This window comes from Staurois parvus, unplaced genomic scaffold (genome assembly GCF_062004578.1).
Source record: "Staurois parvus isolate SC_StPar_1 unplaced genomic scaffold, SC_StPar_1.0 ptg001842l, whole genome shotgun sequence".
NCBI lineage: Eukaryota > Metazoa > Chordata > Amphibia > Anura > Ranidae > Staurois > Staurois parvus.
This window is the reverse complement of record NW_028319638.1, coordinates 88,658-151,437: the sequence shown is the minus strand read 5'-3', so window position 1 is coordinate 151,437 and position 62,780 is coordinate 88,658. Positions and strand designations below refer to the sequence as shown.

Genomic DNA, 62,780 nt, shown 5'->3' with positions numbered 1-62,780 from the left:
ACAATGGCTTGATCCTGACCTCGCTCCTGTCTGCTGCTCCGTGTATGACCCCTGCTTGATCCTGACCTCGCTCCTGTCTGTTGCTCTGTGTATGACCCCGGCTTGATCCTGACCTTGCTCCTGTCTGATGCTCTGTGTATGACCCGGCTTGATCCTGACCTTGCTCCTGTCTGCTGCTCTGTGTATGATCCCGGATTGATCCTGACCTTGCTCCTGTCTGCTGTTCTGTGTATGATACCAGCTTGATCCTGACTTTGCTCCTGTTGCACTGCTCCATGTATGACCCCTGCTCGATCCTGATCTTTCTCCTGTCTGCTGCTCCATGTATGACCCCGGCTTGATCCTGACTTTGCTCCTGTGTGCTGCTCCATGGATGACCCCGGCTTGATCCTCAACTTGCTCCTCTCTGCTGCTCTGTGGATGACCCCGGCTTGATCCTGACATTGCTCCTGTGTGCTGCTCCATGGATGACCCCGGCTTGATCCTCAACTTGCTCCTGTCTGCTGCTCTGTGTATGACCTCTGTGATCCTGACCTTTCTCCTGTCTGCCACTCTGTGAATGATCCCGGCTTGACCCTGACCTTGCTCTTGTCTGCTGTTCTGTATTGGGTCTGGCTACTGACTACTCTACTTATCCACCAGAACCCACTTGTCCTCTGGAGAAACTCCTTCTGCATCTGGAGCACCCACGGGTTCCATCTCATCAGGCGTCACCAAGCAGCAACACCACTGGCAACCCGTGCTTCTTTGGGCACTGCACGTCCTGTTTCCACCTCCAGGGGCGCACAGCACTTAGTCGTAAGGGAAGCCCTCTCTCTATTCCAGTTCCGGTCATGTATGTGACAGATGGATCCACCACACCATGACACCACCACCACCACCAACCTGAACCATTGATACAAGGCAGGATGGATCCACCACACCATGACACCATGACCACCAGCCTGAACCGTGGATACAAGGCAGGATGGATCCACCACACCATGACACCACCAGCCTGAACCATTGATACAAGGCAGGATGGATCCACCACACCATGACACCACCACCACCAGCCTGAACCATTGATACAAGGCAAGATGGATCCACCACACCATGACACCACCACCACCAGCCTGAACCATTGATACAAGGCAAGATGGATCCACCACACCATGACACCACCACCACCAGCCTGAACCGTTGATACAAGGCAGGATGGATCCCCCACACCATGACACCATGACCACCAGCCTGAACCGTGGATACAAGGCAGGATGGATCCACGACACCATGACACCACCAGCCTGAACCATTGATACAAGGCAGGATGGATCCACCACACCATGACACCACCACCACCAGCCTGAACCATTGATACAAGGCAAGATGGATCCACCACACCATGACACCACCACCACCAGCCTGAACCATTGATACAAGGCAAGATGGATCCACCACACCATGACACCACCACCACCAGCCTGAACCGTTGATACAAGGCAGGATGGATCCATGCTTTCATGTTGTTTACACCAAATTCTGACCCTACCATCTGAATGTAGCAGCTGAAATCCAGACTCATCAGACCAGGCAACGTTTCTCCAATCTTCTATTATCCAATTTTGGTGAGCCTGTGCAAATTGTTGCCTCCGTTTCCTATTCTTGGCTGACAAGAGTGACAACCAGTGTGGCCTTCTGCTGCTGTAGCCCATCTGCTTCAAGGTTGGACGTGTTGTGCGTTCAGAGACTATATTCTGCATACCTTGGATGTAACGAGTTGTTATTTGAGTTATTGTTGCCTTTATATCATCTGGAACCAGTCTGCCCATTCTCCTCTGACCTCTGACCTCAACAAGGCATTTTCCTGCACACAACTGCCGCTCACTTGATATTTTCTCTTTTTTGGACCATTTTCTGTAAACCCTAGAGATGGTTGTGCGGGAAAATCCCAGGAGATCAGCAGTTTTTTTTTTTAAATCCTCAGACCAGCCCATCTGGCACCGACAACCATGTCATATTCAAAATCACTTAAATCCCCTTTCTTCCCCATTCCGATGCTTGATTTGAGAACTTCAGAAAGTCATCTTCACCACATACAGATGCCTAAATGGATTGAGTTGCTGCCACATGATTGGCTGATTAGCAATTTCTGTTACCAAGCAACTGAACAGACTTACCTAATAAAATCGGCAAGAGCCTGGAAATGTCTGACAGAGTTTTAAAACGGCTAAAAACAGACTTAATGGCAGAATGTCGAATGGAAAGCTATTGACGATTTCAAACAATTCGCATGAAGCGTTTCTTACAATGTAGCAACTGTGGATATCGGATTCACCTAATTTCAACCTAATGGTTGTCAGCTTTTAACAAACAAACCTGAGCTGGATCTTTATGAAGCTGTGTGCCAAGTTAAAGCCTTCTCTGTCCGTAAAATAGTCATTGATAGTTTTTTTTTTGAAGATAAGCAATGTATACTGAAACTGCTAAATGTGACCTCGGAATCCAGGATACAATGACCCCGGGTCATGAAAGGGCTGAATGCAGCTACTAGCGGCTGACTTTATTTATTTTATTAAAGACATTAATGAAAGTGCAGAGAAGCACAAAAGTACCAAATTTTACATTTTTATTTTCATCAGGAAGCCTGAATTAATTTTAGGTGATAATAAGACCTCACAAGTGCCTCCATGAGATCTTTGTTCCTCAGGCTGTAGATCAGAGGGTTCAGCAATGGGTTAATGAGGGCAGATATGACTGAAATCAGTTTGTTTAAGTACAACATATTGCTGGAAGTTGGGACAAAGTAAATAAAAATTAAAGAGCTATAAAAGATGGCGACCACGGTGAGGTGTGAGGTGCAGGTGGAGAATGCTTTCCTCTTTCCAGTCTTACTACGGATTCTGAGGATGGTACTAAAAATATAGACATATGGAAGAAAGGTCAGAAGAAAGGCTCCTAATCCAAAAGTAGCACCTAATAAGAATACGGCCGCCATGTTTATGAAGGGGTCAGTACATGTAATCTGATACAAGTGTGGAAGGTCACAAAAGAAGTTGTGGATGGAAGATGTTCTACAGAAGGACAACCTGAGCAAAAATAAAGTGTGAACCAAAGAGTAAGAACATCCTGCAACCCAGACCATGGAGGCCATACGAGCACAGACCCTCCAAGACATCATTAGTTTGTAATGTAGGGGGTGGCAGACGGCAATGTAGCGGTCGTAGGACATAGCCGAGAGCAACAAAAGTTCTGAGCCAGCAAAGTAAATGTAGAAAAAGACTTGGGCAGTACAGGCAGGAATGGATATTGATCGGCTTTTTGTGACCAAGTCATAGAGCATCCTTGGTGCGGTCACTGATGAATAGGACATGTCCAGAAATGCCAAGTTGGCAAGAAAAAAATACATTGGGTTGTGCAGATGGTGGTCAGTGAGGACCAAGAAAAATATAAGAAGGTTTGTGATAAGAGTCATCAGATAGATCAGAAGGAAAAGCCCAAAAAGTGCATTCATGGTCAGTGGATGGTCTGATAGACCTACGAGGGTAAAAGAGGAAATCTCTGTCTGATTCCTCATAATGTTTATAATTTTATAATAATTGTTTTTCTCTGATTAAGTTTATCACCATAGAATGATAATACAATTATTGTTCTGATATCATCATCTTTCTGAAGACATTAAAAAAAAAAAAAAAAAGTATAACATGTACGGTGTGCCTACACATTATACATGAAGAGTACAAAAAGTGCATTCATGGTCAGTGGATGGACTGACCCACAAGAGTAAGAGACGTAATCTCTGTCTGATTCCTCATAATATTTATTTTTGTCTGTTTAAATTTGTTCTAATTGAACAGAAATATAATAAAACTTCTGAAGGGTTATCAAAAGGAAAACACGTCCGGTCTGCATTCACATTGTACATGAAGACATTTGTACCAGCTAGAGCTTTATTCTTATATAAAATGTTGGAAGTCCTGCAGGACCGTCTGCCGTGTTGTAGGAACACAAAGCTGAAAGTCGTCTCATTAATGGTCTCTTAAGATTTAATCAATAACACCTTTGTGACTTGAGTCCTTTTATTATAATTTGGTAGTTATAAATATTTGAATTGTAAATAAAATTCATTGAAATTGTTTTATTCTTTTTTTGTCATTTTTTATTATTGGTTAGTGGACAAAACATTATAAAAGGAATTCTTCTTCTCCTTCTCCTTCCCCCTCTCCTCCTTCTCCTTCCCCTTCTCCTTCCCCTTCCCCCTCTCCTCCTTCTCCTTCCCCTTCCCCCTCTCCTCCTTCTCCTTTCCCTTCCCCTTCTCCGTCCCCCTCTCCTCCTTCCCCTTCCCCTTCTCCTTCCCCCTCTTCCTCTCCTTCCCCTTTCCCCTCTCCTTCTCCTTCCCCCTCTTCCCCTTCCCTTTCCCCCTCTCCTTCTCTCTTCTCCTTCTCTCTTCTCCTTCTCCTTCCCCTTCCCCCTCTCCTCCTTCTCCTTCCCCTTCTCCTTCCCCTTCCCCTTCTCCTTCCCCCTCTCCTCCTTCTCATTCCACCTCTCCTTCTCCTTCCCCTTCCCCCTCTCCTCCTTCTCCTTCCCCTTCCACTTCCCCCTCTCCTTCTTCTCCTTTCCCTTCCCCTTCTCCGTCCCCCTCTCCTCCTTCCCCTTCCCCTTCTCCTTCCTTCTCTTCCTCTCCTTCCCTTTCCCCCTCTCCTTCCCCTTCCCTTCCCCTTCCTTCTCTCTTCTCCTTCTCCTTCCCCTTCCTTTTCCCCTTCCCCCTCTCCTTCCCCTTCCCCCTCTCCTTCCCCTTCCCCCTCTCCTTCTGCATCTCTTTCCCCCTCTCCTCCTTCTTCTTCTTCTCCTGCTTCTCCGTCCCCCTCTCCTCCTTCCCCTTCCCCTTCTCCTTCCTTCTCTTCCTCTCCTTCCCCTTCCCCCTTTTCCTTCCTTTCCCTTCCCCTTCCTTCTCTCTTCTCCTTCCCCTTCCCCCTCTCGTTCCCCTTCCCCCTCTCCTTCTGGTTCTCCTTCCCCTTCCCCCTCTCCTCCTTCTCCTTCTTCTCCTTCTCCTTCTTCTCCTCCTTAAAACCTTAAAAAATGTTTTAATTAGAAATATACTTTCTATTGGTAATATATTATTTTGCACAAACACTTCCATTGTTACTTTCCTTGTAAAAAAAGTAAAGAGTTACTACAATTTTGAACTAAAACTTTTTTGTTTAAAAACAGAAAAAAAAAATATAATAAAATCAGTATATGTCCTTAAAAGCACTGTAAAAAATGATTTTGATGGACAAGTTCTTTTTCTGAATCTAACCAATAGATACTGATGTTTAATAATTTGGGCTGGGCATCTAGAATTCAGCATCTTGTGGTCCAGGACTGTCTGTTCTGTTCTGTTCTGAAAGCACAATGATGTCTTAGTTGGTGCTTTATAAATCCTGTATAATAATAATAATTAGTAAACATCTCATAAAATGTAACATTTACCATATATTTGTCATTTGTGGGATGATTTTTATAAAACCAAACAAATTTACAGTGAATAAAATGATAAAAATATGAACAGAAAATATTCTCTGTTGGTATTATATTATTTTGTATTTTAAAATGTGTAAAAATAAAAAAAAAATTCTGGTCTGATAACTTCCCCTGAGTAGTACATTGTTATTATGGTAACATTATACTACTCTGGTCACAGGTCTGACATTTGGGGGATATCTGTACTGTCCTGACATTTGGGGGATATCTGTACTGTGCTGACATTTGGGGGATATCTGTACTGTTCTGACATTTGGGGGGATATCTGTATTGTCCTGACATTTGGGGGATATCTGTACTGTCCTGACATTTGGGGGATATCTGTCCTGACATTTGGGGGATATCTGTACTGTCCTGACATTTGGGGGATATCTGTCCTGACATTTGGGGGATATCTGTACTGTCCTGACATTTGGGGGATATCTGTACTGTTCTGACATTTGGGGGATATCTGTACTGTCCTGACATTTGGGGGATATCTGTACCGTCCTGACATTTGGGGGATATCTGTACCGTCCTGACATTTGGGGGATATCTGTACTGTCCTGACATTTGGGGGATATATGTACTGTTCTGACATTTGGGGGATATCTGTACCATCCTGACATTTGAGGGATATCTGTACTGTCCTGACATTTGGGGGATATCTGTACTGTCCTGACATTTGGGGGATATCTGTCCTGTCCTGACATTTGCGGGGATATCTGTCCTGTCCTGACATTTGGGGGGATATCTGTACTGTCCTGACATTTGGGGGATATCTGTCCTGTCCTGACATTTGGGGGGATATCTGTACTGTCCTGACATTTGGGGGGATATCTGTCCTGTCCTGACATTTGGGGGGGTTATCTGTACTGTCCTGACATTTGGGGGATATCTGTCCTGTTCGGAAATTTTGGGCCTCAAGAAATTAGATTGGCCATCAGTAGTTCAGGATTGATCGAGTTTCAGATATCTCCCATATATTGTGGACTTGATAACTTTCCTACAGACTAAATAATAAATACTGATTTGGGTTATTTTCACCAAAGACATGGAGCAGAATACATCTCGGCCTAAATTTATGAAGAACAATTATTTATTTGTGCAATTTTGTAACAGAAACAAAGAAAAACATGTTTTTTTTTCAAAATTTTTGTTAATTTAGCAAACAATGTCAGACACAGTGGTGATTACATACCAACAAATGGAAGCTCTAGTTGTGCGAATAAAAGGATATATTTAGTTTGGGTTCAGGGTTGCATGATCGCTCTTCATTCATCTCCCACATGGTGTCGCCTAGCAAAGAGGTGTCACTTGACAGTCCATTCGAAGTTGCAGATTGCTGAGATCTTTCTTTTTATATAAAGTTCTACTTGCCTTCAGCTATCTAACTATCCTTCTCCTCGCCAAATATAAAAACAAATGTAGATCGGACCCACATGGGGTCTTATATCCCTGGTCAGCGCCTCTATATTGTCTGCCAAACCTCTTACTACTACGAAACCGCAGGGAATCTCATCTGGGCTCCCTCCGCTGGAAGATTGGCAAGGCATAAGGATGGCTACTGCCAGAACCTCCTGAAATTTTCTGGCCTCAGAAAAGTTTTTTATAGGTGGTATTACTCCATTGTTTGTTTAGCATCACTCAAACCAGCATACCCCCATTCATGATTCAGAGGTGGAATTCAACTGGGCACCACCCGAAAGTATCCAAACTTGGGATCAGAATATACAACGTCAATCACGCTCTTCTCCAAAAAACATTCTTAAAGGTCTCTTTCGCTTTACTCAACAAACCCTTCCCTGTCTTACTTCTTACAGAAGAGTTGCTCATCAAATATACACTCACACTTTATGAGGTCCACCTTGCTAGTCACGGGTTGGACCCCGTTTTGCCTTCATCCTTCATGGCATAGATCAGGGCTTAAAATTTTGAGTCTAGACCTACTAGCCAGGCACAAACCTTATTCTCCACCAGTTGCCCCACCCAACCTTGCCCAGGTAAGCCTTCAACCCCACCCCAGGATGCCCCAACCCGCCCCAGCCCTGCCCCCAACCACGCCCACTTAAAGTTTATGAAATTACATTTTTCTTTAGAATAAAGAGTCCAAAATATAAAAAAAAGCAATTATAACATAGCTTTATTATGCCAATTTAAACATAACAGTAATAGCTTAATAGCAATCAAAATATCAAGTTTTACAGCTTTAAACCCGTAGTAAACATTTTGTATTTTTTTTTGTTTATCTCCTGCATCTTTAGTAACCAAAGTCTCTTTTAAAAAATGTAAGTTTAGTTAATGTAATTTACCTTAAGCTGGCGGGTGTAGTGATGTGCACCGTTGGCGGGTCTCTCCTTCACATGTCCCCCATGCTGGTGTAGAGCAGGCCTCTCCTCATGTCCCCCTAGGCGGTGTAGAGTGGGCCTTGTGTCCCCTAAGGTGGTGTAGAGCGGGCCTCATGTTCCCCAAGGTGGTGTAGAGCGGGCCTCGTGTCCCCCAAGGCAGTGGAGAGTGGGCCTCGTGTCCCCCAATGCCGTGGAGAGTGGGCCTCTCCTCATGTCCCCCAAGGCGGTATAGAGCGGGCCTCGTGTCCCCCAAGGTGGTGTAGAGCAGGTCTCATGTCCCCCCTCATGTCCCCCAAGGCGGCGTAGAGCGGGTCTCGTGTTCCCCAAGGCAGTGGAGAGCGGGCCTTGTGTCCCCCCAAGGCGGTGTAGAGCGGGCCTCGTGTCCCCCAAGGCAGTGGAGAGTGGGCCTCGTGTCCCCCAATGCTGTGGAGAGTGGGCCTCGTGTCCCCCAAGGTGGTGTAGAGTGGGCCTTGTGTCCCCCAAGGTGGTGGAGAGCGGGCCTCGTGTCCCTCAAGGCGGTGTAAAGCGGGCCTCGTGTCCCCCAAGGCGGTGGAGAGCAGACCTCTCCTCAAGTCCCCCATGGCAGTGGACAGGATGTTTCCTCTCAGCAGAGGAGAGCGGACCTCTCCTGCACCTGTCCCCTCAGCGGCGCTGCCAGTGTAATGGCGGTGCCGCAGAAGCCAGAAACTGGAAGTTGAAAACCGGAACTCGGCTTCACAATGAGGCTTGGAGCGCTCGCCACACAGGAATTTCTCCTCACATTTGGCGAGCGGGCGAGTGGCTTTTTCAAGCCCTGGTATAGACCCAACAAGGTGTTGGAAACGTTCCTCAGACATTAGGGTGATGGCATCACGCAGTTGCTGCAGATTTGTCAGCTGCACATCCATGAACCGTGGATACAAGGCAGGATGGATCCCCCACACCATGACACCACCACCAGCCTGAACCATGGATACAAGTCAGGATGGTGTCAGGAGAAAAGACGAGGAAGCCCTAGCAAATGCGCCAATGCTCAATATAGCCGCGCCAATTTGCGAAAGTGCACCGGCACATGCAGGGCGTGATAATTACTGATACTCAGTGGCCTTTATATGGACTGCAGCTCTGCTCAATAATTGCTGGATTACTGTCAGCCCCCTGTACCTGTGTTCCTGTATATACTGCTGATTACCCGTTGCCAAACCGGCTTGACCCTGGTCTTGCTTCGGCTCTCTTCCTGGCTCTCTACCCCAGCTTGATCCTGACCTTGGTCCTGTCTGCTGCTCCATGTATGACCCCAGCTTGATCCTGACCTTGCTCCTGTCTGCTGCTCCATGTATGACCCCAGCTTGATCCTGACCTTGCTCCTGTCTGCTGCTCCATGTATGACCCCAGCTTGATCCAGACCTTGCTCCTGTCTGCTGCTCCATGTATGACCCCAGCTTGATCCTGACCTTGCTCTTGTCTGCTGCTCTGTGTATGACCGTGGCTTGATCCTGACCTTGCTCCTGGATGCTGCTGTATGACCCCAGCTTGATCCTGACCTTGCTCCTGTCTGCTGCTCCATGTATGACCCCAGCTTGATCCTGACCTTGCTCCTGTCTGCTGCTCCGTGTATGACCCCAGCTTGATCCTGACCTTGCTCCTGTCTGCTGCTCCATGTATGACCCCAGCTTGATCCTGACCTTGCTCCTGTCTGCTGCTCCATGTATGACCCCAGCTTGATCCTGACCTTGCTCCTGTCTGCTGCTCCGTGTATGACCCCTGCTTGATCCTGACCTCGCTCCTCTGTGCCGCTCTGCGAATGATCCCGGCTTGACCCTGACCTTGCTCCTTTTTGCTGTTCCGTATTAATCCTGGTTCTGGCTACTGACTACTCTACTCATCCACCAGAATCCACGTGTCCTCTGGAGAAACTCCTTCAGCACCTGGAGCACCCATGGGTTCCGTCTCATCAGGTGTCACCAAGCAGCAACACCATTGGCAACCCGTGCTTCTTTGGGCACTGCACCCCCTGTTTACACCTCCAGGGGCGCACAGCACTTAGTCGTAAGGGAAGCCCTCTCTTTATTCCAGCCTCCGGTCATGTTCGTGACAGATGGATCCACCACACCATGACACCACCACCACCAGCCTGAACCATTGATACAAGGCAGGATGGATCCCCCACACCATGACACCACCACCACCAGCCTGAACCATTGATACAAGGCAGGATGGATCCCACACACCATGACACCACCACCACCAGCCTGAACCATTGATACAAGGCAGGATGGATCCCCCACACCATGACACCACCACCACCAGCCTGAACCATTGATACAAGGCAGGATGGATCCCCCACACCATGACACCACCACCACCAGCCTGAACCGTTGATACAAGGCAGGATGGATCCCCCACACCATGACACCACCAGCCTGAACCGTTGATACAAGGCAGGATGGATCCACCACACCATGACACCACCACCACCAGCCTGAACCGTTGATACAAGGCAGGATGGATCCACCACACCATGACACCACCACCAGCCTGAACCGTTGATACAAGGCAGGATGGATCCACCACACCATGACACCACCACCAGCCTGAACCGTTGATACAAGGCAGGATGGATCCACCACACCATGACACCACCACCAGCCTGAACCGTTGATACAAGGCAGGATGGATCCACCACACCATGACACCACCACCAGCCTGAACCGTTGATACAAGGCAGGATGGATCCACCACACCATGACACCACCACCAGCCTGAACCGTTGATACAAGGCACGATGGATCCACCACACCATGACACCACCACCAGCCTGAACCGTTGATACAAGGCAGGATGGATCCACCACACCATGACACCACCACCACCAGCCTGAACCATGGATACAAGGCAGGATGGATCCACCTCACCATGACACCACCACCACCAGCCTGAACCATGGATACAAGGCAGGATGGATCCCCCACACCATGACACCACCACCACCAGCCTGAACCATTGATACAAGGCAGGATGGATCCACCACACCGTGACACCACCACCACCAGCCTGAACCATTGATACAAGGCAGGATGGATCCACCACACCATGACACCACCACCACCAGCCTGAACCATGGATACAAGGCAGGATGGATCCATGCTTTCATGTTGTTTACACCGCATTCTGACCCGACCATCTGAATGTAGCAGCTGAAATCCAGACTCATCAGACCAGGCAACATTTCTCCAATCTTCTATTATCCAATTTTGGTGAACCTGCGTGAATCTGCTGTTGCATGATTGAAGACATTGGTGGACGTGGCAGCAGAGGAGGTCTATGGGAAGTGTTTGGAGAAGATGGTAGAACAATGTTTGGAGGCAATCTCATCTTTATTATGGATCCTATGCTGATTTCATCTATGTTAGGGTAATTATGCACTTTTTATATTGTGTGCAGTGGAGTTACTAATTGAGTTGTTGGAGTCCTGATATTTCACGATTGCTGTGGCACCTTAGTTTGTCTGCATGTGACACGTGTGGCACTTTATTATAATACCTGGGATAATACACTATTTTTAGATTTATTCTTTGAGGTATAAGAAGATCTTCTGGAGTATACCATCAATCTTATTCGGGGATAAAGATTTATTGTGAAATCACCTGCAAGAATTTTTTGGATTTTAATTTGGACTTTATTTGGACTCTAGGTGTACGGGACACTTTATTTTTATTTATTTCAGTCAAGTTTGCTTATTATTATTTTATTTACTTATGTACTTCAGGGGAAGGAATGTTAAGTGACTTTAAGGGGTTTTGGTAGAGGGAGTTGAGTGCTGTTTTTGTTGTACTATTCTGCACACCTTGTTTGTAATGAGTTCTTATTTGAGTTCCTGTTGTCTTTCTATCATCTGGACCAGTCTGCCCATTCTCCTCTGACCTCTGACCTCAACAAGACATTTTCCTGCACACAACTGCCGCTCACTTGATATTTTCTCTTTTTTGGACCATTCTCTGTAAACCCTAGAGATGGTTGTGAATGAAAATCCTAGGAGATTAGCAGTTTTTTTTTTAAATCCTCAGACCAGCCCGTCTGGCACCAACAACCATGTCATATTCAAAATCACTTAAATCCCCTTTCTTCCCCATTCCAATGCTTGATTTGAACTTCAGAAAGTCATCTTCACCACATATAGATGCCTAAATGGACTGAGTTGCTGCCACATGATTGGCTGATTAGCAATTTCTGTTACCAAGCAACTGAACAGGCGTACCTAATAAAGTGGCCGGTGAGTGTACATTTACAGCCACCAATCGGCAAGAGCCTGGAAATCTCTGGCTAAGTTTTAAAGCGGCTAAAAACGGACTTAATGGCAGAATGTCAAATGGAAAGCTATTGATGATTTCAAACCATTCGCATGAAACGTTTCTCAAAATGTAGCAACTGTGGATATCGTATTCACCTAATTACAACCCAACGGTTGTCAGCTTTTAACAAACAAACCTGAGCTGGATTTTTATGAAGCTGTGTACCAGGTTAAAGCCTTCTCTGTCGTATAAATAAACATCTTAAAACATTTTGGCAGATGAAATAGTCATTGATAATTTTTTTTTTTTTGAAGATAAGCAATGTATACTGAAACTGCTAAATGTGGCCTCGGAATCCAGGATACAATGACCCCGGGTCATGAAAGGGCTAAATGCAGCTACTAGCGGCTGACTTTATTTATTTTATTAAAGACATTACTGAAATTATTAGTCAACTGAAAATTGCAGAGAAGCAGAAAAGTACCAAATTTTACATTTTTATTTTCATCAGGAAGCCTGAATTAATTTTAGGTGATAATAAGACCTCACAAGCGCCTCCATGAGATCTTTGTTCCTCAGGCTGTAGATCAGAGGATTCAGCAATGGGTTAATGAGGGCAGTTATGACTGTAAACAGTTTGTTTAAGTACAACATATTGCTGGAAGATGGGACAAAGTATATAAAAATTAAAGAGCCATAAAAGATGGAGACCACGGTGAGGTGTGAGGTGCAGGTGGAGAATGCTTTCCTCTTTCCAGTCTTACTATGGATTCTGAGGATGGTACTAAAAATATAGACATATGGAAGAAAGGTCAAAAGAACGACTCCTAATCCAAAAGTAGCTCCTGATAAGAATATGACCGCCATGTTTATGAAGGGGTCAGTACATGTAATCTGATATAAGTGTGGAAGGTCACAAAAGAAGTTGTGGATGGAAGATGTTCTGCAGAAGGACAACCTGAGCAAAAATAAAGCGTGAACCAAAGAGACAGAACATCCTGCAACCCAGACCATGGAGGCCATATGAGTACATTCCCTCCAAGACATCATTAGTGTGTAATGTAGGGGGCGGCAGATGGCAATGTAGCGGTCGTAGGACATAGCCGAGAGTAAGAAAAGTTCTGAGCCAGTAAAGGAGACGTAGAAAAAGACTTGGGCTATACAGGCAGGAATGGATATTGATCGGCTCTTTGTGACCAAGTCATAGAGCATCCTTGGTGCGGTCACTGATGAATAGGACATGTCCAGAAATGCCAAGTTGGCAAGAAAAAAATACATTGGGTTGTGCAGATGGTGGTCAGTGAGGACCAAGAAAAATATAAGAAGGTTTGTGATAAGAGTCATCAGATAGATCAGAAGGAAAAGCCCAAAAAGTGCCTTCATGGTCAGTGGATGGTCTGATAGACCTACGAGGGTAAAAGAGGAAATCTCTGTCAGATTCCTCATATTGTTTATAATTTTATAATAATTGTTTTTCTCTGATTAAGTTTATCACAATAGAATGACAATACAATTATTGTTCTGATATCATCATCTTTCTGAAGACATTAAAAAAAAAAGTATAACATGTGCGGTACACATTATACATGAAGAGTACAAAAAGTGCATTCATGGTCAGTGGATGGACCGACCCACAAGAGTAAGAGACGTAATCTCTGTCTGATTCCTCATAATATTTCTTTTTGTCTGTTTAATATTTGTTCTAATTGAAGAGAAATATAATTATACTTCTGAAGGGTTATTAAAAGGAAAACACGTCCGGTCTGCATTCACATTGTACATGAAGACATTTGTACCAGCTAGAGCTTTATTCTTATATAAATGATGGAAGTCCTGCAGGACCGTCTGCCGTGTTGTAGGAACACAAAGCTGAAAGTCGTCTCATTAATGGTCTCTTAAGATTTAATCTATAATACCTTTGTGACTTGAGTCCTTTTATTATAATTTGGTAGTTATAAACATTTGAATTGTAAATAAAATGCACGGAAATTGTTTTATTCTTTTTATTGTCACTTTTTATTAGTTAGTGGACAAAACTTTATAAAAGGAACACGTCTTCTTCTTCTCCCCTTCTCCTGCTTCTTCTCCTTCTGGGATTTGTCCTGTCCTGACTAGAGATGAGCGAATCGAAGTATCCGAAGTGGAATTCGAGTCGAATATCGGAAAAATTTCGATTCGTGCCGAATCCGAAAAACAGCCTAATTCGGACGCGCGAATCGAAATTTTTCCGAAAATGGCGGCTGACATGTGCGGCGACGGAGCGGGGATGTCGGGGAAGGCGCGCAGACAAGGCGCGCTGCCCCATAATGCATTCCTCAACGACATGTGATCGCATCAGCCAATCAGCAGCCAGCCAGCCAGCACTGTGTAATGGTCGAGGTATATATAGCGGCCATTTTGGAAATCTTCATTTGCCTGCAGTCATTGAACAGAGGCAGACCGCTCTGTACTAGGGACAGGGACAGAGTTAGGGCCACAGAAACGAGAATTGGGGACAGAGAGAAGTTACTCAGGGACAGAGAACCATTACTCAGGGACACAGACTTGTTAATGAGGGCCACAGAATCGTTATTTAGGGACAAAGAAACGCTAGTTAGGGCCACAGAATTCATACTCAGGGACAGACAGAATTTTCACTTAGTGCCAGAGAATTGTTACTCAGGGACAGACAGAATTGTTACTGAGTGCCAGAGAATTCTTACTCAGGGCCACAGAATTCATACTCAGGGACAGACAGAATTGTTACTCAGGGACAGACAGAATTGTTACTGAGTGCCAGAGAATTGTTACTCAGGGACAGACAGAATTGTTACTGAGTGCCAGAGAATTGTTACTCAGGGACAGACAGAATTGTTACTGAGTGCCAGAGAATTGTTACTCGCACAGACACAAAATTGTTACTTGCACAGACACAGAATTGTTACTCGCACAGACAGAATTGTTACTCAGGGCCACAGAATTCATACTCAGGGACAGACAGAATTGTTACTGAGTGCCAGAGAATTGTTACTCAGGGACAGACAGAATTGTTACTGAGTGCCAGAGAATTGTTACTCAGGGACAGACAGAATTGTTACTGAGTGCCAGAGAATTGTTACTCAGGGACAGACAGAATTGTTACTGAGTGCCAGAGAATTGTTACTCGCACAGACACAAAATTGTTACTTGCACAGACACAGAATTGTTACTCGCACAGACACAGAATTGTTACTCAGGGCCACAGAATTCATACTCAGGGACAGACAGAATTGTTACTGAGTGCCAGAGAATTGTTACTCAGGGACAGACAGAATTGTTACTGAGTGCCAGAGAATTGTTACTCAGGGACAGACAGAATTGTTACTGAGTGCCAGAGAATTGTTACTCGAACAGACACAAAATTGTTACTTGCACAGACACAGAATTGTTACTCGCACAGACACAGAATTGTTACTCGCACAGACACAGAATTGTTACTCAGGGCCACAGAATTCATACTCAGGGACAGACAGAATTGTTACTGAGTGCCAGAGAATTGTTACTCAGGGACAGACAGAATTGTTACTGAGTGCCAGAGAATTGTTACTCAGGGACAGACAGAATTGTTACTGAGTGCCAGAGAATTGTTACTCGCACAGACACAAAATTGTTACTTGCACAGACACAGAATTGTTACTCGCACAGACACAGAATTGTTACTCAGGGCCACAGAATTCATACTCAGGGACAGACAGAATTGTTACTGAGTGCCAGAGAATTGTTACTCAGGGACAGACAGAATTGTTACTGAGTGCCAGAGAATTGTTACTCAGGGACAGACAGAATTGTTACTGAGTGCCAGAGAATTGTTACTCGCACAGACACAAAATTGTTACTTGCACAGACACAGAATTGTTACTCGCACAGACACAGAATTGTTACTGAGTGCCAGAGAATTGTTACTCAGGGACAGACAGAATTGTTACTGAGTGCCAGAGAATTGTTACTCAGGGACAGACAGAATTGTTACTGAGTGCCAGAGAATTGTTACTCAGGGACAGACAGAATTGTTACTGAGTGCCAGAGAATTGTTACTCGCACAGACACAAAATTGTTACTTGCACAGACACAGAATTGTTACTCGCACAGACACAGAATTGTTACTCAGGGCCACAGAATTCATACTCAGGGACAGACAGAATTGTTACTGAGTGCCAGAGAATTGTTACTCAGGGACAGACAGAATTGTTACTGAGTGCCAGAGAATTGTTACTCAGGGACAGACAGAATTGTTACTGAGTGCCAGAGAATTGTTACTCGCACAGACACAAAATTGTTACTTGCACAGACACAGAATTGTTACTCGCACAGACACAGAATTGTTACTGAGTGCCAGAGAATTGTTACTCAGGGACAGACAGAATTGTTACTGAGTGCCAGAGAATTGTTACTCAGGGACAGACAGAATTGTTACTGAGTGCCAGAGAATTGTTACTCGCACAGACACAAAATTGTTACTTGCACAGACACAGAATTGTTACTCGCACAGACACAGAATTGTTACTCAGGGCCACAGAATTCATACTCAGGGACAGACAGAATTGTTACTGAGTGCCAGAGAATTGTTACTCAGGGACAGACAGAATTGTTACTGAGTGCCAGAGAATTGTTACTCAGGGACAGACAGAATTGTTACTGAGTGCCAGAGAATTGTTACTCGCACAGACACAAAATTGTTACTTGCACAGACACAGAATTGTTACTCGCACAGACACAGAATTGTTACTGAGTGCCAGAGAATTGTTACTCAGGGACAGACAGAATTGTTACTGAGTGCCAGAGAATTGTTACTCAGGGACAGACAGAATTGTTACTGAGTGCCAGAGAATTGTTACTCGCACAGACACAAAATTGTTACTTGCACAGACACAGAATTGTTACTCGCACAGACACAGAATTGTTACTCAGGGCCACAGAATTCATACTCAGGGACAGACAGAATTGTTACTGAGTGCCAGAGAATTGTTACTCAGGGACAGACAGAATTGTTACTGAGTGCCAGAGAATTGTTACTCAGGGACAGACAGAATTGTTACTGAGTGCCAGAGAATTGTTACTCGCACAGACACAAAATTGTTACTTGCACAGACACAGAATTGTTACTCGCACAGACACAGAATTGTTACTCGCACAGACACAGAATTGTTACTCAGGGCCACAGAATTCATACTCAGGGACAGACAGAATTGTTACTGAGTGCCAGAGAATTGTTACTCAGGGACACCTAATCGTTGAATTAAATAGTATGTCAGACAACATGCAGAGGAGTGGCAGAGGAGGCAATGTTTTAGGAGCGAGCAGACGTGGCAGCAGAGGAAGGGGTCGAGGCAGCAGTATTCGCAGCCAGAGGCCAGTGCTCCCGGTGTCATCCAGCGGTCGTGTCTCCACCGACAACCCTGCCGTCATTGATTGGTTGGCTCGGTCGTCTTCCTCTTCCCAGGTCACCTCTGACACCTACAGCCAACGGTCGGTGGGTACGTCAGACACAACCGTTAGTTGGCATGGCCCGGGAGCAAGCCCACTGAAATCACGTGTCCTCTACCTGCCCCTGTCCTTTGCTGTTCCCTCACCAAGCGAAATATCGCATGCTGTGGGCTCAGCCCCACTGTACAGTGAGGAAGAGCTAACAGAGGGCGGTCAGGAACGGGGGGAGACATCGGCCTTTTCAGCAGCCAAGCGAACAAGTACTGGCGAGGAGAGTGGCTCGGTAGCCGGTCTAGAGACAGGTCTGTCTCCTGACCCAGACGCAGCCGAGGGGGCTAGTAGTGAGGCGGAGACCCTACTTGATGATGAGGAGGTTGATCGCACTTGGCAGCCTCGTCGTCATCAGGCAATTTCTTCCGCATCATCAGGAGAAGAGGGTGGCAGCTTGGCAGCGAGCAAAACAGTCGGTGGGTTGCCCAGGAGACAGCAGCAGGGTCGCATCAGTGTCAGTGGAGCCAAACGTCCACGGAGTAGAGCACCAGCTCCACTGCAGCCTACCACCACGGCCAGTAGTGGTGCCGGTGCGCACGGAGGAAGTAGCAGTCAGCCAGTGAAGAGTAGCGGGGGCAAAGTTTCCTACTCGGTGGTGTGGCAATTTTTCCTCAAGCCGCCCGAGGAAGTAAACGTAGCCGTATGTCGACTATGTGGCCAGAAATGCAAGCGTGGCCAGGGGGCCCATGTTGGGACTACAGCGTTGCGTCAGCATATGCAGCGTCACCATTCGGTGGCCTGGGAAAACCGTGATAAAGATACGGCGGTTCTGCCTGCCCCAGCCCCCGCTCCATCACCCGCTCCGTTACTTGCTCCGTCACCCGACGTCGTCAATCGCCCTCTATCAGCCAGTCAAGGCTCCAACACCTCTGCTGAGGGGAGTTGTCGCTCGTTGGCATCTTCCGCTCGTTCAGATGCTCCTTCTCCTGCTACTCCTCTTCTCGGATTCCGTCAACAGTCTTTCTTGGAATCCGTATCCAAGAGACAACAGTTTGCGAGCACGCACCCGACGGTGCAAAAGCTGAACGTCCTCCTGTCCAAGTTGCTGGTGCTGCAGTCCCTCCCTTTCCAACTGGTGGACTCAGCACCTTTCCGAGAAATGATGGCTTGTGCCGCGCCGCGGTGGAGAGTGCCAAGCCGTCATTTCTTTGCCCAAAAGGCAGTGCCAGCCCTGCATTCACATGTAGAAGAGATGGTGGGCCAGTCTTTGAGCATGTCGGTCTCTGCCAAAGTGCACGGCAGCGCCGACGTGTGGAGCTGTAACTACGGTCAGGGACAGTACATGTCATTTACGGCCCACTGGGTGAACGTGGTGCCGGCACAGCCGCACCAGCAACTTGGACAGGTCACGCCGCTTTTGCCTCCACGTTTGCACGTCCTTGGTCCAGCAAGCATGTCCGCCTCTACCACCTCTTTTTCCGCCGTGTCCTCAGCCGCCACCCCCGTGCCAAGTCCCATTACCCGACCGGCATATCACATGTGCAGGGCGCAACGGTGTCACGCTGTGCTGCACCTGGTATGCCTTGGCGAACGTAGTCACACAGGGGAGGAACTGCTGAGTGTAATGAACAGAGAAATCGACAGATGGCTGTCTCCGCGCAAACTAAAAATCGGAACCATGTTGACTGACAACGGAAAGAACATGGTGTCTGCTCTGCGTCAAGGAAGGTTGTGCCATGCGCCATGCATGGCTCACGTGTTCAATCTGGTTGTCAAGCGGTTCCTAAAATCCACCATCCCACTGCAAGACATCCTTAAAATGTCACGTAAACTGTGCATGCATTTCAGCCATTCCTACACCGCAAAGAACACCCTCATTGAGCTGCAGCGGCAGAACGGAATTCCACAGCATCGCCTGATCTGCGACGTTGCAACAAGGTGGAATTCAACCCTACACATGTTAGACCGCCTTTACGAGCAGCGAAAGGCCATCACCGATTTCCTGATGTTACAAGCGGATAAAGGTACTCCCCTGTGTAACTTAGATGTCAGCCATTGGCAGCTCATGCGTGACACCTGCCGCTTGCTCAGGCCCTTTGAGGAGGCCACGCTATTCGTGAGTCGGCAGGACTATGGGATGAACGACGTCATTCCTCTGTTGCACGTCCTGGAACAAATGCTGTTAACAATGGCTGGTCAGGGTGCGGTAGACGTGGCGCACAGATCTCAACGCCACATGACCCCTGTGGGGGCAGGACAGGAAGAAGAGGAGGAGGTAGAGGAGGACATTTGTGCTCAGGAATTATTGAGTGAAATGGGTGGTTTTTCCACTCAGCGGACAGGAGTGGAGGAGCAGGAGCATCTGGTAGAGGAGGAGGAGGAGGAGACAGAGGACCCAGACGCACCGTGGCAGTATGCTGTGGAGATGGAGGCAGGGAGTCCCTCACATTCCTTGGCACAAATGGCCCATAGCATGCTCGGTTGCTTGCGTAGCGACAGCCGAATAATAACCATCAGACAGAGGGATGACTTTTGGCTGTCCACCTTGTTGGACCCTCGCTACCGGTCCAAAATGGTGGCCTTTTTCACACCTGCTGAGAGGGAGGCCAAAATTACGTACTATAAAAACCACCTATGTAGTCAGTTGGTCTCTGCCTTTGTGCGCCAACGTCCATCCTCAGACACTGTGGGCCCTGTGCGCTCGCGTTCCGCTGGCATGGCAGCAGGGGAGGGGTGGGGTGGTAGGAGCAGTGGCAGCTCCACCAGCAGCGGCTGCCTCAGTCTGCAGTCGATGATGAGTAGCTTTCTTCACCAGCGCAGTGAGGAAACTACTAACCAGCCACAGCAGCAGCAGCATCAGGTGGACCTGGAGCAGGAGCTCAAACAACAGGCTTGGGCCTACTTGGACAGCACCCTGCCAACCGAGGTAGACAATCCCCTTGACTACTGGGCAACGAAACTTGACCTTTGGCCCCAACTAGCTGAATTTGCCCTTGAAAGGCTGTCATGCCCGGCCAGTAGCGTGGCATCGGAGCGCGTGTTTAGTGCGGCAGGAGGTATTGTAACTCCGCGGAGGACACGACTGTCCACCCAAAGTGTGGAGAGACTCACGTTTGTGAAAATGAATCAGGCGTGGATTAGTCTGGATTTCAAACCACCAGTTCCTGACACAACTGACTAAATCCGCCATGAATCATGCCCCAAACATGTGCCACTTTCACGTCTCCTCACACTGCTGGTGTGTTCCATTTTTTGTCATAGGGTGCTGGCAGATTACGGGCCTCCCATAGCTGCTGCCAGGCCCCTAATCTGCCATAGGCCCCTATATACCGCCTCCTCATGCTGCTGCCAGGTCCAGAGTCTGTCATGGGTCCCTGTACGGCCTCCCATTGCTGCTGTCTCCATCGCCACACTCTGCTGCCATGTGCCACTTTCAGGTCTCTTCACACTGCTGGTGTGTTTAATTTTTTGACATAGGGTGCAGGCAGATTACGGGCCTCACATAGCTGCTGCCAGGCCCCTAATCTGCCATGGGCCCCTATATACCGCCTCCTCATGCTGCTGCCAAGTCTAGAGTCTCTCATGGGTCCCTGTACGGCCTCCCATTGCTGCTGTCTCCATCGCCACACTCTGCTGCCATGTGCCACTTTCAGGTCTCTTCACACTGCTGGTGTGTTAAATTTTTTGACATAGGGTGCAGGCAGATTACGGGCCTCACATAGCTGCTGCCAGGCCCCTAATCTGCCATGGGCCCCTATATACCGCCTCCTCATGCTGCTGCCAAGTCTAGAGTCTCTCATGGGTCCCTGTACGGCCTCCCATTGCTGCTGTCTCCATCGCCACACTCTGCTGCCATGTGCCACTTTCAGGTCTCTTCACACTGCTGGTGTGTTAAATTTTTTGACATAGGGTGCAGGCAGATTACGGGCCTCACATAGCTGCTGCCAGGCCCCTAATCTGCCATGGGCCCCTATATACCGCCTCCTCATGCTGCTGCCAAGTCTAGAGTCTCTCATGGGTCCCTGTACGGCCTCCCATTGCTGCTGTCTCCATCGCCACACTCTGCTGCCATGTGCCACTTTCAGGTCTCTTCACACTGCTGGTGTGTTAAATTTTTTGACATAGGGTGCAGGCAGATTACGGGCCTCACATAGCTGCTGCCAGGCCCCTAATCTGCCATAGGCCCCTATATACCGCCTCCTCATGCTGCTGCCAAGTCCAGAGTCTCTCATGGGTCCCTGTACGGCCTCCCATTGCTGCTGTCTCCATCGCCACACTCTGCTGCCATGTGCCACTTTCAGGTCTCTTCACACTGCTGGTGTGTTTAATTTTTTGACATAGGGTGCAGGCAGATTACGGGCCTCACATAGCTGCTGCCAGGCCCCTAATCTGCCATGGGCCCCTATATACCGCCTCCTCATGCTGCTGCCAAGTCCAGAGTCTCTCATGGGTCCCTGTACGGCCTCCCATTGCTGCTGTCTCCATCGCCACACTCTGCTGCCATGTGCCACTTTCAGGTCTCTTCACACTGCTGGTGTGTTTAATTTTTTGACATAGGGTGCTGCAAGATAACGGGCCTCACATAGCTGCTGCCAGGCCCCTAATCTGCCATGGGCCCCTATATACCGCCTCCTCATGCTGCTGCCAAGTCCAGAGTCTCTCATGGGTCCCTGTACGGCCTCCCATTGCTGCTGTCTCCATCGCCACACTCTGCCATGTGCCACTTTCAGGTCTCCTCACACTGCTGGTGTGTTTAATTTTTTGACATAGGGTGCTGGCAGATTACGGGCCTCCCATAGCTGCTGCCAGGCCCCTAATCTGCCATAGGCCCCTATATACCGCCTCCTCATGCTGCTGCTAGGTCCAGAGTCTCTCATGGGTCCCTGTACGGCCTCCCATTGCTGCTGTCTCCATCGCCACACTCTGCCATGTGCCACTTTCAGGTCTCCTCACACTGCTGGTGTGTTGAATTTTTTGACATAGGGTGCTGGCAGATTACGGGCCTCCCATTGCTGCTGCCAGACATGTAATCTGCCATGGGCCCCCGTACCGACTCCTCATGCTGTGACGTTGCAACAAGGTGTAATTCAACCCTACATATGTTAGACCGCCTTTACGAACAGCTAAAGGCCATCACAGATTTCCTGATGTTAAAAGCGGATAAAGGTACTCCCTGTGTAACTTAGATGTCAGCCATTGGCAGCTCATGTGTGACACCTGCGCTTGCTCAGGCCCTTTGAGGAGGCCACGCTATTCGTGAGTCGGCAGGACTATGGGATGAATGAGGTCAAATCGGCCATGGGCCCCCGTACCGCCTGTTCACGCTGATGCTGGTCCCACAGTGTGACCTGGGTCCCTGTACGGCCTCCCATTGCTTCCACTCTGCCATGTACCTCTTTGAAATCTCCTCACACTCCTGCGGTTGTCCATTTTGTCATAGGTTGCTGGCAGATTAGCGGCCTCCCATAGGTGCCGCCAGGCCCCATATCGGCCATGGGCCCCCGTACCTCCTGGTCACGCTGCTGCTGGGCCCACAGTGTGACCTGGGTCCCTGTACGGCCTCCCATTGCTGCTGCCAGGAGGCAGCAGGGTCGCAGCTGTGTCAGTGGAGGCAAACGGCCACGGAGTAGAGCAGCAGCTCCACTGCAGCCTACCACCACAGCCAGTAGTGGTGCCGGTGTGCACGGAGGAAGTAGCAGTCAGCCAGTGAGGAGTAGCGGGTGCAAAGTTTCCTACTCGGCGGTGTGGCAAGTTTTCGTCAAGCCGCCCGAGGAAGTAAACGTAGCCGTATGTCGACTATGTGGCCAGAAAGTCAAGCGTGGCCAGGGGGCCCATGTTGGGACTACAGCGTTGCGTCAGCATATGCAGCGTCGCCATTCGGTGGCCTGTGAAAAACGTGATAAAGATACGGCGGTTCTGCCTGCCCCAGCCCAGGGTTCCATTTTGTCATAGGGTGCTGGCAGATTAGCGGCCTTCCATAGGTGCCGCCAGGCCCCATATCGGCCATGGGCCCCCGTACCTCCTGGTCACGCTGCTGCTGGTCCCACAGTGTGACCTGGGTCCCTGTACGGCCTCCCATTGCTTCCACTCTGCCATGTGCCACTTTGAGGTCTCCTTACACTCCTGCGGTTTTCCATTTTGTCATAGGTTGCTGGCAGATTAGCGGCCTTCCATAGGTGCCGCCAGGCCCCATATCGACCATGGGCCCCCGTACCTCCTGGTCACGCTGCTGCTGAGCCCACAGTGTGACCTGGGTCCCTGTACGGCCTCCCATTGCTTCCACTCTGCCATGTGCCACTTTGAAATCTCCTCACACTCCTGCGGTTGTCCATTTTGTCATAGGTTGCTGGCAGATTACAGGCCTTCCATAGGTGCCACCAAGCCCCATATCGGCCATGGGCCCCCGTACCGCCTGGTCACGCTGCTGCTGGGCCCACAGTGTGACCTGGGTCCCTGTACCGCCTCCCATTGCTCCCACTCTGCCATGTGCCACTTTCAGGTCTCCTCACGCTCCTGCTGGTTTCCATTTTGTCATAGGTTGCTGTATGGCCTCCCATTGCTGCTGCCTCCACCGCCACACTGTGGCTCCAAACACTGGTTTTGGCCCCGTGACTGGCCAAAGGAGTGAAGTGTGCAGTGATTCTAAGATCGACGGCACTCATCTGCATGTCATACTGACAGACAGTATTATTTCTCTTCCCCAGCAGACTCCAAGGGCATTTAAATTAAAGGTACAGTGTTCTGCACTAATATTAAGTCTCTCTGAAGCCTAGAAACACCCTTTTTTAAGTTAAATTCACAGCGAATTTATTCGACTCGAATCGAATATTGTCCACGAATTCGCCGAATCAGTCGAATCGAATTTTTCATTTCTTCGCTCATCTCTAGTCCTGACATTTGGGGGATATCTGTACCGTCCTGACATTTGGGGGATATCTGTACCGTCCTGACATTTGGGGGATATCTGTACTGTCCTGACATTTGGGGGATATCTGTACCGTCCTGACATTTGGAGGATATCTGTACCGTCCTGACATTTGGGGATATCTGTACTGTCCTGACATTTGGGGGGATATCTGTACTGTCCTGACATTTGGGGGATATCTGTACCGTTCTGACATTTGGGGGATATCTGTACCGTCCTGACATTTGGGGGATATCTGTACCATCCTGACATTTGGGGGATATCTGTACTGTCCTGACATTTGGGGGATATCTATACTGTCTTGACATTTGGGGGATATCTGACATTTGGGGGATATCTGACATTTGGAGGATATCTGTACTGTCCTGACATTTGGAGGATATCTGTACTGTCCTGACATTTGGGGGATATCTGTACTGTCTTGACATTTGGGGGATATCTGACATTTGGGGGATATCTGACATTTGGGGGATATCTGTCCTGTCCTGATATTTGGGGGATATCTGTCCTGTCCTGATATTTGGGGGATATCTGTACCGTCCTGACATTTGGGGGATATCTGTACCGTCCTGACATTTGGGGGATATCTGTACTGTCCTGACATTTGGGGGATATCTGTACCATCCTGACATTTGGGGGATATCTGTACTGTCCTGACATTTGGGGGATATCTGTACCGTCCTGACATTTGGGGGATATCTGTACTGTCCTGACATTTGGGGGATATCTGTACCGTCCTGACATTTGGGGGATATCTGTACTGTCCTGACATTTGGGGGATATCTGTACTGTCCTGACATTTGGGGGATATCTGTACTGTCCTGACATTTGGGGGATATCTGACATTTGGGGGATATCTGTACAGTCCTGGCATTTTTGGGCCTCAAGAAATTAGATCAGCCGTCTGTAGTTCAGGATTGATCGAGTTTTAGATATATCCCATAGTTTGTGAACTCGATAACTTTTCTACAGACTAAATAATTATAATTAATACTGATTTGGGTTATTTTCACCAAAGACATGTAGCAGAATACATCTTGACCTAAATTTATGAAGAACAATTATTTATTTGCGCAATTTTGTAACAGAAACTAAGAATAACATGTTTTTTTTTCATAATTTTTGTTAATTTAGCAAACAATGTAAGACACAGTGGGGATTACATACCACCAAAAGGAAGCTCTAGTTGTGCGAATAAAAGGATAAAAATTTAGTTTGGGTTCAGGGTTGCATGATCGCTCTTCATTCATCTCCCACATGGTGTCGCCTAGCAAAGCGGTGTCACATGAAAGTCCTTTCCAGGTCGCAGATTGCTGAGATCTTTCCTTTTATATAACTAACCTTCAGCTATCTAACCATTCTTCTGCTCGCCAAATATAAAAACAAATGTAGATCGGACCCACATGGGGTCTTATATCCCTGGTCAGCACCTCTGTATTGTCTGCCAAACCTCTTACTACTACGAAACCGCAGGGAATCTCATCTGGGCTCCCTCCGCTGGAAGATTGGCAAGGCATATGGATGGCTACTGCCAGAACCTCCTGAAATATTCTGGCCTCAGAAAAGATTTTTATAGGTGGTATTATTCCATTGTTTGTTTAGCATCATTCAAACCAGCATACCCCCATTCATGATTCAGAGGTTGAATTCAACTGGGCACCACCCGAAAGTATCCAAACTTGGGATCAGAATATACAACGCGTCAGGGATCCGGGTATGACCAGAGATGTGTGGGAACACAGGCGTAGTCAGGGCTGGAGAGGTGGAATGGTCAGGCAGGCCGTTTGGTACTGTTAAGCACCGCCTGGCGGCGTCTCTAGCAGCCCACAGCATGGGGTTCCTGAGGGCGTGGGGTCTAAGTTCCAATCTGCTTATTCACCAGGGCCCCTGATGGTGGGGATGGACTTGGAGCAGACTGAGACCAGGTCGCGACCCCTGAGTACGTCCGGCAATGGTAGAGAGCGTTGTCAGAGGTGTGCGGGAAAAGGAGCCTGACGTGAAGAGGCTGGTAGACCTGGTAACAGGGACAGATCCGTGCGGGATGGATGGATGGATCGTCTGGGTAGCATAAGGCGTAGTCAGGCAGGCCAGGTCAGCAACGTGCGGGCAGCGAGGTACCGGAGGAGCAGGCAGAGAATGGTCAGGGTCACAAGCCGGGTTCAGTAACTCACGGGCAGCGCGGTACAGAGGACCAAGCAGAAGGATGGTCAGGCAAGCCAGGGGTTAAACAGGAGATGGTCAGCAGAGATCAGGATCAAAGCAGGGTCAGCAACAAATCAGGTAGGCAGATATGCAGGAACACAGGATACCAGGTACAGGGGCACATGGGAAACAATACACCAAGGCACTGATTGCAGGCCTAGTCCTGCTTAAATACACCTCCTGCAATCAGCCTCAGGTGATGGCTTGATTGCAGGAGTGAGATTCTGGCTGCTAAGAGCACCCGCTGGCCAGCTTTGGAACTGCAGCCCACAAGGCAGGTGAGTCCCACCACCATTGGTGAGTCCATTCCTGACACAACGTCATTCACGCTCTTCTCCAAAAAACATTCTTAAAGGTCTCGTTCGCTTTACTCAACAAACCCCTCCGTCTTATTTCTTACAGAAGAGTTGCTCATCAAATATACACTCACACTTTATGAGGTCCACCTAGTCCACCTAGTCCTGGGTTGGATCCCCTTTTTCCTTCATTCTTCATGGCATAAATTTGGCTGCACATCCATGAACCGTTGATACAAGGCAGGATGGAGCCACCACACCATGACACCACCAGCACCAGCCTGAACCGTGGATACAAGTCAGGATGGTGTCAGGAGAAAAGACAAAGAAGCCCTGGCAAATGCTCCAATGCCCAATATGGCTGTGGCAATTCGCGAAATAATTACTGACACTCAGTGGCCTTTATAAGGACTGCAGCTCTGCTCAATAATTGCTGGATTACCATCAGCCCCCTGTTCCGGTGTTTTTGTGTATACTGCTAATTACCTGTTACTGACCCGGCTTGACCCTGTCCTTGCTTTGGCTTTCTTCCTGGCTCTCTACCCCAGCTTGATCCTGACCTTGCTCCTGTCTGCAGCTCCATGTATGACCCCGGCATGATCCTGACCTTGCTCCTGTCTGCTGCTCCATGTATGACTCCAGCTTGATCCTGACCTCGCTCCTGTCTGCTGCTCCATGTATGACTCCAGCTTGATCTTGACCTCGCTCCTCTCCATGTATGACCCCGGCTTGATACTGACCTTGCTCCTGTCTGCAGCTCCATGTATGACCCTGGCTTGATCCTGACCTCACTCCTGTCTGCTGCTCTGTGTATGACTCTGGCATGATCCTGACCTCGCTCCTCTCCATGTATGACCCTGGCTTGATCCTGACTTTGCTCCTGTCTGCTGCTCTGTGTATGATCCCGGCTTGATCCTGACCTCACTCCTGTCTGCTGCTCTGTGTATGATCCCGGCTTGATCCTGACCTCGCTCCTGTCTGATGCTCCGTGGATGACCCCGGCTTGATCCTCAACTTGCTCCTGTCTGCCTCTCTGTGAATGATCCCGGCTTGACCCTGACCTTGCTCTTGTCTACTGTTCTGTATTGGGTCTGGCTACTGACTACTCTACTTATCCACCAGAACCCACGTGTCCTCTGGAGAAACTCCTTCTGCATCTGGAGCACCCACGGGTTCCATCTCATCAGGCGTCACCAAGCAGCAACACCACTGGCAACCCGTGCTTCTTTGGGCACTGCACCTCCTGTTTCCACCTCCAGGGGCGCACTGCACTTAGTCGTAAGGGAAGCCCTCTCTCTATTCCAGTTCCGGTCATGTATGTGACAGATGGATCCACTACACCATGACACCACCAGCCTGAACCATTGATACAAGGCAGGATGGATCCACCACACCATGACACCACCACCACCAGGCTGAACCGTTGATACAAGGCAGGATGGATCCACCCCACCATGACACCACCACCACCAGCCTGAACCATTGATACAAGGCAGGATGGATCCCCCACACCATGACACCCCCACCACCAGCCTGAACCATTGATACAAGGCAGGATGGATCCCCCACACCATGACACCCCCACCAGCCTGAACCGTTGATACAAGGCAGGATGGATCCATGCTTTCATGTTGTTTACACCAAATTCTGACCCTACCATCTGAATGTCGCAGCTGAAATCCAGACTCATCAGACCAGGCAACGTTTCTCCAATCTTCTATTATCCAATTTTGGTGAGCCTGTGTGAATTGTCGCCTCCGTTTCCTGTTCTTGGCTGACAGGAGTGACAACCAGTGTGGTCTTCTGCTGCTGTAGCCCATCTGCTTCAAGATTGGATCTGTTGTACGTTCAGAGATGGTATTCTGCACACCTTGTTTACAATGAGTTCTTTTTTGAGTTACTGTTGCCTTTCTATCATCTGGAATCAGTCTGCCCATTCTCCTCTGACCTCTGACCTCAACAAGGCATTTTCCTGCACACAACTGCCTCTCACTTGATATTTTCTCTTTTTTGGACCATTCTCTGTAAACCCTAGAGATGGTTGTGAATGAAAATCCCAGGAAGATCAGCAGTTTTTTTTTTAAATCCTCAGACCAGCCCGTCTGGCACCAGCAACCATGTCATATTCAAAATCACTTACATCCCCTTTCTTCCCCATTCCGATGCTTGATTTGAACTTCAGAAAGTCATCTTCACCACATATAGATGCCTAAATGGATTGAGTTGCTGCCACATGATTGGCTGACTAGCAATTTCTGTTACCAAGCAACTGAACAGGCGTACCTAATAAAGTGGCCGGTGAGTGTACATTTACAGCCACCAATCGGCAAGAGCCTGGAAATCTCTGACTAAGTTTTAAAGCGGCTAAAAACAGACTTAATGGCAGAATGTCGAATGGAAAGCTATTGATGATTTCAAACCATTCGCATGAAACGTTTCTCAAAATGTAGCAACTGTGGATATCGTATTCACCTAATTTCAACCTAATGGTTGTCAGCTTTTAACAAAAAAGCTGATATTTTGGATTTTTATGAAGCTGTGTGCCAGGTTAAAGCCTTTTCTGTCGTATAAATAAACATCTTAAAACATTTTGGCAGATGAAATAGTCATTGATAATTTTTTTTTTGAAGATAAGCAATGTATACTGAAACTGTTAAATGTGACCTTGGAATCCAGGATACAATGACCCCGGGTCATGAAAGGGCTGAATGCAGCTACTAGCGGCTGACTTTATTTATTTTATTAAAGACATTACTGAAATTATTAGTCAACTGAAAATTGCAGAGAAGCAGAAAAGTACCAAATTTTACATTTTTATTTTCATCAGGAAGCCTGAATTAATTTTAGGTGATAATAAGACCTCATAAGTGCCTCCATGAGATCTTTGTTCCTCAGGCTGTAGATCAGAGGATTCAGCAATGGGTTAATGAGGGCAGTTATGACTGTAAACAGTTTGTTTAAGTACAACATATTGCTGGAAGTTGGGACAAAGTATATAAAAATTAAAGAGCCATAAAAGATGGAGACCACGGTGAGGTGTGAGGTGCAGGTGGAGAATGCTTTCCTCTTTCCAGTCTTGCTACGGATTCTGAGGATGGTACTAAGAATATAGACATATGGAAGAAAGGTCAAAATAATGACTCCCAACCCAAGACTAGCTCCTGCTAAGAATATGACCGCCATGTTTATGAAGGGGTCAGTACATGTAATCTGATATAAGTGTGGAAGGTTACAAAAGAAGTTGTGGATGGAAGATGTTCTGCAGAAGGACAACCTGAGCAAAAATAAAGTATGAACCAAAGAGACAGAACATCCTACAACCCAGACCATGGAGGCCATACAAGCACAGACCCTCCAAGACATCATTAGTTTGTAATGTAAAGGGCGGCAGACGGCAATGTAGCGGTCGTAGGACATAGCCGAGAGCAAGAAAAGTTCTGAGCCAGTAAAGGAGACGTAGAAAAAGACTTGGGCTATACAGGCAGGAAAGGATATTGATTGGCTCTTTGTGGCCAAGTTATAGAGCATCCTTGGTGCGGTCACTGATGAATAGGACATGTCCAGAAATGCCAAGTTGGCAAGAAAAAAATACATTGGGTTGTGCAGATGGTGGACAGTGAGGACCAAGAAAAATATAAGAAGGTTTGTGAAAAGAGTCATCAGATAGATCAGAAGGAAAATCCCCAAAAGTGCATTCATGGTCAGTGGATGGTCTGATAGACCCACAAGAGTAAAAAATTTAATTTTCGTCAGATTCCTCATATTTATAATTTTATAATACTTTTTTTCTCTAATTAGGTTTATCACCATAGAATAACAATACAATTATTGTTCTGATATCATCATCTTTCTGAAGACATTAAAAAAAAAAAAAAAGTATAACATGTACGGTGTGCCTACACATTATACATGAAGAGTACAAAAAGTGCATTCATGGTCAGTGGATGGACCGACCCACAAGAGTGAGAGACGTAATCTCTGTCTGATTCCTCATAATATTTCTTTTTGTCTGTTTAAATTTGTTCTAATTGAAGAGAAATATAATAAAACTTCTGAAGGGTTATTAAAAGGAAAACACGTCCGGTCTGCATTCACATTGTACATGAAGACATTTGTACCAGCTAGAGCTTTATTCTTATATAAAATGTTGGAAGTCCTGCAGGACCGTCTGCCGTGTTGTAGGAACACAAAGCTGAAAGTCGTCTCATTAATGGTCTCTTAAGATTTAATCAATAACACCTTTGTGACTTGAGTCCTTTTATTATAATTTGGTAGTTATAAACATTTGAATTGTAAATAAAATTCATTGAAATTGTTTTATTCTTTTTTTTTTTGTCATTTTTTATTATTGGTTAGTGGACAAAACATTATAAAAGGAATTCTTCTTCCTCTTCTTCTCCTTCTCCTTCCCCCTCTCCTCCTTCTCATTCCCCCTCTCCTCCTTCTCATTCCCCCTCTCCTTCTCCTTCCCCTTCCCCTTCTCCTTCCCCCTCTTCTTCTCCTTCCCCTTCCCCCTCTCCTTCCCCTTCCCTTCCCCTTCCTTCTCCTTCCCCTTTTCCTTCTCCTTCCCCTTCTCTCTTCTCCTTCCCCTTCCCCTTCTCCTTCTCCTTCTCCTTCCCCTTCCTTCTCCTTCCCCTTCTCCTTCTCCTTCCCCTTCTCTCTTCTCCTTCCCCTTCTCTCTTCTCCTTCCCCTTCTCTCTTCTCCTTCCCCTTCTCCTTCTCCTTCCCCCTCTCCTTCTCTCTTCTCCTTCCCCTTCCCCTTCTCCTTCTCCTTCCCCTTCCTTCTCCTTCCCCTTCTCCTTCTCCTTCCCCTTCTCTCTTCTCCTTCCCCTTCTCTCTTCTCCTTCCCCTTCTCTCTTCTCCTTCCCCTTCTCCTTCTCCTTCCCCCTCTCCTTCTCTCTTCTCCTTCCCCTTCCTTCTCCTTCCCCTTCCTTCTCCTTCCCCTTCTCCTTCTCCTTCCCCTTCTCTCTTCTCCTTCCCCTTCTCTCTTCCCCTTCTCCTTCCCCCTCTCCTTCCCCTTCCCTTTCCCCCTCTCCTTCTCTCTTCTCCTTCTCCTTCCCCCTCTCCTTCTCTCTTCTCCTTCCCCTTCCCTTCCCCTTCCTTCTCGTTCCCCTTTTCCTTCTCCTTCCCCTTCTCTCTTCTCCTTCTCCTTCTCCTTCTCCTTCCCCTTCCTTCTCCTTCCCCTTCTCCTTCTCCTTCCCCTTCTCTCTTCTCCTTCCCCTTCTCTCTTCTCCTTCCCATTCTCCTTCTCCTTCCCCCTCTCCTTCTCTCTTCTCCTTCCCCCTCTCCTTCCCCTTCCCTTTCCCCCTCTCCTTCTCCTTCCCCTTCCCCTTCTCCTTGTTTTATTCTTTTTTTTGTCACTTTTTATTATTGGTTCGTGGACAAAGCATTATAAAAGGAATTCTTCTCCTTCTTCTTCCTCATTTTCTTTTAGCTTCCATCATTTTGTAGTTACATCTTATATGGCCTTCCAATGTTTCAACAAGCCCCCACTTATGATTTTTTTTTCATTGGTGTATATGTGGGGTGTCCCTGCTGGAAGTAGACAGCTTGTAGGACTATTGTGAGTACTGGCCAATTCAAATGATAACTGCTTTATTCGTGCATTTTTGGGATGTCTGTGCTACCTGCTGGTGGAGTCTAATATATTTCCCATTGTAGGATCTTTTCACACCTTATTTAGCCTCTTTTGGTCCACCTCGTGCTCTGGCCCCCTGTGCTTGCTCTCCAGACTTCCTTGCCGCTGATCCGCCATCTCCACGTAAGCCTATATAAATATATATTCTTTGTTTATTATATGTATTTCTATGTGCTTGTCTGTATACTTATTTTGTATATTTTTACATGCAGTAGCACTAATTTCCCTGATATTCAAGTTATGGTCCTGAAGAAGCCAAATGCACAGGCGAAACTCGCTGACGTTTCTTTGATTAATGTATATTGCAGTTACTGTAATTATGTGCTGAGTGATCAACATACATACGTGGCAGGCACTTTGTTTATAATTATGTTTTTCTTTTCTTGGCCCCTTTTTGGGAGTATGTTTGTATCATGAGTCCACCTAACACCGCACTCACCGCCTACGAGATTGCTAACCACTTCAAAAGCAAAATTGAAGCAATTCGTAGGGACATCGCCACTGCTTAGACTTCCTCCCCACCTAGCATCCCTCACACCAAAACCCCCTCAACACTCCACTCATTCGACCTCGCTACTACTGAAGGGGTCACCAAGGTCTTCTCTGAAGCCCGCCTCACCACCTGCCCCCTGGACCCTTTCCCCTCACAACTCCTACGGTCACCCTCTTCTTCCATCCTACGCTCCCTCACTCACATCTTCAATCTTTCCCTCTCCACTGGCACCTTACCCTCCCCTCTAAAGCACGCGCACATCACTCCCATACTTAAAAAACCCTCCCTGGACCCCACCGACTTGAACAACTTAAGACCCATCTCCCTGCTGCCATTTACCTCTAAACTCCTAGAGCGCTTAGTCTACAATCGCCTGAGCTCCCACCTCACCGACAACAACCTCCTCGATCCTCTACAGTCTGGCTTCCGCCTCCACTAAAACTGCCCTACTCAAACTCACCAACAACCTACTAACCACCAAAACCAATGGACACTACACATTACTCCTACTCCTCGACCTCTCTGCGGCTTTTGACACGGTTGACCACCCCCTCCTCCTCAAAAAACTACACTCTCTTGGCCTCAGAGACTCCGTTCTCTCCTGGTTCTCATCCTACCTATCACAGTGCTCCTACAATGTTACCAATAACGCTGCCACCTCCTCTTCACTCTCTGTTGGGGTCCCTCAAGGTTCTGTCCTCGGACCCCTTCTTTTCTCCATCTACACCTCCTCCTTTGGCCAGTTGATAAATTCCCATGGCTTCAATTACCATCTCTCTGCTGACGACACACAAATCTATCTCTCTACCCCTCACCTCACCCCCTCAGTCTCCACTCATATCACAAGCCTACTAAGTGACATATCGGACTGGATGTCACTCCACTTCCTCAAACTCAATCTTTCCAAAACTGAGCTCTTAGTATTCCCCACAGCCCGTGCCCCCCTCTGACTTCTCCATCAAGACCAACAACACTTTCATCAGTCCCACCCCTCACGCCAGGGTACTAGGTGTCATCCTAGGCTCAAATCTGTCCTTCCGGCCCCAGGTCCAATCACTGACAAACTCATGCAGACTTCACCTCCACAACATCTCCAAAATACGACCAATCCTAACCTCGGAAACCACTAAGCAACTCATTCACTCCCTTATTATATCATGCCTTGACTACCTCCTCATCGGCTAACCTCACTGCAGGCTATCCTCACTCCAATCCATCATGTATGCTGCTGCCAGACTCATCCACCTTACTGACCGTTCTATATCTGTCACCCCTCTCTGCCAATCCATTCAGTGTCCTCCACTCCTCTCTGCCAATCCCTCCACTGTCCTCCACTCAGTGCCCTCCACTCCTCTCTGCCAATCCCTCCACTGTCCTCCATTCAGTGTCCTCCATCCCTCTCTGCCAATCCCTCCACTGGCTTCCAATTGCCCAACGGATAAAATTCAAATCGCTAACACTGACGTATAAAGCCATTCATAACACTGCCCCTAACTACATCTCCGATCTTGTCTCCAAATATCACCCAAACTGTACTCTCCGCTCCTCACAAGACCTCCTACTCTCTAGCTCCCTTGTCTCCGCCTTTCATGCTCATCTCTAGGACTTCTCCAGGGCTTCCCCCATCCTCTGGAACTCCCTATCCCAATCCATCAGACTATCACCTACTCTGCTCACTTTTAGGCGCACTCTGAAAACCTATCTCTTCAGGGAAGCCTACCCTTCCCTCAGCTAATACTGGAATCCTCTACTCTTCCAACCACTCCATCCCGCACAGTTATTACCTCTTGTACCTCTATCCACTCCCTCCTAGATTGTAAGCTCCAAGGAGCAGGGCCCTCAAATCCCTGTTGTATTGAATTTTATTATTGTTACTGTATTGTCTCCCACCATAATGTAAAGTGCTGAGCAAACTGTCGGCGCTATATAAATCCTGTATAATAATAATAAAAAAGAATATATGACTTTTTATGTCCATAAATGGTTGTATGTATTTTACTTACGTATGTAAGGTTGACTTGAACATTGGTCGTTCGTGTGTTCGCCGAACACACAAAAGGTAAGGGCATTTGGTGGGCTGTTCACCTGCTGTACCACACAAAGCACAAATGACAGTTTCACAGGTATCACATACCCAGTGATGGAGGCCAATGGAGAGAGGGCTTCCCTTGTGGCTAAGTTCCAGACTCCCCTGAGAGTGGGACAGCGGGAGTTAGGCCCAAAGTGGCACAGGTCGTCTGTGGGAGTGCTCATTGGTGGTCTGAAGCACTAAGATGGAGTCTGCAGACAGGTGGCGCCTGTGCGAGGTAGGCAAACCCTTCCGGGGATCAGAGGATTACTGGATAGCCGGTTCAAAGCCAAGGTTCGGTACCGGGTGGAGATCAGAGCAGACGTAGTCGGATGGGATAGTCGAGGTCATACACAGAGGAGCAAGAGAGAATATCTGTTAGCCAAGCCGAGGACAGATCAGGGGGTAAGCAGAGAAGACAGGTCCAGGAGCAAGCCGAGCCATTATCAGGAAATTACAGATCACAATAGCACAGGAACAGGAACAAAGTACTGGGAAGCCAGAGATCAATCAGTACCTGAGAGTAGTGCAGGGCTTCCTTATAAAGGCCGTTTGGCGCCAAATTTGAGCAGATGTGAACTTCTGTGGCCATGCAAGGTACTGGCAGGGGTGCCAGGTCTCCTAACACCTCTGCCAAGAACAGAGCCCTGACAACAGGTCAGGTGCAATGCTATAGCCAATCACAGCCACGATGATGTCACAAGGGGGTGGGTCACCAAGTGGCACCACCCGTTAGATATTTAACAACTTTCAGGCTGGTGCAGCTGTCAGATGGTGGAAAACAGCGTTGAGAGTGGAGCCTTTTTTTTTCTTTTTTTGGGGTAGCGGTGGTGGCAGGCATTATGATTGATGTTGGATCTACTTTGGGGGACACTTTTTTCTTTTAATAAAGGACTTGTCAAAGACTGTCTCCTGTCATTTTTTACACTACACTTTTTTTGTGTGTGTGAATGGGTAGGGGTACCATGTACCCCATACTCATTTACAGAGAGGCAGGACGGGATCTGGGGCCCACTTGATAAAGGGGACTTTTAGATTCCAGTAAGACCCCACCCACAGACCCCCACATCCACTGGCCACTGTTGTGAGGAAAAGACCCTTTTTCCCATCAACAATGGTCATGACTGTCCATTCTGTTCTAAGAATTCAAAGATGTACAGGTGAAACTCAAAAAATGAGAATCTGGTGCATTCGTTGATTTATTTCATTGTGATGATTATGGCTTACAGCTCATGAAAACCCCAAATCCACAATCTCAGAAAATGAGAATCTTATGAAAAGGTGGAATAATCTCGGCTCAAAGTGTCCCACTCTAATCAGCTCTTTCAGCCATAACACCTGCAAAGGGTTCCTGAGCCTTTAAATGGTCTCTCAATCTGGTTCACTAGGAATCCCAATCATGGGAAAGACTGCTGACCTGACACCATCACTGACACCCTCCATAAGGAGGGAAAGCCTCAGAAGGTCATTGCAAAAGAAGTTGGATGTTCCCAAAGTGCTGTATCAAAGCACATTAATAGAAAGTTATGTGGAAGGGAAAAGTGTGGAAGAAAAAGGTGCACAAGCAACAGGGATGACCGCAGCCTGGAGAGGATTGTCAGGAAAAGGCCATTCAAAAGTGTTGGGGACTTTCACAAGGAGTGGACTGAGGCTGGAGTCAGTGCATCAAGAGCCACCACACACAGACGGATCCTGGACATGGGCTTCAAATGTCGTATTCCTCTTGTCAAGCCGCTCCTGAACAACAAACAATGACAGAAGCGTCTTACCTGGGCTAAAGAAAAACAGACCTGGTCTAGTGCTCAGTGGTCCAAAGTCCTCTTTTCTGATGAGAGCAACTTTTGCATCTCATTTGGAAACTATTGACCCCGAGTATGGAGGAAGAATGGAGAGGCCCAAGGACCCCGAGTATGGAGGAAGAATGGAGAGGCCCAGGGACCCCGAGTATGGAGGAAGAATGGAAAGGCCCAGGGACCCTGAGTATGGAGGAAGAATGGAGAGGCCCAAGGACCCCGAGTATAGAGGAAGAATGGAGAGGCACAAGGACCCGGAGTATGGAGGAAGAATGGAGAGGCACAAGGACCCGGAGTATAGAGGAAGAATGGAGAGGCCCAAGGACCCCGAGTATGGAGGAAGAATGGAGAGGTCCAAAGACCCCGAGTATGGAGGAAGAACGGAGAGGCCCAAGGACCCCGAGTATGGAGGAAGAATGGAGAGGCCCAAGGACCCAGAGTATGGAGGAAGAATGGAGAGGCACACACTGCAAGATGCTTGAAGTCCAGTGTGAAGTTTCCACAGTCTGTGTTGATTTGGGGAGCCATGTCATCTGCTGGTGTTGGTCCACTGTGCTTCATTAAGTCCAGGGTCACCGCAGCCGTCTACCAGGAGATTTTGGAGCACTTCATGCTTCCTTCCACAGACGAGCTTTATGAGGATGCTGACTTCATTTTCCAGCAGGACTTGGCACCTCCCACACTGCCAAAAGCACCAAAACCTGGTTCAATGACCGTGGGATTACTGTGCTTGATTGGCCAGCAAACTCGCCTGACCTGAACCCCATAGAGAATCTATGGGGCATTGCCAAGAGAAAGATGAGAGACATGAGACCGAACAATGCAGAAGAGCTGAAGGCCGCTATTGAAGCATCCTGGTCTTCCATAACACCTCAGCAGTGCCACAGGCTGATAGCTTCCATGCCACGCCGCATTGAGGCAGTAATTGCAGCAAAAGGGGCCCAAACCAAGTACTGAGTACATATGCAGCTTCTACTTTTCAGAGGTGCGATATTGTTCTATGTACAATCCGTGTTTTATTGATTGCATGGAATATTCTCATTTTCTGAGATTGTGGATTTGGGGTTTTCATGAGCTGTAAGCCATAATCATCACAATGATGACAAATCACGGCTGGAACTATCTTGCTTTGCATGGAATGAGTCTCATATATTAGTGTCACCTTTTAAGTTGCTGCACTGAAATGAATGAACCTTTGCACCATATTCTCATTTTTCGAGTTTCACCTGTGTGTCTTAGTAAATATCTCAGAAAATGTAGAACCTAAAATATATTTTCCACTTCCTTTATGATACCAAACAAATACAGGTAAAAAAATGATAAATATGTGAACTGAAAGTGTACTTTCTGTTGGTAATATATTGTTTTGCACAAACACTTCCATCATCAAATCATCTTCATTCAATAACTATCGCTCTTTACCTTACCTAACCATAAAAAGCAACTACAATTTTGAGCAAAAAACATTTTTTGCTTAAATTATTAATTTTCGTGTATTTGCCAGTTTATAATGAAACTGTACAAAATAACTACCTTGAATGCCCTTCAAAACATTGTAAAAAGGATTTGAATAGGAAAAATATTTATAGAGTTTTTTTTAATGTAATCTACTCAATTTCAGTATCCTGAAGTCACAAAGGTGTTAGGCCACTCTGCCGTGCAAAATATTACAGTGGAATTCTGGTACACAATAAAGAGAACTCAGGAATCATCCGCTTGTCCCCAGAACAGTATAAATACAAGAAAAAAAAAAACCCCTTTGGATTTTAATGCAGCTTAATCAAATCCCACATCCATACACTCACCGACCACTTTATGAGGTCCACTTGTTCCATGGCTCGGTAACACAAATTGCTAATTGGCCAATCACATGGCAGCAACTCAATGCATTTAGGCATCTAGACGTGGTGAAGATGACTTGCTGACGTTCAAATTGAGCATCAGAATGGGGAAGAAAGGGGATTTAAGTGACTTTGAACGTGGCTGGTCTGATGGGCTGGTCTGGGTATTTCAAAACTGCTGGTCTACTGGGATTTTCATCACAGCCATCTCTAGGGGTTTAAAAAAGATAAAGTCCGAAAAAGATAAAGTATCCAGTGAGCGGCAGTTGTGTGGAGGAAAATGCCTTGTTGGGGTCAGAGGTCAGAGGAGAATGGGCAGACTGGTTCCAGATGATGGAAAGGCAACAGGAACTGAAATAGCTCACAAAAACTGCATGAAAGCATGGATCCATCCTGCCGGTTCAGACTGGTGGTGCAAAGGTGTGGGGGAGATTTTCTTGGCACTAGCAAGGTGTACCTAATAAAGTGGCCGGTCATATTGGTATATAAAAAAATTGTATGCTTTATTTTACAAATAATACCTAGAAAATAACAAAAAAAAATCTCTCCAGCAGCTCTGACAAGATTTGTTGAACATCAACCTCTATATGGGTTCTAAAAGCAAGAAAGACAACACAGATTAGTACACATAATGATCCCCAATAACCCCAACACGTTTCGATCATTCCGATCTAAGATCTTCTTCAGGGGGCATGAAAGAGAGAAGGACCTCTAAATAGGCATATAGAGAATTAATAACACGTCCTTTATAAAAAATATCCAACAATGGTAATGACATACTCCTAATACTTATATTGTATCAATGCAACCATCGACATACACTATATTGCCCAAAGTATTGGGACCGCCCTCCCAATCATGTGATTCAGGTGTTCCAGTCCCCTCCATATCATGTGATTCAGGTGTTCCAATCCCCTCCCAATCATGTGATTCAGGTGTTCCAGTCCCCTCCATATCATGTGATTCAGGTGTTCCAATCCCCTCCCAATCATGTGATTCAGGTGTTCCAATCCCCTCCCAATCATGTGATTCAGGTGTTCCAATCCCCTCCATATCATGTGATTCAGGTGTTCCAATCCCATCCATATCATGTGATTCAGGTGTTCCAATCCCCTCCATATCATGTAATTCAGGTGTTCCAATCCCCTCCTAATCATGTGATTCAGGTGTTCCAATCCCCTCCCAATCATGTGATTCAGGTGTTCCACTCCCCTCCCAATCATGTGATTCAGGTGTTCCAATCCCCTCCATATCATGTGATTCAGGTGTTCCAATCCCCTCCATATCATGTGATTCAGGTGTTCCAATCCCCTCCATATCATGTGATTCAGGTGTTCCAATCCCCTCCATATCATGTGATTCAGGTGCTCCAATCCCCTCCATATCATGTGATTCAGGTGTTCCAATCCCCTCCCAATCATGGGATTCAGGTGTTCCAATCCCCTCCCAATCATGTGATTCAGGTGTTCCAATCCCTTCCCAATCATGTGACTCAGGTGTTCCAATCCCCTCCATATCATGTGATTCAGGTGTTCCAATCCCCTCCATGGACACAGGTGTATACAATCAAGCCCCTAGGCATGCAGACGGCTTCTACAAACATTGGTGAAAGAATGGGTCGCTCTCAGGGGCTCAGTGACTCCAAGCGTGGCCCCGTGATAGGTGGCCACCTGGGCAATAAGTCCATCCATGACATTTCCTGGCTACTAAATATTCCACGCTCAACTGTTAGTGGGATTATAACAAAGTGGAAGCAACTGGGAACAACAGCCACTCAGCCACCAAGTGGTAGGCCATGTCACATGACAGGGCGGGGTCAGCGCATGCTGAAGCGCACAGTGCGCAGAAGTCACCAACTGTCTGCAGAGTCAATAGCTAAAGACCTCCAAACTTGGTGTGGCCTTCAGATGAGCCCAACAACAGTGCGTAGAGAGCTTCATGGAATGGGTTTCCATGGCCGAGCAGCTGCATCCAAGCCTTCCATCACCAAGTGCAATGCAAAGCATCGGATGCTGTGGTGTAAAGTACGCCGCCACTGGACTCTAGAGCAGTGGAGACGTGTTCTCTGGAGTGACCAATCATGCTTCTCTGTCTGGCAATCTGATGGGTGTGTCTGGGTTTGGCAGTTGCCATGAGAACAGTACTTGCCTGACTGCATTGTGCCAAGTGTACAGTTTCATGGAGGGGGGATTATTGTGTGGGGTTTTTTTTTCAGGGGTTGGGCTTAGCCCCCTAGGTCCAGTGAAGGGAACTCTTAAGGTGTGACCATACCAAGACATTTTGGACAATTTCATGCTCCCAACATTGTGAGAACAGTCTGGGGATGGCCCCTTCCTGTTACAACATGACTGCACAAAGCAAGGTCCATAAAGACACGGAGGAGCCAGTTTGGGGTGGAGGAACTTGACTGTCCTGCACAGAGTCCTGACCTCAACCCCATAGAACACCTTTGGGATGAATTAGAGCGGAGACTGCGAGCCGGGCCTCCTCCCCCGACATCAGTGCCTGACCTGACAAATGTGCTTCTGGAAGAATGGTCCAACCTTCCCATAGACACCCTCCTAAACCTTGTGGACGGCCTTCCCAGAAGAGTTGAAGCTGTTATAGCTGCAAAGGGCGGGGCCAACTCAATATTGAACCCTATGGACTAAGACTGGGAGGCCATTAAAGGTCATGTGCGTGGAAAGGGTGGGGCCAACTCAATATTGAACCCTACGGACTAAGACTGGGGGGCCATTAAAGGTCATGTGTGTGGAAAGGGTGGGGCCAACTCAATATTGAACCCTATGGACTAAGACTGGGAGGCCATTAAAGGTGATGTGTGTGGAAAGGGCGGGGCCAACTCAATATTGAACCCTATGGACTAAGACTGGGAGGCCATTAAAGGTGATGTGTGTGGAAAGGGCGGGGCCAACTCAATATTGAACCCTACGGACTAAGACTGGGGGGCCATTAAAGGTCATGTGTGTGGAAAGGGTGGGGCCAACTCAATATTGAACCCTACGGACTAAGACTGGGAGGCCATTAAAGGTCATGTGTGTGGAAAGGGCGGGGCCAACTCAATATTGAACCCTATGGACTAAGACTGGGAGGCCATTAAAGGTCATGTGTGTGTAAAGGGCGGGGCCAACTCAATATTGAACCCTATGGACTAAGACTGGGAGGCCATTAAAGGGCAGGTGGCCCAATACTTTCAACGATATAGTGTATAAATAACCAGCTGGTATCTGAGGGTAGTATCTACGTAGTTCCCCCATTCTTTAAGAGTAGGAGGAGATGTGCTTTTCCAATGGAGTAGTAAAACTCTACATGCCTCTAGAGACCGCCTCCCTGCCAAGCTGGTCCGCCATCCTCATCAACAATACCTATTATACAACATTTAGGGTCCAGAGTAAAGAAATGTTTCTAATGCTTGATTATTGATATTAATAACAACCTCTCAGTATCTGTGCAACATCAGGCAGCACCATGACATGTGTATCAGAGAGCCATGATCCCTACTACATTTCAAACATTGAGATTCCTTAAGGAGGCCCAATGTAAATAGTTTCAAAGGGTTGTAGAATACCCTCAGCAGTATATATAACTGGGACAGGCGTTGAGATGTATTTAAGGAGCTATTTTATACCGTTTCCAGCACCACAACCCATTGCTCACCAAGCAATCACCCACATCTGGCACCCAATTCTCTGACACCTTGCAGGGGTATGCTGTCAAATAGGTAGACAAGAGTGTGGCATTATATTGAGATAGGGATAGGGGATAGGGAAAAACCCGGTGATAAGTGATGAGCCGCAACTGTGCGCTTGAGCTGCAACCAATAGAATTGCATAGACAGGGGGTAGTCTGTATTGGGATTTCAGTGAAAAGAAGGGCAGTAGGGTACCTCCTTGAAAATACAATGAGTAAATATTTTGGCGCTGGAGAGGTATAATGGATCCTACTAGAAAGTCCACCAATCTAAAAAGTTCATCAATAAAGTCCAACTGGTAAGGGAAGGAGGGGGGCGGGGAGCGAGGGGTAACAGGCTGTAAGTGTTCCCAAAGGGTAGTGGACCACAGACAGCAGCATCAATGGCAGCACCCTCAGAGTAAAGCTGGACTCTGTAAGCAAAGAGAGAGAATAGAGGGGCGCCAGACTAAGTGCAGCATTAATCGTAGCAATTTATTGCAAGATTACAGTTGGCAGCTCACTAGAGTTAAGAACATAAAGAGCATGTCACCCATGATGTGGTCCAAAGGAATCCTGGGACTGCCAAATTATAGAGCCAGGGGTTTGCAAATCCAATGTCCCCATCGTCCTTTGGCATCTGTGATTGTTCTACGCGTATTCTAGTGAAGTTGCTACAGTAGAGAGGATTAAACGTGCAAAACAGTTTAAAAAGCAGTACAATAGGGGAGATATGGAGGAAATAAAGCAGCTGTGACAACATAATTGTCTTTACCAAATTAGCCCGACCCACCATAGAGATCTTCAGTTTATGCCAGAATTTTATCCCGTAATCTGAGGAGCAAAGGAGAGACGTTCAATTGAGAGCATGCTGTTATCTCAGAGGAGATGACTACTCCAAAATATTTAGAAGTGGTGACACTGGGAATGGGCAAATGGAGTGTAGCTGTGGGCTAATCCTCCCATCTAGGGGTAAAAAAGTAGATTTGGACCAGTTAATGGTCTGGGTGCAGGACCTGGACGACTTTCCATAACTGATGGATCCATGAATCCTGCTCTCTACCAGAGAATGTCCGGCCATCAGTTCCTGACCTCAAGCTTGAGCACACTTGGGTTATGCAGGAGGACAATGATCTGAAAAGCACCAGCAAGTCCATCTCTGAGTGGCTCAAAAAAAAAAAAAAGTTTTGGAGTGGCCTAGTCAAAGCCCGGACTTAAATCCAATTGAGATGCTTTGGCATGACCTTGAACAGGCCGTCCATGTTGGAAAACCCTACAATATGACTGAATTAAAACAATTCTGCAAAGAAGACCAGGCCAAAATTCCTCCACAGCGAGTGGAGGCCAGTGGAGGGATTGGCAGAGAGGGATGGAGGACACTGAATGGAGGTCAGTGGAGGGATTGGCAGAGAGGGGTGGAGGACACTGAATGGAGGCCAGTTGAGGGATTGGCAGAGAGGGGTGGAGGACACTGAATGGAGGCCAGTGGAAAGATTGGAAGAGAGGGATGAAGGACACTGAATGGAGGGCAGTGGAGGGATTGGCAGAGAAGGGTGGAGGACACTGAATGGAGGCCAGTGGAGGGATTGGCAGAGAGGGGTGAAGGACACTGAATGGAAGCCAGTGGAAGGATTGGCAGAGAGGGGTGGAGAACACTGAGCGGAGGCCAGTGGAGGGATTGGCAGAGAGTTCTGGCTAGCTCAGTGGATTGCTGTAGGAAAGTCCTGGATTTTTTCTTGGATACACAGAATATAACTGGATATAACATTTATGGATAAAGTTGATCCAGGGAATATCCAATTGCCTCTCGTAGGATCAGGAAGGACTTTTTTTCCCTGCAGGAGCAGATTGGATCGTACTTTGCTGGGATTTTTTTGCCTTCCTCTGGATCAACTGTGGGTGTAGGATTATAACCTATTTTTAATGGTTGAACTGGATGGACATTTGTCTGTTTTCAGCCAGACTAACTATGCAACTATGAAATCATATTTTCTGAAATTTCTCATAGTTATTGGAGGCTATAGCAGTTAGTTTTTCGTTAATCACATTTCCGGTCAATCATGCCTGAACTTCCATAGAATTCAGCACTGGGAATCTCCAGGAGTGAGCTATTGTTTGCTTTATGGCAGCAACAATTTTGGTTGCATTTTATTTGGTCCATGGTTCCTATTTTGGTCAAGAAGTAGTGTTTAGCTCTGAGACATGTTGCCATAGTAACCAATGACAACAATGGCTAACCCAAAAGCTCCTCTCCTCTGACCGTATCCACCACGCAAGCCACTGGACACGGATCTGCTACACAGACAGCTCAGCGCCCCGCCTCTCCCTTCCCACTCAGCTAGGACAGCTCCCGACTACAGTCAGCCTCAATCTCCAAGTGTGGATCAGGATTACATCAGTATTAGAACTTTATATTTCCTTATTTTATTGTTTTTAATTCTGAGTTGAGTATATATAAAATCTTTTTGGTGATTAAAGGCCTTACACAAAAATTTCTGCAAAAAATTATGGTGGGCAAAATAATCAATTTGAGGTTAAAATGAAAATAAACCGCTAAATTTGGTCTTTGAGTTATAATGGCCCCCTGGTCATGTCAGGGTAAGCACAACTATGAGGACCTGACATTTTACCATTTTATGAAAGATATTCCTGAAATTTTCAGTCAAGTGAAAATGGCCCAGAAATTTCACAATTTTCAGCATGATGCCTGGATTAATGTCAAGTAATAATAAGTCCTCATAAGTGCCTCCATGAGATCTTTGTTCCTCAGGCTGTAGATCAGAGGATTCAGCAATGGGTTAATGAGGGCAGATATGACAGTAAAAAGTTTGTTTAAATTGAACATATTGGTGGAAGATGGAACCAAGTAAATAAAGATTAAACAGCTATAAAAGATGAAGACCACGGTGAGGTGTGAGGTGCAGGTGGAGAATGCTTTCCTCTTTCCAGTCTTACTACGGATTCTAATGATGGCATTGAAAATATAGACATATGGAAGAAAGGTCAAAAGAAAGGCTGCTAAGCCAATGCTGGGACCTAATAAGAAGAGGACCACCATGTTTATGAAGGGGTCAGTACATGTAATTTGGATCAAGTGTGGAAGGTCACAAAAAAAGTTGTGGATTGAAGCTGGTCCACAGAAGGACAACCTGAGCAAAAATAAAGTATGAACCAAAGAGACAGAACATCCTGCAGCCCAGACCATGGAGGCCATACGAGCACAGACCCTCCAAGACATCATTAGTTTGTAATGTAGGGGGTGGCAGATGGCAATGTAGCGGTCGTAGGACATAGCCGAGAGCAAGAAAAGTTCTGAAGAAACAAAGGAAAGGTTGAAAAAGACTTGAACTTTACAGGCAGGAATGGATATTGATTGGCTCTTTGTGACCAAATCATAGAGCATCCTCGGTGCCGTCACTGATGAATAGGACATGTCCAGAGATGCCAAGTTGGCAAGAAAAAAATACATTGGGTTGTGCAGATGGGAGTCAGTGAGGACCAAGAAAAATATAAGAAGGTTTGTGATAAGAGTCATCAGATAGATCAGAAGGAAAAGCCCAAAAAGTGCATTCATGGTCAGTGGATGGTCTGATAGACCTACGAGGGTAAAATAGGAAATCTCTGTCTGATTCCTCATATTATTCATTTTTTTGTCTATTTAAATCTTTTATAATCAAACAATAATACAATTATGAATCTAATACAATGATCTTTCAGAGGGATTAATAAAAGGAAAACACGTCCGGTCTGCCCACACATTATACATGAAGACATTTGTACCAGCTAGAGCTTTATTCTTATATAAAATGTCGGAAGTCCCTCAGGACTGTCTGCCATGTTGTAGGAACACAAAGCTGAAAGTCTCATTAAAGGTCTCTTAAGATTTAATTTATAACCCCTTTGTGACTGGAGAGCCATTTTTATACAATTCAGTTCAGTTATAAAAATTTGAATTGTAAATAAAATCCATTGAAATTGTTTTATTCATTTTGGTCACTTCGGTAATCGGGATCGGTAAAACTATAGATGGAATATTGATTTTCTTTTAGCTTCCATCATTCACCCTGGCGGATCAGTGAATCCAAAATTTATTGAGACACATTGAATGTTAAATCCCAAGTTTCTGGGGGAGACTTTTGTGGGGATTCCAGAAGTGAATCTCATGGTAACCCCAAGCAGCGGTCAAGTACCACTGTTTTTTCCCTGATTTGTTTTGTCCTTAGGCTAGGAAGCCCTCTCCTGACATGGGTTTTTTGAGTTTGTATACCTTTTTCCTCCAACTGCCCTGATTCTCTGGTCTTTGTTGAAGATCATGGAAGAACAGGTGTCAGCAAAGATTCTTTGCTTCATTTTGGCTGAGGAAACCATGGTTCTCCGTCTTGTGTTACCTGATGATTTGTCTTCCAATAAGACTTCCTTGAGTCCCAGACCTGCTGTTGCAAGATGGCCAGACTCAACTCAACTCAACTGTCTGGCCCTGACTGCATGGAACTTGACAAGAATAAGCTTCAAGGTTTAAGCATTTCCAAATCCACCCTCTTTATGTCAGGAAGGTCACTAGAACGTCTGCATAACCGAGTGTGGAAGAAGTTTGAAGAATTTGCCTCCCAGAATCATTTATCCTTTCAGTCTCCTTCTATGGCAGATGTTTTTGGATTTCTTCAAGCAGAGCTCAGCATAGGATTGAGCTGTAACACTCTTAAGGTGCATGTATCAGCATTGCTGGCTCTAGTGGATACCTCTTTGTCTAGGGAACCTCTGGTAGTCCAGTTCCTGAAGGCAGCCATAAAGAAACAACCTCCTATCTGTCTGTTCTTTCCTAAGTGGAGTTTACCATTAGTCCTGAAGACATTATTAAAATCACATTTCTTTCCAGATTCAGTCTTTCTTATGACAGTAATTTCAGCAAGACAGGTGTCGGATAAAGATGCTTTTTTACCCATTAGTGTCGTATTGAGATCTTCTCCAAGTTTCCTCCTGAAGGTTTCTTCAGAGTTTTACTTCAACTGTGAGTTTTTTAAGCCTTTCCATCATCATTGTTGGGTTCAGAGAATCCGGTTTGGAGCAAGTTAGATCTCAATTTGCTTCTTCAAACTTGTTTATGCCAGGCTAAGCCATTTTAGAAATCAGACACTCTTTGTGTACTGGCTGGAGGTCCCAAGAAGGACCTTTCCTCTCCCCCTAAAACAATCTTATCCTGGATAATAAAGACAATTCGACTGGCATATTGTATGGAAGGTCTTCCCCCTCCTCAAGAGATTCAAGCTCATTCTACCAGGATGGTCTCAGCATCTTGGGCAGCTTGGTCTAAAGTCCTAGCAGACATTGTATGTAAAGCAGTAAGCTGGAGTGCTCCTAACACCTTTTTCCAGTATTACAAATTGGATGTAGCCTCAGGTCAGGGTAGGGTCATGGGTACGGCAGTTCTGTCTGATGCTTTAGCGCATTGTTACGTTTTTGTAGAAGCATCCGGTATTATGTGTGCTTTCTTCTCGCTCTCTGGGAACTGGCTAGGTAATCCCCATAATGCGCTGGTATCATGAGGAGCCAGGTAAAGGAGAATTGTTACCAATAATTTATCCTTTCCTTTCCTGGTGGCACAAATCCCTCCCTGGTCCATTACGAGACCTACCAAAATATCTTCCTATGGCTCTACCTGCCATTTATTTATTTTACTTCAGGATGTCCTAAATGTGGTTGAGGGCAGAGTCAACCCATCATGTGCTCACATCAGTAGGAGCTAGAAAAGGAAAATTACGGTAAGCATTGGTCACAATTTTCCATTTTTCAATTATACTGTATATATATATATATATATATATACACACTCACTGGCCACTTTATTAGGTCCACCTGTTCAATGGCTTGGAAACATGAAATTGCTAATCAGCCAATCACATGGCAACAACACAATGCATTTAGACATCCAGACCTGGTGAAGATGACTTGCTGACGTTGAAGTAGATGAGCTACAGCAGCAGAAGACCACATCGGGTGCCACCCCTGTCAGCTAAGAACAGGAAACAGAGGCTACAGTTCACCCAGGCTCACCAAAATTGGACATTTGCCTGGTCTGATCAGTCTCAATTTCAGCATCAGAATGGGGAAGAAAGGGTATTTAAGTGTCTTTGAACATGGCATGGTTTTTCCTGCCAGACAAGCTGGTTTGAGTATTTCAAAAAATTCTGATCTGCTGGAATTTTCATGCAAAACCATCTCTAGGGAAATCAAGACTCATCAGACCAGGTAATGTTCTTCCAATCTTCTTTTATCCAATTTTGGTGAGCCTGTGCTTTCAAGGTTGGACGTGTTGTCTGTTCAGAGATGGTATTCTGCATACCTTGGTTGTAACGAGGGGTTATTGGAGTTACTGTTGCCTTTCTATCATCTGGAACCAGTCTGCTCATTCTCCTCTAACCCTGTGTGTTGGCATTTTCCTCCACACAACTGCCACTCACTGGATATTTTCTCTTTTTCGGACCATTCTCCGTAAACCTTAGAGATGGCTGTGTGTGAAAATTCCAATAGATCAGCAGTTTTTGAAATCCTCAAACCGGCCCTTCTGGCACCAACAACCATGCCACATTCAAAGTCACTTAAATCCCCTTTGTTCCCCATTCTGGTGCTCGGTTTGAACTTCAGCAAAGTCTTCACCACATCTAGTAGCCTAAATGCATTGAGTTGCTGCCATGCGATTGGCTGACCAGAGGTTTGTGTTGGCAAGCAATTGAACCGGTGGACCTAATAAAGTGGCCGGTGAGTGTATGTGTGTGGTATTTGATTAAGCTGCATTAGTCAGTTTTAGTGAAGATCTTGCTGATCAATCTGTTCTTCTGTTACCTAGTTTGTGTTTTTGCATACAAATGATCAGATATAGTGAAGTGTTTATGTACATCCAAGTGTAATTTTACATCAGAAACATTGAATTCTGAAGTGTAAGTTATTACCTGTATTGTAGCGATGATCGTATAAGATGTGCGTGTCTATTGCCACCCATATCTTCATCTTGTCTAGATTGAGCACCATAGAGGTTATGGCTGCTTTGTATGTGTTTCTTTCATGCTACAAGGAGATCAAACAAAACACTACATTAAAATATCCTGATTTTTGACCAGAGTGAAGAGTGATTTATGCTGTATTTCAAAAACTAGAGCTGATAGGGGGCCATTTTTGGAATCAGAGGGTCCATTATAATCATTATTGCTGACAGCTCCTCAGAATCCACCAGAGAATCAGGACAGTTGGAGAAAAAAGGTATACCAACTCGAAGTCCCATGCCCAGTAGAAGGCTTCCTGGCCCCAAAGCCTGAGGACAAAAAAGTGAAGAGAAAAACAGTGGTACTTGACAGATGCTTGGGGTTACCACTTTTGGAATCCTCCCCAAAAATCTCCCCCAGATATTCTGGACTCAACATACGTTTGGTGAGTCTCAAGAAATTTTGTCTCCACTGATCCGTCAAGGTATCTTGAGGATGCAGACAAGTCCAGAAATTGGCTAATGCAAAATTTTGGTTCTTACTTGTAGAAGCTGTTGGCTCTTCACTCCACCTTGCTTCAAGATGTGTGAGCCATTTTGGTCTAGGGAACCTCTGGTGGTCCAGTTCCTGAAGGCAGCCGTAAACATTTACCCTCCTATCTGTTCGTTCTTTCCTAAGTGGGATTTAGCATTAGTCATCAAGAGGTTATTAGAATCACATTTCTTTTCGTATTCAGAAAGTTCTATGTGGTACCTCACTTTGAAGACGGTCTTTCTTATGGCGGTAGTTTCAGCAAGATGGGTGTCGCATATAAGTGCATTTTCCTGTAAAGAGCTGTATGGCAACTTTTTCACAATAGTTTCATGTTGAGACCGTCTTCAAGCCTCCTTCCAAAGATTTCTTTGGAGTTCCACTTTAGCTAGAAGTTCTCTCTTTCGGCCATTGCAACACACTTGCTGGGTTCAGAGAATCCGGGTTGGAGCAAGGTAGACCTCAATGCTCTTTTTCAAACCTACTTATGTCAGACTGAGCCCTTTTGGAAATCATACTCTCTCTTTGTACTGCCTAGAGATCCCAAGATGACCTTTCCTCTCTCCACTAATGTATTCTTATCCTTGATACTAAAGATGATTCAATCTGCATATTGTTTGGAAGGTCTTCCTCCTCAGGAGATACAAGCTCCTTTTACCATGGCGGGCCCTGCAGATGGTCTAAAGTCCTAGCAGACGTTGTATGTAAAGCAGCAAGTTGGAGTGCTCCTAACACCTTTACAAATTGGCTGTGGCCTCGGGTCAGGGTCAGGGTCAGGGTCAGGGTCGGGTCGCGGGTTCATCAGTTCTGTGTTACGCTTTAGCGCATTATTCAATCTCTGTAGAAGCATTCAGTATTATGTGTGTTTTTTTCTCCCTCCCTGGGATCTGGGCTAGTTAATTCTTATCATGTGCTAGGAAAATGGAAAATTGTTATCAGTGATTACTGTAATTTTCCTTTCCTGGGTTTGTCTGATGCCAGCACAAATCCCTCGTCTGTCATGAAACCTACCGGAACACCTACCTAAGGTATTACCTGCCATTTATTTGTTCTGTTCAGGGAAGTCCTAATCAGGGTTGATGGTGCAGTTTACCCATCCCTCTCCCTTTCTGACAATCCCTTCACTGGCCTCCATTCAGTGTCCTCCACCTCTATCTGTCAATCCCTCCACTGGCCTCCATTCAGTGTCCTCCACCCCTCTTTGCCAATCCCTCCACGGGTCTCCATTCAGTGTCCTCCACCACTATCTGTCAATCCCTCCACTGGCCTCCATTCAGTGTCCTCCACCCATCTATGCCAATCCCTCCACTGGCCTCCACTCAGTGTCCTCCACCCCTCTCTGCCAATCCCTCCACTGGTCTCCATTCAGTGTCCTCCACCCCTCTCTGCCAATCCCTCCATGGGTCTCCATTCAGTGTCCTCCACCACTATCTGTCAATCCCTCCACTGGCCTCCATTCAGTCTCCTCCACCCGTCTATGCCAATCCCTCCACTGGCCTCCATTCAGTGTCCTCCACCCGTCTATGCCAATCCCTCCACTGGTCTCCATTCAGTGTCCTCCACCCCTCTCTGCCAATCCCTCCACTGGCCCCCACTCATTGTCCTCCACCCCTCTCTGCCAATCCCTCCACTGGTCTCCATTCAGTGTCCTCCACCCCTCTCTGCCAATCCCTCCACTGGCCCCCACTCAGTGTCCTCCACCCCTCTCTGCCAATCCCTCCACTGGTCTCCATTCAGTGTCCTCCACCCCTCTCTGCCAATCCCTCCACTGGTCTCCATTCAGTGTCCTCCACCCCTCTCTGACAATCCCTCCACTGGCTTCCCATTGTCCAACGAATAAAATTCAAAACATTAACAATAACATATAAAGCCATTTATCACTCCGCCCCAAATTACATCACCGATCTTGTCTCAGAATATCACCCAAAATGTACTCTCCACTCCTCACACGACCTCCTGCTCTCTAGCTCCCTTGTCTCCTCCTCCTATGCTCGTCTCCAGGACTTCTCCAGGGCTTCCCCCATCCTCTGCAACTCTCTACCCCAATTTATCAGATTATCGCCTACTCTGCTCACTTTTAGGCGATCTCTGAAAACCGATCTCTTCAGGGAAGCCTATCCTGCCCTCAGCTAATAATGGAATCGTCTACTCTTCCAACCAGTCCATCCTCCACAGTTACTACCTTTTGTACCACCAGCCCCTCCCTCTTAGATTGTAATTGTAAGCTCCCAGGATCAGGCCCTCCTATCTCTCTTGTATTGAACTGTATTGTTGATGTATTGTCTCCCGTTATATTGTAAAGCGCTGAGCAAACTGTTGGCTCCATAAATCCTATATAATAATAATAATAATATGAAGACCATTAACATTGTCTAGTAAGTCCAAGATTTGCCTTGAGGGACCCACACCTCCACCTGGGTGACCAAAATCCACAGGGAGCTGTAGCAGGGTGCAGGTTCAACCGGCAGCACACATCCTCAGCACACCCTCTCTGTTGGTCACTGTGCTGGAAGTTCCAGGGGGGATTATCAATAGGAGATGAATAAATATGCCTGTACATAAATTCCCATACCGAAAATGGGACGGACAGAGCAGGGGCAGACTGACAACTTATGGGGCCCCCGGGCAATAGGGGATCATGGGGCCCTGTGTCCTTGCCCACACTGAAACCACACCCAAAAAAGCCTATAAAACGGTACCAGGGGCATTTCATGTGGCCCCCTATTGACCCCGGTCCCTCCGGCAGTGCCCGAGTGCTCGAATGGTCAGTCCGCCCCTGGGAAAGAGGAATGTTACCGTTGTTACCGTTGTTCCCTCTTGTTTTTTGGGTTATATTTATCCTGTGACATTTGCAAACAATTTCTTTTCTTACCTGACTTGGCTGTTTGTTAACCATATCAATGACGGCTTACATTTATTATAGAAAAAAGAAAGGACCAAATCCAGGTGCCAGAGACCAAGATCATTTCTAGACTTGTTTTAGACTCTGGTTCTCAGGAAAAATAGTAGAATATAATTTAGTGAATATATGTGGAATAGTAATAATTACATTTTACATGTTAGTCAAAAGAAAGCTGCGTTTTTGTACATTTATCAACTTTTTCGTTTTTTTTATTTAAATGTAATTAGGTCTCCTAAAACCGTATGATAGTTAAATTCCTTATAGGTTACATAGTTACATAGTTAGTCTGGCTGAAAAAAGACAAAAGTCCATCCAGTTCAACCATTAAAAAAAAAAAGTTATAATCCGACACCCACAGGTCCAATTAAAGAACATGTACAAATATTCTGGTTGTCAAAATAGTTACAAAGTTACTGTGAGGGTAATCAATGCATTCAAAAACTGGTAAATGTGACCTGGGCCCCTAGATTACAATGGCCCCTGGTTACAAAGGGTTAAGTACAACTACGACCGACGGAAATTTACACATTTTATGACAGACATTACTAAAATCTTTAGTCAACTGAAAACTTCCTAGAAAAATAAAAGTGTCAATATTCACAATTTTACTTTCAGCAGCAAACCTGAATTAATTTTAGTTGATAATAAGACCTTAGAAGTGCCTCCATGAGATCTTTGTTCCTCAGGCTGTAGATCAGAGGATTCAGCAATGGGTTAATGAGGGCAGATAAGACAGAAAACAGTTTGTTTAAAACGTACATATTGCTGGAAGATGGAACCAAGTAAATAAAAATGAAAGAACCATAAAAGATGAAGACCACGGTGAGGTGTGAGGTGCAGGTGGAGAATGCTTTCCTCTTTCCAGTCTTGCTACGGATTCTGAGGATGGTACTAAAAATATAGACATATGGAAGAAAGGTCAAAAGAAAGGCTCCTAATCCAAAAGTAGCACCTGTTAAGAATATGACCGCCATGTTTATGAAGGGGTCAGTACATGTAATCTGGATCAAGTGTGGAAGGTCACAAAAGAAGTTGTGGATTGAAGATGTTCTGCAGAAGGACAACCTGAGCAAAAGTAAAGTATAAACCAAAGAGACAGAACATCCTGCAGCCCAGACCATGGAGGCCATACGAGCACAGACCCTCCAAGACATAATTAGTGTGTAATGTAGGGGGTGGCAGATGGCAATGTAGCGGTCGTAGGACATAGCCGAGAGCAAGAATGTTTCTGAGCCTGTAAAGGAGACATAGAAAAAGACTTGGGCTATACAGGCAGGAATGGATATTGATCGGCTTTTTGTGGCCAAGTCATAGAGCATCCTCGGTGCGGTCACTGATGAATAGGACATGTCCAGAAATGCCAATTTGGCAAGAAAAAAATACATTGGGTTGTGCAGATGGTGGTCAGTGAGGACCAAGAAAAATATAAGAAGGTTTGTGATAAGAGTCATCAGATAGATCAGAAGGAAAAGCCCAAAAAGTGCATTCATGGTCAGTGGATGGTCTGATAGACCTACGAGGGTAATAGACGTAATCTCTGTCTGATTCCTCATATTATTATTTTTTTTGTCTGTTTACATGTATTACTATAGAGCAGAGATATAATTATCCATTTAAACCATCACCATTCTGAGAAATGAATAAAAGGAGAACATGTACGGAGTACCTACACAATATTCTCAGGTTTACATGAAGACATTTGTACCGGCTAATGATTTGTTCTTATATAAAATGCTGGAAGTCCCGCAGGACCGTCTGCTGCTTTGTAACAACAACAGAAAATCTCCATAAAGGTCTCTATAGAATAAATGTATAACAGCTTTGTGACTTGAGAATATGTATTTATTTATAATTTGTTGTAGTTATGAAAATGTAAACTGTGAATAAAATCCACTGAAACCATTTTAATCTTTTTTGTCAACTATTTTATTTATGGGCTAGTGGACAGAATGATCTAAAATACTTTACAAAGTTCAACATTTTTCTTTTAAGTCTCCATCATTTTGTAGTTGCATCTTCTAAGGGTTGTCAATGGAAAACTTCATTGGATCGCACAGTTTCTAATCTGTAAAGAAATCTACAACCTTTGGGTTTGGTTGGGTACAAATTGTCCGGGGTCACCAGGGCTTGGAAGTGGTGACTGCAGGCCAAAAAGGCACAGGTAGTTGTCATCCTAAAAACATTCACCTTTGTTTATGGATGGGTAGAGGTTGGCCAGGGGCTGCACCAAGAGGTCTACAAATGGAGACATGAGCAAAAAGTTGGCAATATTTCTAAAAAATGAATCCTGCAGCCCTTTTTTTGGTGGGTATCGATTCTTCAGTAGCACCACAATTTTATGGCAGCTAAAAAAAGCCAAACGGCAGACAAAGACGTCACAGTGTCTTCCTAAGAAAAAAAAGGAATACTGCAGCCCTTAGGTTTGGTGGGTATAAATGTACGTATAAGTAGTACCACAATTTGATGGTAGAAAAACATAGTGGGTTCTCCCCAAAAATCATGCCAGTCCCTTTTCATCTGGTATGTATTTTAATAGGGAACCCCAAGCAATGTGATGGCAGCAAAAACAAGACATAATGCAGAGAAAGAAGTTACAATGTCTTCCTAAGAAATACTATAGCTTTCAGCCTTTTTAACTTCCTTGAGGAATTTTTGGCAAAAAACGGAAGAAGAAGAATGAGGATAAGTTCCAGATGGTGGCTATGATGATACTCAGCAGCACCATTACACAGGATGAAGACGCAGAGCCAACAACGGGAAGTGTTGCTTTCCTCATAAGATGGAGCAGAAATTTAAAAAATTAAAACCTGAAGTTCATTTCTGGAGAACTGCACTCTCAGGATGAGGGCAATGAGAGGTAGAGGTGGCAGAGCCACCAAAAGTGGTAGACCCTACAAGATTTACTGGCATCCCCTTTGTTGTACCTATCCAAGCCACCAAAGGTTCATATGGTCTGCATTGAACAATACATTCTGTCTCTTCCCATGTTTGTTTGAAGAAGTGTTGGTGGTCTTGAATACCTACCTCACCAATGACAGTGTGGTCTAGCCAGAGACCTTTTTTTCTTGACATCATAAGATGGTGAGAACCTTCTAAAAAAATGTTGAAATAATAATTAAATATAAACTGAGATCCTGGATTGTCTGAGGTGCAACCTGGCGTCGTCGGATGAACCGAAACATGACATCCCAGAGGGGTTCTATTGGAATTAGGTCAATAATTGTATTAAAGAAACCCCCCCCCCCCCGATGGTTGGGACTTTAAAAGCATCAATGGATGAGTAAAAAATATATCAATCTTTATTGAACATAGATTGGTTTAAACATATCAGCCATAAAATATGACATGGGCGGTTACTTACAGATAAGTACAATATCACCATACAAAGGTATATCAACAATACAGAGTTCCTGGATAACATTCGACGCGTTTCAGAGTAAGTCTTCTCCTTCTTCAGGGACGAGACTCATAGGTGATAGAGCCTCTAGAAGAACATAATACAGAGAGAGTAAAAAAAAAGGGACAAAGGTTTCCGCCACATTTAAAGGAATCTGATGTGTAGCCGAGTCCACCAGTCCTCCCCAGACCACATCCATGCAGGCACTGACCGGACAGGACCCCTCCGAAAAGGCACAGAGGCCACACTGACAGTCACAGAGGGGAACGTTGCTAGTGCAGGTGCAGGTTCTATCGTAGCAAATGTTAATTGGGAGCTAATGGGGAAACACAGCTCCATGCATACAAATGTCCTCCAGCTTTTTTAAGGACAAATACTAATTCAGGGAAATATTAGATGGAAAGATAATTATAGAACCAGCAATGATGGGTCAGCCTTATCCCCTAAATATAGGGCTGAGCTGTTCTTAAATACTGACATGATGTCACAAGGGGGCGGGGTTCACCTCACTCCTTGTGATGTCATCACGAGATGTGATTGGCCAAACCATTACACTCTGACCCTGTGGTCAGGTGCATTGCTTTGACCAATCACAATGAACTGTCAGGGCGCAGTGCATTGTGGGAGGCCCATACCGTTCGTGTGTTCGGTGAACTTAGGTTAAACTCAAACATGTAGCCCATCCCTGGTTTTGACTTGCTGAACATGTGTGTGCCACAGAGAATGCTCCATAATTGACCAGTCCTATGCGAGAAGGGACAACCATTACATTATCTTTCCTTGTCTCAGACTCTACGGGTCCATTCCAAAGGGCCCTCTCTTTAGGTATGCAATGAGGATGGCCATCTGGCCAGGAATGCACAATTTGCCCAGGCTATGACCATGCAGGCCTAATGTTCCTGCCAAAAAAAGGCTAGAATGGGGTGTACTTAACTTTCCATCCAAAAAGGAGGTGTTAGTGAGGGGCTGAGTTATGGTAAATGTGGGGGATGGGGACATTGTCCAATCCCTGACAGTAGATAGAGTAGATAGATCCACCAATCGGGATTGGCCTATGTAAGTCTCTGAGAGATAGGTCTACATCAGGTTAGGTTTTGGGGGAAGACAGGAGAGAGAAGATCCGAGGATCATCATAGGGGTCCCCGTGCTACACAGCAATATCAGACTTCTCTTTGGCACTTCCATGCATGCTGTCCTATGTTGTCGTCTCGCTGTTGGAGTAATGAGGTTATGAGTATTATATTCTATACAGTCATGGCCGAAATTGTTGGCACCCTTGATATTTTTCCTGAAAATCAAGTATTTCACACAAAAAAGGTATTGCATTAACACATGTTTTGCTATACACATGTTTATTCCCTTTGTATGTATTGGAACAAATATAAAACAGAGGCAGAAAAGCAAATATGACATAATGTCACACAAAACCCCAAAAATGGGCTGGACAAAAGTATTGGCACCCTTAACTTAATATTTGGTTGCACACCCTTTGGAAAACATAACTGAAATCAGTCGCTTCCTATAACCATCAATAAGCTTCTGACACCTCTCACCCGGAATTTTGGACCACTCTTCCTTTGCAAACAGCTCCAGGTCTCTCTTATTGGAAGGACACCTTTTCCCAACAGCAATTTTAAGATCTCTCCACAGGTGTTCAATGGGATTTAGATCTGGGCTCATTGCTGGCCACTTCAGAACTCTCCAGCGCTTCTTTGCCATCCATTTCTGAGTGCTTTTTGACGTATGTTTGGGGTCATTGTCCTGCTGGAAGACCCAGGATCTTGGACGCAAACCCAGCTTTCTGACACTGGGCCCTACAGTGCGACCCAAAATCCTTTGGTAATCCTCAGATTTCATGATGCCTTGCACACAGTCAAGGCACCCAGTGCCAGAGGCAGCAAAACAACCCCAAAACATCATTGAACCTCCACCATATTTTACCGTAGGTACTGTGTTTTGTTCTTTGTAGGCCTCATTCCGTTTTCGGTAAACAGTAGAATGATGTGCTTTACCGAAAAGCTCTATCTTGGTCTCATCTGTCCACAAGACGTTTTCCCAGAAGGCTTTTGGCTTACTCAAGTACATTTTGGCAAACTGTAGTCTTGCTTTTTTATGTCTCTGTGTCAGCAGTGGGGTCCTCCTGGGTCTCCTGCCATAGCGTTTCATTTCATTTAAATGTCGACGGATAGTTCGCGCTGACACTGATGCTCCCTGAGCCTGCAGGACAGCTTGAATGTCTTTGGAACATGTTTGGGGCTGCTTATCCACCATCCGGACTATTCTGCGTTGCAATCTTTCATCAATTTTCCTCATCCGTCCACGACCAGGGAGATTAGCTACAGTGCCATGGGTTGCAAACTTCTTGATAATGTTGCGCACTGTGGACAAAGGCAAATCTAGTTCTCTGGAGATGGACTTGTAACCTTGAGATTGTTGATATTTTGCCACAATTTTGGTTCTCAGGTCCTCAGACAGTTCTCGTCTCCTCTTTCTGTTGTCCATGCTTAGTGTGGCACAGACAGACACACAATGCAAAGGTTAAGTGAACGTCTCTCCTTTTTATCTGCTTTCAGGTGTGATTTCTATATTGCCCACACCTGTTACTTGCCCCAGGTGAGTTTACAGGAGCATCACATGCTTGTAACATTCTTATTTATCCGCAGTTGTGAAAGGGTGCCAATACTTTTGTCCAGCCCATTTTTGGAGGTTTGTGTGACATTATGTCGAATTTGCTTTCTTTCCTCCCTTTTTTTGTTTTGTCCCAATACACACAAAGGGAATAAACATGTGTATAGCAAAACATGTGTTAATGCAATACGTTTCGTGAGAAATACATGATTTCCTGGAGAAATATCAAGGGTGCCAACAATTTCGGCCATGACTGTAAATCCTTTGTTTAGTCTTTTTTCTGTAAATTGCTGTGTGTTAGTTTAGATCTTCATACTATTTACCAATACATTTTGGTTGTTGTGTTGTGTGTGACTCGGGGTCAGAGACTTTCCATTAATAATAACATAGCAAAGAGATTAAATCTCAAAAATATAAAGTGCGGGAAACATTGGCAAAGTAAGAGATGTGCGTCCTCGGTCAATAGTCCTCCACGCATCAGAGGGAGGGGGAAATCACCCCAAAATCTGACAGAAGACGTAACTCAATTTATCAAAAATAAAACACATTGGGGATGATTTACTAAATCTGGAAAGTAAAAGGTGAAAAAGATACAATGTGGCGCTAATCCCTTAGCATCCCTACTTCACTATAATAAACATGATGATCTAAAACACATGAAACATACACTATATTGCCAAAAGTATCCCAATCATGTGATTCAGGTGTTCCAACCCCCTCCATATCATGTGATTCAGGTGTTCCAATCCCCTCCATATCATGTGATTCAGGTGTTCCAATCCCCTCCATATCATGTGATTCAGGTATTCCAATCCCCTCCATATCATGTGATTCAGGTGTTCCAATCCCCTCCATGGACACGTGTATACAATCAAGCCCCTAGGCATGCAGACTGCTTCTACAAACATTGGTGAAAGAATGGGTCGCTCTCAGGAGTTCAGTGACTCCAAGCGTGGTCCCGTGATAGGTGGCCACCTGGGCAATAAGTCCATCCGTGACATTTCCTGGCTACTAAATATTCCACGCTCAACTGTTAGTGGGATTATAACAAAGTGGGAACAACAGCAACTCAGCCACTAAGTGGTAGGCCATGTCACATGACAGGGCGGGGTCAGCGCATGCTGAAGCGCACAGTGCGCAGAAGTCGCCAACTGTCTGCAGAGTCAATAGCTAAAGACCTCCAAACTTGGTGTGGCCTTCAGATGAGCCCAACAACAGTGCGTAGAGAGCTTCAAGGAATGGGTTTCCATGGCCGAGCAGCTGCATCCAAGCCTTCCATCACCAAGTGCAATGCAAAGCGTTGGATGCCGTGGTGTAAAGAATGCCGCCACTGGACTCTAGACTAGTGGAGGTGTGTTCTCTGGAGCGATCAATCACGCTTCTCTGTCTGGCAATCTGATGGATGTGTCTTGGTTTTGCGGTGGACAGGAGAATGGTACTTACCTGACTGCATTGTGCCAAGTGTAAAGTTTGGTGGAGGGGGAATGATGGTGTGGGGGTGTTCCTCAGGGGTTGGGCTTGGCCCCCTAGTTCCAGTGAAGGGATCTCTTAAGGTGACATTTTGGACAACTTTGTGGGAAGAGTTTGGGGATGGCCCCTTCCTGTTCCAACATGACTGCCCACCAGTGCACAAAGCAAGGTCCATAAAGACATGGAGGAGCCAGTTTGGGGTGGAGGAACTTGACTGTCCTGCACAGAGTCCTGACCTCAACCCCATAGAACCCCTTTGGGATGAATTAGAGCGGAGACTGCGAGCCAGGCCTCCTCCCCCGACATCAGTGCCTGACCTGACAAATGTGCTTCTGGAAGAATGGTCCAACCTTCCCATAGACACCCTCCTAAACCTTGTGGATGGCCTTCCCAGAAGAGTTGAAGCTGTTATAGCTGCAAAGGGCGGGGCCAACTCAATATTGAACCCTACGGACTAAGACTGTTGGCCATTAAAGGTCCTGTGTGGGGAAAGGGCGGGGCCAACTCAATTTTGAACCCTACGCACTAAGACTGGGAGGCCATTAAAGGTCATGTGCATGGAAAGGGCGGGGCCAACTCAATATTGAACCGTACGGACTAAGACTGGGAGGCCATTAAAGGTCATGTGTGTGGAAAGTCCGGCCAACCAATACTTTGGGTAACATTGTGTATCTCACCATACTACTAAAACATTTTTTCAGTAATTTTAGGCTGCATATTAATTAGGTAGCGCAGAAATCATGTTACACTTTAGACTAAAAACTGGAAAGTGCAAAGTCTGGTGCAGGGCACAGAGGAACCTGATACATCCAGCAACTACAAAATGGGGGCTCATCCACGATCCCCTCCTAACTTTTTGCAGGGTGATGACCTCATTGAAGAGTCAAGCAGCCAACATGGACTCCATGACACTGCCAAAGGGTTGTGCAAGGAATGGGAACTGTTATCTGGCATTAGACACATTATTGCAGTGGATCTTCATTCCAAGATGGCCACTCAGAAGATTATGGGGTTGATTTGCTAAAACTGGGGAGCGTAAAATCTGCTGCAACTCTTCATAGAAACCAATCAGCTTCCAGGTTTTTCTCTCAAGGCTTAACTGAACAAGCTGAAGTTAGAAGCTGATTGGCTGCTATGGACGGCTACACCGGATTCTGCACTCTCCAATTTTAGTAAATCTCCATCTCAATGTATACACCTCATTGTGCACTTATATTGTTCCATTATTGTGTTTATTTCTATTTTTATGAACGTGTTTAAATTATTAAATATTTACTGCTGCTCGTGTGTTAAAATAATTTTTTACAGCTGACTGACAATACCTGTGATTGGATAAAACTATGCTGGGTAAAAACTCACCAGGTTTAGGAGGGTGTCTATGGGAAGGTTGGACCATTCCTCCAGAAGCACATTTGTCAGGTCAGGCACTGATGTCGGGGGAGGAGGCCTGGCTCGCAGTCTCCGCTCTAATTCATCCCAAAGGTGTTCTATGGGGTTGAGGTCAGGACTCTGTGCAGGCCACATATAAAGCCATTTATACCTCCGCCCCAAATTACATCACCAATCTTGTATCCAAATATCACCCAAAATGTACTCTCCGCTCCTCGCACGACCTCCTGCTCTCTAGCTCCCTTGTCTCCTCCTCCAATGCTTGTCTCCAGGACTTCTCCAGAGCTTCCCCCATCCTCTGGAACTCTCTCCCACAATTTATCAGACTATCGCCTACTCTGCTTACTTTTAGGTGATCTCTGAAAACCGATCTCTTCAGGGAAGCCTATCCTGCCCTCAGCTAATAATGGGATCTTCTACTCTTCCAACCAGTCCATCCCCCACAGTTACTACCTTTTGTACCACCAGCCCCTCCCTCCTAGATTGTAAGCTCCCAGGATCAGGCTCTCCTAACCCTCTTGTATTGATCTGTATTGTTGCTGTATTATCTCCCGTTATATTGTAAAGTGCTGAGCAAACTGTTGGCGCCATAAATCCTGTATAATAATATAAAGTCTAGTCTACACCCGCCTATGCTCTCACCTCAACGACAACAACCTCCTCGATCCCCTACAGTCCGGCTTCCGTCCCCTACACTCCACCGAAACTGCCTTACTCAAACTCTCCAACGACCTGCTAACCGCCAAAGCTAATGGCCACTATTCAGTGCTCCTACTCCTTGACCTCTCTGCGGCCTTCGACACAGTCGACCACCCCCTCCTCCTCAAAAAACTACACTCCCTCGGCCTCAGAGACTCCGCCCTCTCCTGGCTCTCATCCTACCTGTCACAACGCTCCTTCAGCGTTACCTATAATGCTACCACCTCCCCCTCACTCCCCCTCTCTGTTGGGGTCCCTCAAGGCTCTGTCCTCGGGCCCCTTCTCTTCTCCATCTACACCTCCTCCCTTGGCCAACTCATACACTCTCA

At 46.2% G+C, this 62,780-nt stretch overlaps 5 protein-coding genes across 5 annotated transcripts; all 5 read right to left on the bottom strand.

Moving 5' to 3' along the window:
• Window positions 1-2,617: 2,617 nt before the first annotated feature.
• Window positions 2,618-3,559, bottom strand: LOC149434056 (olfactory receptor 1G1-like). The gene has a single exon (XM_089664148.1). It carries the CDS (start codon window positions 3,554-3,556, stop codon window positions 2,618-2,620), a length of 939 nt encoding a protein of 312 aa, XP_089520274.1. The 5' UTR covers window positions 3,557-3,559.
• A 9,048-nt stretch (window positions 3,560-12,607) lies between these two features.
• LOC149434055 (olfactory receptor 1G1-like) lies at window positions 12,608-13,549 on the bottom strand. The gene has a single exon (XM_089664147.1). The coding sequence runs from the start codon at window positions 13,544-13,546 to the stop codon at window positions 12,608-12,610; it is 939 nt and encodes a 312-aa protein (XP_089520273.1). The 5' UTR covers window positions 13,547-13,549.
• Window positions 13,550-29,779: 16,230 nt separating this feature from the next.
• On the bottom strand, window positions 29,780-30,718 carry LOC149434054 (olfactory receptor 1G1-like). Its single transcript, XM_089664146.1, has one exon. The coding sequence runs from the start codon at window positions 30,716-30,718 to the stop codon at window positions 29,780-29,782; it is 939 nt and encodes a 312-aa protein (XP_089520272.1).
• A 14,329-nt stretch (window positions 30,719-45,047) lies between these two features.
• Window positions 45,048-46,095, bottom strand: LOC149434053 (olfactory receptor 1G1-like). Its single transcript, XM_089664145.1, has one exon. The coding sequence runs from the start codon at window positions 46,093-46,095 to the stop codon at window positions 45,154-45,156; it is 942 nt and encodes a 313-aa protein (XP_089520271.1). The 3' UTR covers window positions 45,048-45,153.
• A 7,384-nt stretch (window positions 46,096-53,479) lies between these two features.
• On the bottom strand, window positions 53,480-54,421 carry LOC149434052 (olfactory receptor 1G1-like). The gene has a single exon (XM_089664137.1). The coding sequence runs from the start codon at window positions 54,419-54,421 to the stop codon at window positions 53,480-53,482; it is 942 nt and encodes a 313-aa protein (XP_089520263.1).
• Between the last annotated feature and the right edge of the window lie 8,359 nt (window positions 54,422-62,780).

Excerpts from the sequence above, each read along its gene's own strand:
- LOC149434056 (XM_089664148.1), bottom strand. The coding sequence starts at position 3,556 with ATGAGGAATCAGACAGAGATTTCCTCTTTTACCCTCGTAGGTCTATCA.
- LOC149434055 (XM_089664147.1), bottom strand. The coding sequence starts at position 13,546 with ATGAGGAATCTGACAGAGATTTCCTCTTTTACCCTCGTAGGTCTATCA.
- LOC149434054 (XM_089664146.1), bottom strand. The coding sequence starts at position 30,718 with ATGAGGAATCTGACGAAAATTAAATTTTTTACTCTTGTGGGTCTATCA.
- LOC149434053 (XM_089664145.1), bottom strand. The coding sequence starts at position 46,095 with ATGAGGAATCAGACAGAGATTTCCTATTTTACCCTCGTAGGTCTATCA.
- LOC149434052 (XM_089664137.1), bottom strand. The coding sequence starts at position 54,421 with ATGAGGAATCAGACAGAGATTACGTCTATTACCCTCGTAGGTCTATCA.